The 72,089-nt window shown below is 35.5% G+C and overlaps 1 protein-coding gene across 1 annotated transcript; it reads right to left on the bottom strand.

The window, feature by feature from the left end:
* Positions 1-23,491: 23,491 nt before the first annotated feature.
* On the bottom strand, positions 23,492-57,191 carry LOC145661173 (cuticle protein 8-like). The gene is made up of 3 exons (XM_081726622.1): positions 57,048-57,191; positions 29,324-29,371; positions 23,492-23,859 (listed from the first exon to the last, which is right to left on the bottom strand). Exons 1-3 carry the CDS (start codon positions 57,189-57,191, stop codon positions 23,650-23,652), a joined length of 402 nt encoding a protein of 133 aa, XP_081582748.1. The 3' UTR covers positions 23,492-23,649.
* Between the last annotated feature and the right edge of the window lie 14,898 nt (positions 57,192-72,089).

A 72,089-nucleotide genomic window follows, 5' to 3' on the forward strand; every position in this document is an offset into this window, starting at 1 on the left:
AATACACCCTCCATATTAACTTGAGAACAAACTAGCAAGCAGCGTTTTACAGGCTGCTCCTGTTTTATAATGACATCGAATAAAACGTAATCAATTTTTATACAATCTGCTTAATACAGGATAGAAGCTCACTGAATTGTCAATTGTGTTATGTTGTTCTTAAATTGGTAATTTCCATTCATATATCACTATTCACAATACATCTGCATTACTGCAGGAATGCTTCACTACAACCACATAACTTACGGCGTTCTTTATTACGCGGAAAGATATTAGGCTATGCATAACATCCATGCTGCAACTTTTAAGAACCGTTGGGTACACTGCAGAGTGAAACTCTCCGCTCCCTTGTTCCACCGCGCTTGCCAAGAAACTGATGTAAACACAACAGCAGCGCCATCCTCCCAAAACCGCACTGCTATCCTGGTCAGGTAATAGTAGCATTGTCCAACCAAACAATGCACAATCAATAGAGGAGTGAAGAAAAGTGAAAAATCCAAGGTTTTACGAGCCGACACCCAGAAACCAGGAGATACAGACGAAAGAAGGATCTAGAATCATTTGAAGATAGCAATGCAAAAGATACACTGAGAGAGAAAGAATTTCAAATCAAAATGACATTTACATAACAGTATAGTAAGAAAACATTGTAGTGTACAAAGAGACATGCTCAGTAACATCATATGTAATGCAGCGTTGTCAACTGAGCACAAAATTGAGTTTTGTTAAATGGCACGGAACACAAATGATAACATCTAGAAAATCTAATTATGAGTAGAACCATACCTGTGAAGTCTTGATGTACAATGTTGCCAACGTTTGAGAATAGACCTATATGAATTGTACATGTGCACCAGCAGCGAGCTTGCGGACCATTTCGTCATCCAAGGGCATGGATCGTTTCAGTTTATGTGCTATGTTTTGGTACTATTTTGACATTTTCCTTTGGCAAAAATGCTTCGACACTGTGCTTTGTGCGTTATTTTTGTACTTCGTTGATTATATTCTTGTTTTTGGTCTCATAATTTGGTTTCAGCTAATTCGCATGGTGTATTGTATATACTCTTCTACATTAGAGATTCATATAGGAATTCACATATGAATTCATATCTTCAAACGTTAGCAACACTGTATATCAATACTTCACAGATATGGTTCTACTCATAATTACTATTTTCTAATTTGCGTTCCGTGCCGTGTTATAATCATTTTGAAGTTCTTTCTGTGTCAGTCCATCTTTTCCAATGCTATTTTTACATGACTCTAGATTCTTTTTTCCTCTGGATCTCCTGTGTTTCTGAGTGTCGGCCCGTAAAACTTTATATTTCTCACTTTTCTTCACTCCTCTATCGATTGCGCATTATTTGGTTGGGCAATGCTACTATCAATATAAGATGTTCCCTTGTTATTGCACTGTAAAAAATTTCGCCTTAAATTTACTGACCGATTACCGTCAACTCTCGCTGCCATCCGATTACCCTAAATTTTACGGACCACCGTTTTTTTCATAAAAACGGCAGACCGTATATTTAGAAGCAAAATAATATTGACTGGGTTTAGAAACAAATTTGATACCGTATATTTTACGGTAATTTACCGTAAAATTTAGGGATCGTTTTTTTTAAAAAAAGAAAGCACAGGTGTGTTATTACCGTACAAGATTTACGGTAATTATCACAACGATTCCCTATCTAGAGGTCCTTGCCGGCCCAGCGTGCCCTCTTGCTAGATCCAGTAAGAATTCTTGCTGGGCAATATATATTGATCCAAGTTTCATCGAATTGCTGGAAACTGTATCAGTACATACACTAGCTAGCAATAATTTTTCCTGGATGGATGCAACTAGAGTGTACGCTGGTCCACTGGTGTTAAAGACTACTTAACTAAAGAAAACACAAAAGTGAACGAAAGAAGCGTTGCACCTACGACGTGCATAATATACATAAGAATAAAAGTTGAAATTAATTCTTAGTTTGTAATATCGAACCCTTGTTCTGATATCATATTCCACATACATTGCTTTTTCTTTTCAAAATTATCAATTTTGTCATGTATTGAACAAAACACCAGAAGAGGATTCGATATTACATACCAAAAAAAAAAAAAAAAAAACTAATTCTTGAATTTTATAGCTGAGTTTTCGCACGCATTGAAAATGTAGTTAGAACAAACATCCATGCCCTTTTAAGATATTCATAAATCGATATTCTGTTGCAATGTTAAGACTAGCTTTATCGCATGTATTTTCACTATGAGTACCAGTAGACTAATGGACCTCAAATACTCTAATCAGCGATTCATTCGATTAGTCGCATTATTACGGTTTCAGATAACCAAGCAGGCGCCCGACAACATAGCTTAGAATGACCAGAAGTACGACTAAACAAGTGTAAAACCATATGACTTCTCACAACACTGCCTACAGTATCCCAAATTAATAAATACGTGTTTGCATTATTATGTAACAGTGGCATCAATGTTCCAAAAAAAAAAAAAAGTCACCAAACTTCCAGAGTATCGAACTTTTGAATATTTATTAAACGCTCAAATGTATTAACAAGACACCAGAACAGATTATAGGTACTTAGAACAAAATTAAAGATAAAAACATTTACAGAAATATTTTTCAAATCTAACAATTCATTTATCCAGAAAAAATAATGACAGCATGGGCGCCCGATGAAAATTTTCTAGGGGACTCATCTCCCTGGTTACTATATACCCTATTACATTTGATATTTTTTATTTGTATTAAGAAATTTAATACGTTTTCATTAACTAGGGGAGAGACCCCCTGCCCCTCCTTCTTGGTTTCGAATCGTTGCACTTTGGAGCGATCTGCTTGCCACGATAGCCAACTAAAGTTTTGTTTGTCACCGAACAAAGTTCAAATATTAACATGGTACTTTCCCATATATTACCTTGCTTAATGTTGAATTTCCAGGATATCTTCAACAGTGGTAGGCCTACTGTATATATCACACCAGAAAACCTCACACTAAACACACAAACAAACAAACAAAAGAAAGAAACAAAACAAAACAAAGCACAACACATCCGAACCTACGTTGTTTTCGCCATTTTAGGCACTTCCTCCAAAAATTCAGCCTGGCATCCGGCAAGGCGTGTTACAGGGATCTATATACCATGACTAGTATCTCAAACGGGTCGGGTTGACCCGACCCGACCCGTGACCCAAACTTGGGTCGGGTCAGCTGGAGTCGGGTTACGGGTCGGGTCGGGTTGAGTCAGTCGGGTCAGCTCGGTTTGGGTTGTTGGGTCAGGTTACTCGGGTCGGGTTGTCGGGTCGGGTGAATCGGGTCAGCTGGGGACGGGTTGTCGGGTCGGGTCAGTCGGGTCAGTTCACTTTGGTCAACTGAGTTAAGTTGAGCTTAAACTCGGCTGGAGTCGAAAGCTGCTGTTTTTCACTAGCTGCCTAATTAAAAAGACCAATTTTCAATTTATTTTATAGAAGCCATAAATCTATTTTGAACACTTGCAGCTAGTGTTTTTATGTTAAATGCTTATTTTTGTACTTGTGTGTACTTTAATTTTTAAATGTGGAAGAATGATTTTACCAATCGACTGTAATATTAATATACGCCAATATGGAGTCTGGATTTAGAACAAAACTAGAAGTTGTTTAAGCAAGGCCAAAAGAAAGATTGGATATGGACGACCAAGCCCAAGCAGGGCAGCGGTGGCTCAGTGGTAGAGAATTCATCTCTGGTGCATGGTGTCCATGGTTCGATCCCAGCTTGTGCTAATTGGGCTTTGTGGTGAAGAAACGCCGTGTGGTGGGTTTTCTCGAAGTTCTCCTGTTTCCTCCCACTTTCTTCATTCCACCATTGCATTCATTTCTCATGGTCACCATATCCCTTAGCAGAATCGAGGGACCTTAAACTGAATATTTCATTTTATTTCACCAAGCCTAAGAACATCGATACAAGAATAAGGTAAAGATTGGATATGCAAGACAAAGTTCATAGTAATCTTGCTCTTGGCCTTGTTTTGGTGATCACCAAGTAGCGATGAGCATATTTTCTTGCTTTCCGTATAGTATGAAAGACCATAATCAAAATCACACTTGGTCTTCATTTGTACCGATGAGGCGAGCATTCTTGGCTCTTGTATAGCATGAAAGACCACCAAGACCACGAAATGCAGGACCAAGACTTGACTGTGCAGGACAAAGAATAAGACGCAGTATTGATGACTAAGACCCAGGGTGGAATTGTTTGAATTTCATTTGTTGGGCTGAAAGTGATGAAATAAAATTAGTACTTTATAATTAATTATCATACTGTATTTTTAAATTTTAAATTACAAAATTCATATTATGTATTTTCTTACTTGCAACTATATGTACTGTAAAATACGTTTTAATTACCGAGAAAGAAAACTCAAAAGTGGCGCGGGTCCCGGAATCATAAGAACCTATTTTGGAATGAAAGTTAAAGAGTTGGAAAAAATCACAGGTGTTCTCCCGTTTCCTCAACCCTTATCATTGTAGTTAAACGATTTCCTTTTGTCTCCGCCGAGAGATTCTTGCTACTGCCTTCCGAGAAGACCCCTGCCGTCCGAGCAGGTGAGAACACTGACCTTGAATAAAAATTTCGACACATAGAACTAAAGCAAGAAAAAAATAGATTTCTCCCACGTCGGACACTGGTATCAGTTATAACAGGAAATAACCAAACCTCAAAAGTGCCAAATATTCATTAAGATGCATATACAAATCCCCCGCTTGATCTAGCTAGTGACTAACGTGTAAGACTTCGATACACGTGGTCCGGGATTAATTCACAATGGGAGTGCATTTTGGCGTTCATCCCGTGTCGTGACCTATTGTGCTCTTAAACGGGTCGGGTCAGTTGGGTCAGCTCGGGTCGGGTCTGTCCGACAACTCTGGTCGGGTTGTCGGGTCGGGTCAATCGGGTCAGCTCGGGTCGGGTTGTCGGGTCAGGTCAATCGGATCAGATCACGGGTCGGGTCGGATCGGTCTTCAACCCGAACCGTTGAGAGCACTAACCATGACCCTACGGTGGATGCCTTCTCCTAACACAAATGTCATCCGTTCATTTTTTATTGTATTTCCGAGGCTTGGCTGGCTGACTAAAAAGGTAAAGTACATAATTTTCAGAAACTTCTTCTAAGTGTGACAACGTGCAACAAAATTCGTTAACATTATCCGCTGCAACAATAATAATAAAAAATATCCTTTGTACTAAAACTTATTCATTGGTTCTAAATGAGTATTAAAAAAAATTCCTACCTTCTCTATATGTATGTCATTAATATTTCATATATCATGACAATCATTGCCACCAATGGTCATAACACCCAAACTAACAAAAAACAAAATATTAATGGAGCCCGGGCAACTGAGAAGCAAATCGAAGTTAACGAAGTAAAAAATAATGCCACCATCCGCTCCCCTATGACACTATGATTATTTGAGTGGGATGCTGAGACAATTTCGTTCTAGTCTCCACTTTAAAGTTCCATTTCCTCGGGAATGGTAAGGGAGTAAACGTAGCTACCGCGAAGAAAACCAAGTACAAATGAATGTCACCATCCGTTCCTCTTTGAATTTATTTTCAATTCGAGGTGCTGGAACTACGTTTTCTTGAACCACCAGTTTAATTATCCATTTTTTCGGGAACAGCAGGGGAGCAAATGGAGAAACTGCAGAGAAAATGGGAGCAAATGAAGTAGAAGCGAATGCCACCATCCGTTCCTCTGTAGCATTCGATGGGGGGCTAAAACCATGTTGCTCTTGCTCCTCCACTTTAAATTGTATTTTCTCGTGAACGGTAGGGGGGCAAACGGAGAAACTGCGCAGCAAATGGGAGCGAACGAAGTACAAACGAATGCCACCATCCTTTCCCCTCAGCGATTATTTTTAGTTGGGTAGGGGGCTGCGACGACGTTGTTCTGGCCCCCCACTTTAATGTTCCATTTTCTCGGGAACGGTAAGGGAGCAAACGGAGCTACTGCGGAGCAAATGGGAGAAAACGAAGTACAAACGAATTCGACCATCTGTTCCTGTCTGTGACTGTTTTCAATTCGAGAGTCTAGGAGCACCTTTTTCTGGCACCTCAGTTTAAATTTCTATTTTCTCAGGAATTGTAGGGGAGAAAACGTAGAAATTTCGGAGCGAATGCGAGCAAACGAAGTACAAACGAATGTCACCATCCGTTTCTCTCTGTTATTGGGTGGGGGGGCTAGGACCATGTTGTTCTGCCTCCCCCACTTTAAATTTCTATTTTTTTGGGAACGGTAAGGGAGCAAACGGAGCTACTGCGGAGCAAATGGTAGCAAACGAAGTACAAACGAATGCGACCGTCTGTTCCTGTCTGTGACTGTTTTCAATTCGAGAGTCTGGGAGCACCTTTTCTGGCCCCTCAGTTTAAATTCTATTTTCTCAGGAACGGTAGGGGAGCAAACGTAGAAACTTCGGAGCAAGTGGGAGCAAACGAAGTACAAATGAATGTCACCATCCGTTCCTCTCTGCTATTGGGTGGGGGGGCTGGGACCATGTTGTTCCGGCCCCCCCAGTTTAAATTTCTATTTTTTCGGGAACGGTAAGGGAGCAAACGGAGCTACTGCGGAGCAAATGGGAGAAAACGAAGTACAAACGAATGCGACCATCTGTTCCTGTCTGTGACTGTTTTTAATTCGAGCGTCTGGGAGCACCTTTTTCTGGCCCCTCAGTTAAAATTTCTATTTTCTCAGGAACGGTAGGGGAGAAAACGTAGAAACTTCGGAGCAAGTGGGAGCAAACGAAGTACAAACGAATGTCACCATCCGTTCCTCTCTGTTATTGGGTGGGGGGCTGGGACCATGTTGTTCTGGCCCCCACTTTAAATTTCTATTTTTTCGGGAACGGTAGGGGAGCAAACGGAGAAACTGCGGAGAAAATTGTAGCAAACGAAGTACAAACGAATGCCATCATCAGTTCCCCTCAGCGATTATTTTTCGTTGGGTGGGGGTGGGGGCCGGGACGACGTTGTTCTGGCCCCACACTTTAATGTTCTATTTTCTCGGGAACGGTAAGGGAGCAAACGGAGCTACTGCGGAGCAAATGGGAGCAAACGAAGTACAAACGAATGCGACCATCTGTTCCTGTCTGTGACTGTTTTCAATTCGAGAGTCTAGGAGCACCTTTTTCTGACCCCTCAGTTTAAATTTCTATTTTCTCAGGAACGGTAAGGGAGCAAACGTAGAAACTTCGGAGCAAATGGGAGCAAACGGAGTACAAACAATTAAAATTGTTTTCGAAGATTTGCGTGATGGTGGGGGGCCAGGACTACGCACGCTTATGAGAGGCCCCTTCTCTCCACGGCCTTTGGTTTGACAAAGGAAGAGATTACATCTCTCTCGTTGACGCTTCAGGAGGCAAACCATTTCGATTGAGGATGTGAAAGGAGGGGCGAATTACAAGGTTCTGAAGACTTCACTTTCCATGTCCATTGTGAAGACTTCACATTCCGTGTTTTATCTCACTCAGTGACAATTATTTTCGTGCGAAACAGAAACTACGCAGCCCTGTGAGTTTAGGTAGAAACCATTCCTACTGAACACTGGTCGCCAGCTCTAAATTTTTAGTCGCCAATGGCGATCTGTCGACCGGAAATTTTGCGCCCTGGATAAGGCACATTGCCTGAATACCAGCAAGAGCGTTAGAATGCTCTTCACATGTAAGACCTCTACTACTGACGGTGACTTCGCTTCTTGTCTTACTACTATCACTAATACAATACAACGTAGATTTCATCATAAACCAAATACGTCCTTATAAACCTAAATTAATTCCAACGTATCTTGCATTTATACAGAGACTGCTACAATATCTTAGCGATTGTTATCAAGCAGGGGACGGTGGATCACTTCTGCATCATCGCCAATGGCAACATACAGTTAAGAACAATATTGTTGCATATAAACGTAGGAATTAGATAAGAACAAGTAACAACTTATTCGAGGAGACAGATCATTTTGAATATTGGAAGCGCTTCAGTCAACTTGCTGTAAGGAACACCAAAATCACCCATCCTATCACTAACCATGGCACTCCTCTCTTCCCAGATCAAGATAAAACTGACAACTTTGGTACTCAGATACAAACAATATTCACTTCTATCGCTTCCACACATTCTGAGTTGATGAATATCTTTTGCATCTCAGCTTTACAGCCTTCAACAGAACATATCATTGGCCCGGGATATCCTCTTACTGCACCTATCATTACTGTTGGACTTCAAACTCCACTGAAGTGGAAAAAGAATACAGCAACTGGAATTGATAACACCTCTTACCGACATGTTCAATAAGCTCCACACTCATTCCTGCTTCTGCATGTAGCAATCTACAATTTCATCTTACAAATTGGTATATATATATTGGCATGGAAAATATCGAAACTTTGCATATTTCATAAGCCGAATATACCTATACATTATGCCAGCTCTTACAGATTAATCCAACTTACTTTAGTATTATGTAAGCTACTGAAAAAATAATTTCGAGTGCCTGCTTCATTCATATCTGGAAGCACATAATATACTTTTTATTCATCAATCAGGCTGCAGAACTTGATTTACAATAAACGACTAATTGCTTTGCCTTAACATTATAATTACGAACTAGTCCAAAAAGCAGTACGATTATGTCTTATCTTAATGGATTTAGAAAAGGTTTTTAACAAGATTTCACATTATGGTCTAATTCAAGAACTTCAGTCTTTCAATCTTCCTACGTACTATCTGAGACTAATTAATTCTTTGCTTACACATCGCATTGCTTACCTCACAGCTGGTACAGAGTTCTCTTGGCCTATATTTCCGTTTATTGCAAATCCTTAGAGATCAACTCTTAGGTCCTTAGTGTATATACTTTATACTTCCGACATATTCTTAACTCTGCCCAATTTCGACACAGAAAAATATTCTCTGCATAACTTCAGCATTTTATTTGAACACCAAGAGTTCACATAGACCGCTGTTACTGGTGATGAACGTTGTGTAACAATGCGATGGTGTTAAAGAACTTGGAAAATGAACGTAAGAACATGGGATAGGGATACATAGTGCTACGACATTTTTTCAATCTATGCTCTGTATAGTTATTAATATTCCATCTCGCAAGCTGAACGCAAACATTGAAGTACCAATATAGATAACTTCATTATTAGACAGCGAGCAACCAGCTTTTCATTTCCTAAGAACAATAGCTATACTGTTAATTTTAGCGTTTAGTTTGTCTTTCACGGTTATAATGAATATCCAACTAACAAACACTAAAGAATTGTAGCAGGTTTTATTTTTCGCTATGAGCAGTGATGTAACGCTAGACTTTTTTGATATGTACACATTCGACCATTTCTAAAAATATAGCGTATATCCACTCAGAATACGCACGTTCTTTCATAAATATAAGGTTAGTACTCGCTGGAATATAGCAATATTAAATGCGCGTACCTGTATGCTTCCTTATATGCCCCATTTCATGCTTGGTTATAAGCAAAACTTTGTGTTATATTTGACCTTTATCCTAAGTAACGAACAAAGTATTATATTTTCTGTAATTTTTAGCGTACATTGATTTGTGAACATGTACATTTTCTGACATTTACACGAATAAAAGTGCTATCATCTGTTTTCTATGTTCTTACACCTGTTCCAAGTGTATTCTTAGAGACAATGTCCATTAGTTGAGTTGAAATCTACCGTTTAACAATTTACTCCAAAAATTCGATGAAGTTGAAATAGCACCCGACATATGTCAAGATTTAATCAGCTTGAGTAACATAGATCTATTGTGCTCAATTGTATAATATCAGTAAATTGATTAAAATGAATTATAAAGAAGAGTTTGAGATAAAAGGGAAAGTGGAGGGGGGGAATATCCTCTCTTACCTTACAGGAAATCTACTTCTGTAAGATAGGAAGAATTTCTGTGTGAGTGTATTTTTCTCTTTCCATTAGGAGCGTTTTGAAGTAATTGTTTGTAACGTAAATTTTATATATTTTGTAGCTGACATTTCATTTACGGGTCTTACTTTTACGTAATTTTATATTATATTCTATGGGTGAGAAGTACATCTTAGTTTTGTTATTTAGATTTCCGAATTCTCCTCTGTAAATACTTTTCCTTACTTTTATCTACCTAATGTGCTACAAAACAGCATGTCTGAATAATGATGAATAACCATTCTAAAATCAAGTAAGATCATGACAATATAATCTTGACAGCAAAATATACCAAACTCTCCTGTAGAAGTTAAATAGTACGCTAATTAGTGTGCGCTTGTACTCGTATAATGAAACGTAGTTGCTTCGTATATAAAGTTCAGAAGAAAATCTTAATTAAGAATTTGAAAATTAAAATGAGAAACTTCTGCAAAGGAATCCATGTCTGAATATTTTGTACTTACAGGGAGACTTGTAAATATTCTGCCAGTTTCATTACAAATGTTGTGGCAATGAATATTTTCTTTTCCGAAGTACTGGTAACAAAATGAGATTTCTTGCCTATTATTATTATCTTGCCTATTTTATTATCTTGCCATTATAAATGTTGTGGCATTGAATATTTTCTTTTCGGAAGTACTGGTAAGAAAATGAAATTTCTTGCCTATTTTTATTATCTTAAAAAGAGTTCGCTTGTGTAGCGGCTTGCTCGAGCGATATTGGTAATGAGGTTCCGATTTCTATTAGTAGCGGGAAAGCATTTGAATGCATTACGTTGTTTGAGATTCCACCTTATACTGAGGAGTTACTTCTCATATAGCCTCATGCTCCACTTTAAAAAATGAGCAAACAATAATATATTTGCTCTTTAAGGGTCACACTTTCCAACATCTTGGGAATGCACAAGTACCGTATACTGGATTGACATTAGCTGACGTATCCAAGTTACTGTCTGTGCGATAAACCCATAATTGTTCAGTTCTTGTATACATAGTATTTATAACCCAGATTCTTAATCGATACCTCCACTACAAATAATTAATTTGCAGTTCCCATTACACATTTTAAAAGCACTGAACATTTCCTTAGTTTTCTCTGATTGAAGACCTCCTAACATTCTACGCTAGACGTTGAGGACGGGATAAGTGGGCTAGAACGGGAGTTAAAGAAAGAAAACTTAGGCAAAATTATATTTATTTTTATTGATTTGCAACTCATTAACACCTACCCAATTCTAGAGAGTGCTACCAGCGATTTCGTTTTTAGAAAATACTGTCTGCGATCTACATGTAATTAAGATAATTTCGGTTGTGTACCTGTCGTAATATCTTCATATGCACCCAATTAGTTTTAATGACAATAACATAGATAAGGTATATGATCTTATTCTAACTCTTCGTTCTTGGTTCTGAAAATATATTTTACTACATTTCCTATGTGGACGATGCTTTTCATACTACTCAATAACGTAGATGTAGCTTGTAACCATCCAGGTGTCGGGTCGTTGTTCGGTCTGCCATTTATTTGTAACCAACCTTGTAAGTTAATCTGGTCGTTGTTCGTGGTTCGTTGTCCTACCAATAAGTATTCTCCTAAAACCTGTACTTACCTGGGTAGGACGTTGAACGACCTCTCCAAGAAGGGATTACAAATTGTTTCCAAATCGCTCGTCGGTCTCAATGATGAGATGAGAATTAGGCGCCGAGAGGTTCGGATGTCTCGTCCCGAAAACCTCACGGACGATCAGACGGTCATCCAGACCATAACGCACACAAATATCATTCACACAAACAACCAAAACACACTGGATTAAATAACACTATACTTATTTATTAGAATACTATTATATATAAAAATAACGAAGATAAATGATCACAACACTTAACACAGAATATGTATAATAATCTTCATTATTAAAATCACATTTTGCCTTTCTGATGCAACGTAGCCCTTTATATATAGGAGATTATGTCTGAAATTTCACTATAAATGCTTCTCTTACACCATTGACGCACTTGGGAGATTAGCATTGGGGGAAAAGTTGCCGGGATAATTCCACGTAGAAATCTAGTTGTTGCGCCAAACAATCCTGAAGCATTAAGATGAGTCTTCAGCAAATAAAAAAGGTCTCCAAAGTAGAATGCTAATGTTGGAGGGCGCGATTATAACTGACAGGTACGCACAAGGTATGTGAACCTGTTACTTCATTAGTTGAGGCTAGCCGTAAGAAAACGTCCTTCGCCGGCTAATAGCTTGTGCCCCTTAACACAAAGTCAGACTTAATTCCCGACGACGGGACTTAATTCCAACGCGTGGTGGCTGCACACCATTCCGGAGTTCAACTCCTCGAGCGCAAAAGTTCTAGATACGAGTTGCAGTGGTTGACTGAAGAGTGTTGGCAGTTCATTCCAAAAACCACTCAGCTCACCTGTATGCACATACAAACAGAATACGGAAAAGGATTTATGTTAATTTCAGTCTACTGACCACGATGCACGAGACATTGCGATAACTCGGGCGTGTGAAAGTACAGGTAAGGAACTGCAAAAAAATTGTGACTGGCGTCATTCTGGTCACTCGAATATCTGGTCAGCTAGTATTTCCATAAATGATTAAAGAAACCACTCAATTCAGTTCCAAATAACTGCATAATAATAAGTCAGGGAGAAACACTGAAAAGGTTCGTCGCTCACTGAAATGTTCTCACCAAAAGGCAATGTTTTAAACATAGATATGAAAAAAACAATGAGAGACTTCTTTGTCCAGTTGCGTGGGAAGGAAGCAATTCCCAGCGAAGAAAGAACTTATTTGCGTCGCAGAATATAGTATAAATCGAAAAAAATAATCACTGTCTTTACAAAATATACAGAGCGTCCACAAAAATACTTCTATAACCTGGTAGCGGTTATAAGCTTTCGTTATCCTCGATTTGGAACAATTTGGCCATATATTTTGACAGCGTTCTTGTAATACCCGAAGATGGATTGGTTAAAGTTATAGTGGTGTATATTTTACACTTTCTTTGTTATCCAGATCTTAATGAAAATATATATTGTAATTAATTCGGGAACAAAACTACTGTTGCTTTCTTCAGAACTTTAACTGCCATCTGTTGGAAGTTGAATCAAGTTCTGCTTTACGTTTTCTATTAAGAGATTGACTTATCTAGAGCTAGTTTCTGTATATAAATCTTAAAAAAAAAAAGACACGCCACTGTAACTTTAATCCTACCATAGCATCAAAACATTAGATTATTTTCCGATTTCTCTTTCACTGTCCTAATATCGAGAAGTGGAAATTTTTTTGCTCGACTCGCTTAAATTTTGAAACCATAAACATTTTGAATTGCTTATCAAATTTCAAAGCATAGTTTTAGTATAACTACAGCTTTTAATGAAGATGTTTACGGTCAGGAGATAATCTGCTGAATTATTATTATTATTATTATTGATTAGAGAGGTGATCCGTGTCTGAATCGCAGAGTACGTAAGTTTACATTTAGTTATTCACATCGTTTGGGGGTTCAAAATTATTATTTTAATCTGTATGCTTTACATACATAATTTGTTTAAAATATTTACATGCTGAAGATGGCGTTCGTTATTCCTCCCATCATTTATTTCTTGTCATCAAAAAATGAAAATAGCAAACTACATTTATAAAAAAACACACCTGCAATTTTATACTAGTTGAAGCGTATCCTGGAATAACACTGTATGGCACATTCTAGATGAAAACGAGAAGAACGAAAATTAGGTACACTTACATACATAACAATACTCCACCCAGAGTCAGTATCTTATAAAATGGTGGCACCAGGCTGTCAGTATGTGACAGTTACTTTTTGTAGATCATGATTCCATTAGTAACTCAATATTTATTTAATTGGATTACTAGTGGAATCCTAAACGTGTCATACAGTCTTATTCGGCGGAATGCTTCAGTTATACTCGTACAATAATTTTGTAAACTTGTTCTTGTTTTGGAGTGTTGTTAATTGACGAGTAATTCATTACTAAAGTTTATGATATAATTGATTTGAAAATTGGGTTTTTGGTAATGAGGTTATCTCGAGAATATCAACTGTTTATCGAAATACATATAACTCGTAACTTCTACTAAAGAACAATGTTATATGACTATTGTATACTTAAAAATTTGAAATGAAAAGTTTGCGACACTGGCACTTTTTAAGAGCGATATCTTTTTCTCATCATTATGAGAAATGGTTAAACATTTCACCTATCACCAACATATGATAGCAGATTCCTTTGAACCATTAGAACATTGCGCACTTTTAAAAGAATGGCAGGAAACGCTATCCATTTTCAGCAACACTTTTCTCATAAAGGACTTCAACAATAATAACGTAGCATTTCTGTTCATCTCAAAGCCACTCACATACAATAATTTGAGAAAGAATGCAAGAACAACACCTGTTGAAAGAAATGCTGGTTCACACTAACAACAATGCCGTGAGGGAAATATACCAGCAAGCCACTTCTGAACCCTGCATCTTTTGTTATATAGCAACAGCACAGAGAAAGAGAGAAGACAATACTTCTAATTATTGCCCGTTTGTGAACGAACTCTTCTTCCTTCCTTTAAAACGGAGATGCTTTTAAGACTCACTGAGAGAAAGTTCTTTTTTCATTTTTTTTTCTTTTTTAAAGTTAATGATTCATAGCTTTGAGCGTTTGTTTCAAAAGCAACTGGATTTACTTGTTGCTTCATCTGAAAGAGTTTTGCGTTTGCTTCTGGCAATGTTTCTTATTGTAAATTTCCTTTTTCTTGTAAAAGTCATACCAATTAAAATTTCAAAAAGCTTTTCCTGTATTTTTATTCCACCAATTGGTTATTCATATCATAAAGACTTAGTTGAACTCATATTATTATTTTTTTTGTTAGAAATTAATAATACAAATTAGCTCTGAGCATTTGCGAAGAAATTTTTGCTCGTCTTTATTTTCAATTTTTAAAAATTCAGTAATTTTTTGTTTCTCTTTCTGTGTGTATGTATGTGTGTTTCCCCATGTAGCATTATTTCAAAGAGAACTGTTTGTTACGTGTGTGTGCTAGATAGTGTTATATTATTAAGTATTCTGCTTTTCAGCAGGTCTTGGGACTAATGAGTTTCGTTCTCAATTTTAGATTTAGGCCTGGAAATGCTTCTTCAACGTTTCTTGATAATCAGCTTCTTTTAATTTCCAATATTTTCTTCCATTTTTCAGATAATCGATTAGTTGTGTTCTTCCTGCTCCTCACTTTTTCTCATATTTGCCTCTATGGTGGCATGAAGAAGAAAATTTCTTCCCAAGATGTATCCAATAAAATTGACCTTCCTATGATGGATGCTGGCTAAAAGCAACCTTTTCTCTCCTATCCGTTTAAAACATCTTCGTTTGTTACTCTCTCTGTTCATTTTATCTTCTACATTTTCCTCCAACACTTTATTTCTAAGCTCTCTAAATATTTCTTCTCTAACTTCCGTAATGTCCAAGTCTCTGAACCATACAGTCCAACGCTCCATAAATAGCACTTGACTAACGAGGAAGGTCCATAAACCGTGAGAGTTGAATTTTGATGAAAATTTGTGACAAGATTCAGTTCGAGTTGCTAAGTAACGTAGTAATAGTCACTCGATGCGCAAATGCTTCGTTGAGCTGCTACACCGACGCCATCTTGAAATCCTGTAGGCAATTTCCAAGAGTACCCTTTTAACACAAAAATGAAACAACTTTTGATAGATCTGACATCAGTATTGTAAATCAAGGTAGAGCATCTATATGTGGGAGTACTTCCAGTGCATGATCGCCATTTTGAAAGGCGCCATATTGAATCGCCGTCAAATATGATAAATGGCAAGGGGGTCATGTGGGGTATCAAATATCACTGAAATTTATTCCTGAATTCATTTCCGTAACCAAAATTTAGATATCTGTTTTCACTTCAGAGTTAAGAGCCCTCTTACCCACAGGAACATATAAAAACTGTGCGAGTTAAACTTGTGTCATGAAACACGGTCGTGCGAGCATTTGCATGATTTTCACTAATGCAGTAGTTAATGCAGTACAATACCAACTATACCAATCAGATCTTGAGACTAGTAAGAGAAATCGTTAATTAAATTGAAATTTCTGTAGTGAAAAACGGAATATCAGCATGCTACAAGTTATACCTATTTCAAAGTGCGATGGAATAGACTGTTGGCCGATGAAACACATGCCTAATAATAGTACTGACAAGCAGAGAATACCAAAGGGATTATTCGGATATATATTAGAAAAAATTATATAAACTGGTACATATTAGTTGAACGACCAAAATGGTTCGGATTCCACTATAATCAGTAGGTCCACGTCTCCTTTAGCGTAGCAATCGTGTGGGACGTTGAATTGTATCAAACCAAAAATCTCTTTTAGGCAATGTTACGTGGTCCATTATAGTGTGTTAAGTTTTATTCTTCAATCTAGAAACCTTACGCAAAGACCATCATTGTTGCAGAATATTGCGTTCCTTTCCAATACTCATATTTGACGAGCTATAATTTACCGTGCATATTACGAAGTTAAAATACTTTAATGTATTTATTGACAGTTTCTCTAAATACAATCGATTTATTGCTGCCACATTGAACAATGAAGGAGATTTAAATTATCAGTTCACAGCCAATTCTTAGAAGATACACCTGGAAACTTAGAATTCACTTTTCTTGAGTTTGTTTTGCTATTAGTGATAAGAGAATGCATGCACAACTGCTAAGAATATGTGGCAGTAAAGATTATTACAAGATTCAGTTCCAAATTGCAATCCATAAAACAAGCCTCTTTCTTCCTTTCCCCTTCAATATAAAATAATTAAATATCTGCATCTTTCCACCTTTAACGATAAAACACTTGCTTATAATAAGGGCAAGACTAGTTTTCATATCAAAACTGTGATAAATAACTGATCGTAGCAGGTGTTCACTTATTCGGTGTACAAGTTATATGGCAGAATTTTCATAAAGAAGATGCATTCTGTTGTGTATCATCAATTTTGTGCGCCAGTCCTAAAGGACATGCTTGCATATGCATGGCAGAAATGTGAGTACGTAACAGGAGCAATAGTTGGTTCATTTACAAATGTTCTGAAGACTAGTAGAAAATAGTGTCTGTGGTCATGAAGATTGTGACGAAAGTGCATTTGTTAAGTGTTTGCACTGCTCTATGATGCTGTGTGCTAATCACTACGTTTTGGATCTCCATCATCACAATTGAAGAGCAAAAGGTTAGTAGGTTAATATTTGCTTATGTGCAATAGTTTATATTATTTTTCTAATATTTTTTCTATTAATTTTCTAATAGCTTCAAGACAGATTCTTTAAAACCATATGTGCAATTCCACCTAACTTATATTACAGCATTTAAATGCTATACATAATCGCAACACACACAGACTCATATATATAGCGATTTTGAAATAGGTATAATTTGTTACAGTGCTGCTATTCCATTTTTCACTACAGAAATTTCAATTTAATTAACGATTTCTCTCACTAGTCTCAAGATCTGATTGGTATAGTGGCTATTGTAGATCAAATAACTACTATTGCACTAGTTAAAATCATGCAAGTGTTTGCACGATCGTATTTCATATCACAAATTTTACTTGCTTAGTTTTTGTATGTTCCTGTGAGCGAGAGAGCTCTTAACTCTGAAGTGAAAACAGACATCTAAACTTTGGTTACGGAAATGAATTCAGGAGTAAATTCCAGTGCTATTTGATATCCCACATGACCCCCTTGCCATTTATCATATTTCACGACGATTCAATATGGCGCCTTTCAAGATAGCGGTCATGCACTGGAAGTACTCTCACATATAGATGATTTACATTGGTTTACAATACTGATGTCAGATATATCAAAAGCTTTTTCATTTTTGTGTTAAAAGGGTGTTCTTGGACATTGCCTACAGGATTTCAAGATGGCGTCGGTGTAGCAGCTCAACGAAGCATTTGCGCATCGAATGACTATTACTACGTTACTTAGCAACTCGAACTGAATCTTGTCACAAATTTTCATCAAAATTCAACTCTCACGGTTTATGGACCTTCCTCGTAAGTTCTTCCTTAGTCCAATATTGAGCCTACTCGTTAAGAGCCTACTAGCGTCTCTAGCAGGAAGGGGGGGGGCAAGTCTCCCCAAAAAAAATTGCGTTGAGGGAAAAGATGAAGGCTGAAAATACTGTATGAAAGAAGTAAGGACAGAGGACGAGCATATGAATGTTATATTTGTTGTTACGTTGTGTATATATACTTATCTAAAACTTGTCTCCTGTGAAGGAGTTGTGTTCTGAGTATCGTACCATGATGAAAGTTAAACGGGAGAATTATTAAAGCATATAGCTATGTCAAGAAGTTGTTGAATGCGAATGGTAAGAAAACACGCAGAAGTATCATCACAATCTTGTGCTGACTGAGGTGGAATCCCACTGAAAACTATATTTAGCAAGAAAAATGTGAGACAACAAGTTTCATACTGAAAAGTTTAAAGATTTGTTTGAAATTTAGAAGAAAAGTATATGACGAGGAAAAGTAGATATAGGAACTAACTAGTTGTGGGGGAGTTTTGAACAAGGGAAGTATAATAGGTGGCTAGTTTTCTATACTTAGGTAGTTAGCAATATTAATGAAAGATTGAAATGTAAATGATAAATACTGTAAACAGAAAGGGTGAAATATCTTCATAATGACTGTGATGATGATGGAAAGACAATATGTCTGTAATTGAATGAAAAGTTTCAGGAAGGTTTTAAATGCTGAGTATTTCATTGTATGAAGCAGAAACATGAGCATTACGGAAAGACGTCAATAATATATTGCGTTTGAGTTCTCCGAAGTTTGTATGTTAAGAATAGTATATCTTAACTGATTGCAACGATAATCCAATAAAGCATATTAGGAATAATAAGGTCATAATTTTTTTTTTTTTTAAATATTAGGACGTTACTGGAATAGAAATTGTAGTTTGGGTGACGTGATAGAAAGTGTGAGAAAAGGCAAACGAGGAAAGTAGGAAAATACAAAATGCATGGATTACTAGTGGTATGACTCCTAAATCAAGATAAAGTTCCCTAAATCATAGTATACAGAAACTACTTTAGCAACTGACCTAACTATCAGTGATAGAAGAATATATGATTAATTACAGTGTTAGAGATACGCCTATGAAGAGTGATCTTTTCTTGTTGAATACTTCGTTGGCTATGACAATTTTTGACCTGATCAGTAAACCTAAGTGGTAAATGTCTTGTTAAAATACTTCCCAGATACTTGACATTATGTACCTCTTCAAGTTATCTTTGTTCTACTCTGACCCGTAAGGGCGTGAGGATACTCTCTTGATTTTCGACTTTTCGATGTTGATTTCCATTCCATACAGTTTTCCAGTGTCAACTATTTTGTCAATCATCTCCTATAGTTCTTCTTCGGTTCTAGCTATAGTAACTGTATTATCTGCATACGATCTTTTTAATGATCTGCCCTCCAATCTTAAAATCCAGGTAATTTGGACGAAACTTTTGAAAATACTAAAAGAAATCGGAGTCAACTGGAAAGACCGACTGATTCGAAACTTGTACATAGGACAACGAATGAATTTGTGCTTGAATGAAGGAGAAACCAGTAGTGTGGAGATTGGAAGAGAGGTCAGACAAGGGTGTAGAATGTCGCCACAATCATTCAACATTTATAGTGAATGTTTAGTGAAGGAATAATTAATAGGAATTGGGAATTTCAAGATTGGAGGACAGATATTGTTATAAAGATAATTTTAATATAAATAACAAAAAAGAAGGTTATTCCGTTTCCTAAAAATCTCGTTTTTTAATATTTGTATTCTTTTTTTTAATTTGGGTATTTAGTAATACAGTGAAACCTGTCTTTAGCGGAATCGAGCGGGACTTGCAAAAATTTCCGTTAAAGTCAGGTTTCCGCTTAGTGGAGGTAGACCTTTCCTTTCTTTAAAAGAGTACATGCTTATAAAGGGGCATACTGAGAAAATATATTGCTGTACGTACATTGTTCGATTACATTACTTCTTTCTTCTACGAATAAATACACACAAAAAAAATTAAAATGAATACAAAATATGCTATGCACATGTTTTCTTTATTTGTATAATAGCCAAGCAGGGTTTTCTGTGTACATTGCTGCTCGGCTGCTTGACTTTCCGCATACACTTTAGCCAGATAAATTATACAACTAAGTGAATCAGAATCATTTTTTCGTAAGGCAAATTTTTGCAGTTCCTTTAAACTTCTGAGAGAATCTTGATATGTATTTATTCTACACTCTTCTTGGAACTCGGTATCGTATTCCTCTTCTTCCTCTATCTCGTTTTCTTCTTTCCGACATTCCGTATGATTCTTGATTAAGTTGGGGTGATTAAGGACAATTTGTGGGGTGAATATGAGTAGTGGTTGGGGAAGGTCAACACTGTCTAGAAATATTTAACAAAAGAATGAACTTTTTATCGCAGATAGTGTAATGTGTATGTCTCACAGAATGTCTAAACATCTTCTAAACGCTGTAGTCCGGAACTCAGAATTTTCCGTTAAATGTTTATTTTTCTTTCCGTTGTCCGCGTAACACAGTTTCCGCTTAATGAAGGGAGTTTTACACGTTTTGTTCTCCACAATTCATGGGACCGTGAAATATTTCCGTTTAAGACAGTTTTCCGTTTAATAAAGGGTCCGTTGAAGACAGGTTTTACTGTACCAGGAAACAGAGGTGTCATGTTTTCAATAGATGTGACCACAAATAAATAAATAAATAAATAAATAAAAATGGTCAAAGAAAAATAATCGTCCTTCAGAATTTTGTTCTAGACCAATCATACTGTACGTATTAGAGATTTTTTTTATTTCATAATTGTCAGACATTAAAGAATGAGAATCTTACTGAGTGAGAAACTGATTAACTACATATTGTAGCAGTTTTTGGGTGAAACATTCTGTAGTTTTCATGATTACAACAGTCTCCCTTACGTAAAGAATGATAACATATCTCACATAGCTAAATGGTAGTAATTCTGCAAGCAGTTATGTTACCTGCATTAGACTCATTTGAATGCTAGTCTCAGTTTCATATATAGAATAAACAAAGAGATTATTCTATACTTAATCCAAAGTTAAATTGCTCATATGTAGAAAGTTATGAGACGGTATCAACTGACTGGAATAGGACTGACGTGCATTCATACCGTCCTGGAGCCAATAGCGTCAATGAAAATACAAAACCAGCACTTAATATTATTTTGTGAGTTACTGCGGAATAACCATTCGGCCTCCCGCAGGTCTACAATACATCCTTGACCAAAATTATGTATTTAAGACTAGTTTTAAGCCTGATTTCACTGTTGGAAATAATAATAATAATAATAATAATAATAATAATAATAATAATAATAATAATAATAATAATAATAATAATAATAATAATAATAATAATAATAATAATAATTCATATGTTGATATTTGAATACAAACATAGTAAAGTCAGAAGTCTTCTGTTACTTTAAATACGTTAGAATGTCAATCATATTTTATTTTCTAATTTCATGACTTCTCACGTTACTTCACGAAACAATACTATCCGTTGTCGATGTTGCAAATACAGTATTTCAAATAATCAGTATATGGTTTAGGCCAAACCATCACAAAAGGAGTATTTTAAATCAAACACATGTTTATTTTCCAACAAGATACATTACACTGTTTATATGTAGGAAAGGTTATTTACATTATGTTATTTTAACACTTATATATAAGATCTTACAATAAATGTCTACATGAATCTTGATGCACAACTTTTTGTGTATTGCTCCATTTCACATACTGTCACTATTATTTTCAATTCTTTTCTGTAAGAATTAAGGCGCATTTGTTATCCGGAAGATGAAGAACAACACTGTTTCATTTCCTACAATGTGTTTGTTTCAAAATAGTTAATCATATTTACATCCTAGGACTGCCAACTCCATCCATTTCCAGCGGGGAAGGAAGTCCAATTAATATTTTAATATATCGCTGCGACTGGATGATACTATCAATAATCGTTACACATATAAAAATATGGCTTTCAAACACGATTTACATTGGTTCTGGGTCATAAGATATAATAATTAAAAATTATACTCACACTTCATATAACATTAAATATTCATTACTCCAACAATCGGTTATTAAGGGTGATCGGTGAAAGGTTTATAGAAAAAGAGAAAAAGATTATGTGGTATTTATTGATCTAGAAAAGGCTTTCGATCGCATGAATTGGAAATTATTGTTGGAAGTTCTAAAGAAAATTGTATGGAAAGATCAAAGACTTAAAGGAAACTTACATATGAACCAAAAAGTAACTGTTAGAGTAGGGGAGGAAATGACAGAGGAGAGTGCAATTGGAAGGGGAGTTTTACAGGGATGCTGTCTCTCGCCTACGTTATTTAATATATGTCTAGAAGAGATAATGAAAAAGAGTCTACAAAATGAAGACGGTATTTCAGTAGGAGGTAGAATAATTAGGTGTATATGGTTTGCAGATTATATGCCCTTGTTGTGGAATCTGAAGAAAAACTTAGTAAGATGTTCAGGAAGGTTAGTGAAGAATATCGGGCGAAAATAAATGTTAGAAAGACAAAAGCTATGATGATTGGAACAAAGGGTTCTGTATCAAATATACAAGTAGGAAGATAGAAAATATTACAGGTGACTAATTTTCGATATCTCGGTAGTAATATTATTAATGATATGAAATGAGAACGTGAAATAAAAGCAAGGATAAGAATGGCGAAAGAAGCCTTTAGAAAGAAGAAAATACTATTTTGTGGAATCTTGAATAAAGAGTTGAAAAAAGACTCATAAAATTCGTATGGAGTATTGTGCTGTATGGATCAGAAACATAGACATTATGAATACATGATGAAAAACGGCTAGAAGCTTTCGAAATGTGGGTGTGGAGAAGAATGGATAGAATTAGCTGGATCGAGAGGAAAACGAATGAGAGGGTGTTAGAAATGTTGGGGGAAAAGAACAATTATAAATGTTATTAAGAAGAGAAGGAGAAACTGGTTGGTACGTTGGTTAAGAAGGAACTGTATCATGAAGGACGTGCTAGAGGGTATGGTGGCAGGAAAGAGAAGGAAGAGGCGAAGCAGGCTACAATTAATTGACGATATCAAAACAGAAAAAGCGTACGTGGAAACGAAGTGGTTAGCGGAAGACCATGGAGCAGGAAGCTTCTCAGTTGTAGCAAATGATCTGCCAATACTGGCAGAATACCCATGATGACAATGATGATTTCAACAAACAGATGAAAGTGTATTTACGCATAAAAAATATTCACACTTGTAAGGCGTTATGATTATTCAGAAGAATATTAAAGAATAATCACTTATGCATTGACTTATAACGAAGTGTTCATAAATTGATGGGCATTAAAAACAATTGCCAGTAAATGACAAAGTGTAAAATTTTGCTGTAATTATTTATTTTCTCTTTTAAAGGAGCATGTCATTCTTGATCATTTGGTCTCGTTGTTCAGTTCTTGGTGACATTCTTTGGCGGCACGATCTCTGAAGGCACTTTCAGGAACTTTATAAGTATAAAATCAGTTAAATGTCGTCTGCAGGATGGATTCAAGACGGGTGTTTGGAAATAGTATTGTAAGTAACAGTTGCATGATACCCTGTATTATCTACCCAGTAGTGGACATTCTGAAGTCGACCATCCGGCAATAGTACATGGTAATGTCCTTTTGTAATGTTACCATTTCGAGATTCTGAATGTCCAAAATCATTTCCATTGCTGTCATGAACTTTGTATGAAAACTGATATTTTGTTGGCCACTGCAAATAAAGAAAACGGAAAGAACGTCAAAAACAAATAACAGATAAACATAATATATATTATAAGGTTAACAATGAGTACTGGCAACAACAGTATCATACTTAAAGACATCCCAAAATGCTCAGATGCCTAAATATGTACACTCATGTCCAAACGTATTGTCGCATATCTATAAATATGTTGTTGTAAGAATATAATTTGATAAGCAATTCAACCGGTATTTCTTATACCAATATGTGTATAATCGGCAAAGATATGCATGTGGCAAATTTCATGTCAACAGTGCAGTAAATAAGAACAATAAAACGAAAATAAAACTTTCTTGTTCATTTAGCAACATTTTGTTTTACTAATACTAATTTTGGTATTTATAATTCTTTTCCTATGAAATTTACCACAAATATACATTTCCCGATTATACACACAGTGTCAGTATTAAAAGTACTCTGCAAAATCATTATCAAATTATATTCTTACAAGAAGACAGTTATATATATGCGACAATCATTTTGGACATGAGTGTACATGTTTTTCAGGCAAGCAAGTGAAGAGAATGTAATCGAAATCGATTGTATTAAAGGCGTGAAACAAGTGGTATATCCCCAACTTTTACATGATTCACCTGCCATTGTAACACATTCTGGAAAATTAAGTAGGTAATTGGATTGAATGAGAAGAAATACGGTACCAAAACCTAGCTTTGGTAGAATTAATTGTCACGTTCAATACTGCATTTCTACCTACTCCATTAATTTGATTTCTTTTTGGAATAGTATTGGGAGTTTACATGAAAAGTAAATAACTTTAGTTTTTGTTAGGGCATTCAGGTCACAAAAGAATCAAGTTCAAATACCGAAGTTATGAAGAAAAGAGATATAAAGTTTGTGCGGTATACTCAAGTACATGAAAAAAGTGACATTGCTTTTCCATTATAAGGATTATTTATATTACTTGAACATTAATCTTTTAAGTTCTGAATAGAGCTTTAGACAGAGATTTTGCATGTCCAAAATAGCGAAAATTGGACTTGATCCTCTTATGCACTGCAAGGAAATATAAAATTACTCTGTAAGCTAGAAGTGTACTAAGTTAATCTGATAATTTGAGAACCAAACGGGCAACCGTAGATTCCATCTCAGAGTGAACGTAGAGAATCATCTGAAAGACACGCACGTCCCTTCACCTGTAGGAAATAAATTATAATCTAGAGAGTGTAGTTACTACACTGCTTATAACCTGTATGAACAGCAGGACGCCAGGTATAATAAAAAGTGTTGATGGGAGTTGGGATCAAGCCAGTGGCCTCAATGCTAGAGATTCGCGCTCTACAGCAGAGCAATCGCTTATCACAATGAGAGAAGTGAAGAAGAGAGAGTTCTAGGCAAGCATGCACCATACAATCCAAAGATAAACTAACAAGGAAAGGACATGAACCTGTCAACATGACTTCCAAATCGAACGTAGTCCATTCGATAAACATAACAAAGATATGTTCATGCACAAAAAATTAGGTACTGTACCATGAACAACGGAGTAAGTCCCTGGGGCCCTTTGACACTGTTAGTATAAAGAAAATCTAGACTCGCAGTGAAATAGCTATTGCATCAACACTGTTCATTGGAAAGTCATGTTTTATAGTTCATTCTCTTCAGAATGGAACAAGCTTTCCAGAGGTGATATGTATTGGGCCCCTAAAGATGAACAGAGAAAAGTGGTAGGATGTCAGGAAAACCTCCTCCAGAAATCCCTCCCATCAACTTTGGATCCCTCTGGAGTGGCCCCGTGTAAAAGCACACAATTCAAATGTATCTCGAAACATACTATAGGGGATAAGAAGTGTATATATCAAGTTTTGTATTGCTAGATAGAAGAGGTATGAGGGGAAATCGTGTATTGGTATTCAAGCTTTTCCGTCATATCTATTCCATCTATCAATATATATATATATATATATATATATATATATTTAATGTATATTTAGTTTTTTGTTTCACATTTGTTAAATTCAATCATCAAATGTTAACATGTTAGTAATAAGTACGTCACTTTGGTAAACTGCTTTTGTCTGTTTTACATTATAGTGCATTTACCTCTGCAATATTACTTATATATTATTAAAAAAATAATTTTCTTCCCTAAAAGTATCCTAATCTATTACTGGTAGTGCTCCACATACGAACCAAGAGAAATATTTTCTTTTAAGTCGAGGGATATTGGTTTCAAACCGTCCTGTTTAGCATTCCATGTTTAAACTGTTGGCCCATGTCTCACATAGTCTCAGGTCAGTATTGAAAGGGACGTTTAATACAATACAATCAACCAATGTATTATATACGTGTGTTGCATAGTTTTTCAGTCTAAAATTTTAACTTTGTTTTAGTAAGTTTTGAAGGAACCGAACTAGAAACTATAAAGGTAACCAAGAAAGTTCTGTAGCTTTTAGTGGAGGTCTGTGTTCAATTGGTCCTCGCACTGTGAGTTGAATGCAAATGGAGATAGGCGATAGTCGGTTATTGGTGTGAGTATAACTAACATACTAACTGGTTGCGGCAGTTCAGTTACACCGACAACTTGCATAAGGACAGAGTGAACATGGGACCTCCTCAAAACATTATATGGGGCGTGTATGCTCTACGAGTTCAAACTGTGGTCAAACGCAGGCTGGGAGGAAGATAGGTCAGGCCTTTGGTGAGAGTGGTGACTACGTGAACAGTGAAGCGGAGGTTTAACAAGTTTAAGGACGGTAACGAAACACTCGAAGACGCAACACGTGCCAGAAGACCAACAATGTACAAAATGAGGATCTTCACGGAACAATTGAGGTGAACAGTGGCTAGACATGAGAGGAACTGAGTCTACAATCCAGTGTGAGTGGAGAAACCATTCGACAGCACCTCCATCAAGTTGGGAATCACTGCAAGTTGGGTCGATGGGCCCACACGATTTAACTCCGTTCCAGAAGGCAACGCGAGCAGACATCTGTGTTTCTTTGCTTTCTCGTCTGAGGTAGGAGCAACTCCTGGACAAGGTGTTGACATGTGATGAGAAATGGGTCCTGTAGGAAGTTCCTCAAAATGAAGATCTTCAGGGAGCAATCGAGGTGAACAGTGGCCAGACATGAGAGGAACTGAGACTACAATCCCGTGTGAGTGGAGAAACCATTCGACAGCACATCCATCAAGTTGAGAATCACTTCAAGTTGGGTCGATGGGCCCACACGATTTAACTCCGCTCCAGAAGGCAACGCAAGCAGATATCTGTGTTTGTTTTCTCGTCTGAGGTAGGAGCCATTCCTGGACAGGGTGTTGACATGTAATGAGAAATGGGTTCCGTACGAAGCTCCCGGTGCCATCATCATTGGTTAGCATCCCATGAATCAGTTTCAAAAAAGCCGAAACCAGCACTGAACCAGAAGAAGATCCTTCTGTGTGCTTGGAGGGCTGGTAGCGGCATCGTGCATCGGGAGCTGTTACTAGCTGGTCAGAGTATCAGTGCAACTGTGTACTGTCAGCAGTAGAGAAGCGTTCAAGGAAAACTCAAAACTCTGGAGCTGGCACTTATGAATCGGAAAGGGTTTCACCTGTTACAGGAAAACGCTGAGCCCATGTGACTAGGATGACTCGGTACACCATTCTACTCCTTGGATGGGAAACACTATTGCATCCGCAACACTCCCCGGACATTGCATCGTCCGAGTATCACCTGTTCCATTCCTTTGACCCCAGTTCAAATCCCTAGTACGAGTGCAAAATGCACTTGATACTTTCTTCTCTTCATGACCCACCAAATTCTACTGCGATGGAATCCATGGCCTTCCAAAAAGTTGGCAGAAGGTCGTCGATGCTAATGGGGACTATTTTTGATAGATACGTCTTAGGCGTCATACCATGTTCGAAGGTGGTGGGTGAAAAGAACTTTTTTGGTTACCTTTATAGCTGAATTGTAACGTAATTTTTCAAAGGAAAACATTACTTTCGTTGGTATACATTGCATTAAACATTTGCACTAGTTATATTTAGCTTCAAAAGTGAATATGATATTTCAAACTGAACACTCCATTTGTTTTATCTACATTCATGTTATTGAAAAACATTATTTATATTTGTGATATCCCCTAAAAAGCCGTGTCTACTGGATTATCATGATATCCCATAAGTTTCCTGCCATGTAAGAACATGAAGTTTTGATACTTCTGGAAACATTAGTGGCGAACAAGTACATAGCAACTAATACACCAATTTACAGACGAATTCTTCCCTGGTGGGAATATATTAATGGCTATTTTTAGCCTCGTGGAAGGTGGTCTACTGATCTGAAATATGGAGATGCAAAGAACTCTAATTCATGAGTTTCTGCTCTACGAGTTTCAACTGAAAGGCTCGACTCGAAAAGCAGCACGAAGCATTGTGCGGCTACTGGGAAACAGTAAGTTACGACACAGCAAAGGTGTGAGTCAAAAATTCAAAGATAAGGTGTCAATGAGTTGACAAAAATAGACCGTGATGGAAGATGCTCCACCATAAACATGGAGGCTATAAACCCCCTATGCAAAGCTGTAGAGGCGAATCTGAGCACGAACATCCGTGCTGCCGAGGTGGGTGATAAAAATCAACCACACGAACATTAGCCATCTTTAGCAAAGTGTAGAGACGATGTCGGATTGTATTGCATGATGTAAATTCTGAGCAGGCACAACGAAGAATGGAAGTATGCAAAGCACTGTTGAACTATTCCATGAATCAGCATTTCATTAAATGAATTGTGACACCAGATAAAAAGCGGTTTATAATTTGAGTGCAGATACCGCTAATCAATGGTTAGACTTAGATCAGGACGCAGAATTCATGGCGAAACAGGGATTATTTAAACATAAAATTATGCTTAGTGTATGATGGAAATTTGAAGGTCCCGTTCAGTGGGAACTTGTTCATTCATCATGATTGTGCTGTGAACGATGTTCTGATCTGTGAGCAACTGGAACGAAAGTATGAAGCTGTATCACAAGATAACCACATTTAATCAACCTCAAATGTCTGTTGGTGGAGCAAGCCAATTGTCTCTGCTATAGGTTTCATGTCACACGAAATAAATTCCGTAAATCTGATAATGAATCGTTACCACATTCAGCGTACAGTCCTGACTTACTATCTTCAGACCATCACTTCTTCCGTGCAATGGGTCACTTCATTCCCGTGGTAAAACATTCACCATTGAAGATTATATGCGGCATGTGGTGCAAATCTTTTTCGACTCGAAGGTCAAGGAATGGTATACATAGGACAATCACAAGTTGGTGGAAATTTGGGTATCCACTATAGGTTGTTTACTTTGAAGGGTAAAATGTCGTCTACAGCATTCTCTTGCATTTTAATTTTCAGCATGGTATGTGGCGGGAAGCTTGTGGGACACATTAGTATATAATAAGAAAACAATACGAATTATTAATGAAATCTTAGTACTTACAGCAGGACTTCGACTGTCTGGAAGAGTTACATCTTGACTTGGAGAAATCTGAAAAAAAGAGAGAAAGAGAATTAGGTTAGCCCTCACTAAGAGCGTCCTCTGTCAACCTTAACTTATAAAGGGCATTGACTCACTACATCAAAAGCCCTGGCCTACGACCCTATTTCGTGTACTCCCTTAAATAGGAGATGCACTAGAAGGATATCTATCTAAATACTTATTATAGGGATAGGTAGGTAAGGAGAATGAGTTCGCCTTATAGTAGCGAAAGATCCTTAAATAGATCTGGCAGGTAAAGGTTAGATAAGAACCATACTCCCTGAAATAGATGTGATTCAAAAAATAATAATATAAAAACTCTATTAGTAACTCCTCACGAGTCTACTTCGAGGGATCGAACCCAGGAATCTGTGTTCAGAGTATTCATAAGAACCTAGTGTGTCCTGTAAGAGGAACAAATTATTTATAACAGACCAAAGCCGTATACAGCTTCAGTTTTGAACACGTGATTGACTCAAAAATTCTAATATTAGGGAATTGTTAATCTAAATGCCATATCCACCTAAATATGGAATGTAGCATTTCAAGGGTCAAATCCTGTCCCTATTCTACAGGGCCTAATTCCTTAGCAAAAATCTGTTTCTTGAATTAGTATAAGAATTATTTTTCTATACCCTTCTTCTCACAGGACCTCATTTTAGTCCAAGAAAGAAGTCCCTTAAAAATGAAAACCTACTAGAAGGTAGAACCTGATATAGCTCATGCCTTCAGCCCTGTTTAAGACTCGGAGAACCTAACGAGTCCAAGCAAGACCTCCGTAATACTCCCCCTCTCTTTACTTGAAAACCTAATATTCACTTACGGGGAGAAAAATCTCCCACTCGGCTCGAATTCCTATAGACTACATTTTGAAGACTGTTCGAAGTCTCCCCCAAGACTGACGGTCAACTCACCCCTTCCCTGTAAAAATCTTCCGTTTATATAGGAATGCTATCATATCATAAGCTATGTAGAAAAAACGAGCGGAAGGGAGGAGGGTTCTCCTACCAAAAAGAAGCTTTATCTGAATGCTTTGAAACTGACTTTTATTCTCTGAAATAGAGTTGCTATCTAACTATTCTCTTTACTAGAGGTATTTTTATGTAATAGCTGAAAATAGAAATAATATAAATATACATAGTAAATACAAACAATTAGATTTACATACAATTAATACTAATAATAATTAATCACCGAAGGCCCAGATCTGGATTTCTTAACCTAATAATAATAATAACTTAAAATATGTAAATCAATACCAATATACTGATATAAAACAATATTTAAATTTAAAGCATTATTTAAACACAAAAACCAGCAAGTGACCCAAAAGTGTCACATGCATACTATATTTATTTATACCACTTTGAAGTTCGGGTTTAGAAAAATAAGTCATTAGTTGATGGTGGCTAAAAATATGTTAGAACTTTGAAAGTGATGGCATGAAATTGAGTATAGCTATTTTGAAACTATCTTCAACTTTTAAAGATTAATTTTCACATTTTTCAAGGCATGGCCAAAACAGTTTGCCAAAAAGTTCGTTTGTTCGATTTCTTTAACAAAAAGTAAAATAAAATTTTCTCATTTATACCAGTAAATTGTTGCATAGTAGGTTCACCAATTTCCTCTAATAATTTCTACTACTTCCCATGCAGGCATATAGCCAGAATTTCGTAATGGGGGGTCCATGCAGGGCCGTGCCGTGTGGGGGGCGAGCGGGGCGACGACCCCGGGCGCCGAAGTAAGAGGGTCGAAAAATTCGGGAGAAAAAAGGAAAAAAGATACGAAAAATTGTTTGGAATATACGTATGGGGGCGTCGTCGTATACTCTCGCCCCGGGCGCTGATTTTCCACGGCACGGCCCTGGATCCATGACATGAAATACTGTGGTTATCACACCAGGGGATCAATCATTCTAAACTATTTTACTGGCAATATATGTTGGTTCGTTTAGCCAAGATTTCGTAATGACGGGGGGTGGGGGGGGGCGACATGAAATACTGTGGGTATCACACCAGGGTCATGATCAATCTAAACAATTTTACTGGCAAGAGATATTTATCTGCTAGGACAATAAAATGAGAATATGTTAGTAAGTATTTTAATAACAAACTATGAAGAAATCTTCAGTAAAAGCATGTAAAAAAGAAATATTTTAAAAGATTTTGTAATATATACGTTCTTTCCTCTGTTCATTCAAATATAACAATTTTCCTTCCATTATGACCTCAACTATTATAAAAAGTACATATTCAATAATATCTTGTAAAATATTTTACAATATCTGCGTTCCTTTCTCTCTTGAATCAAATGTTAACAGAACTTTCTTTCCACATAACTTTTTGTTTTTATTATTTTGTCAACTGTTCCAAATGACAAATTAAAGGAGCAGTAGAGAACTGATTCTAAAATAACATGTTTGATACTGCAGAGAAGCGATGAGGAAAATTATTTGTATTTTTAGCTTTTTATTTTTAACGCTGATTCTTCTTTTTCCCTTCTTTTTTTGTTTCAGCCTTTCTTAATTTTTCTTTTCTAGTTTCAAAGGGGGAGCTCCTGACCTCCCGGACCCCCCCTGGCTACGTACCTGTCATAAGTAACATCATTACTTCATCTTTTCGAAATTTGATGTTTTTGGGTAATTTTTTTCCAAGCTGCCTTTTGCAATATTTTTAAAATCCTTATTCATTAAAATGATTTTGTAAAGATTCAAATAAATTAAATTCTAACGACACAATGTATGGTAAACCTACAAATAAATGATTTTTCCCTGCCAAGCTTCAGTAGTTTCTGCAAGGTTATCACAGCAACAGGCTGTTTTGCAAAGGAAGATGGGTATTTTTCTTTTGACTAATTCTGGACACTTCTGCTTTCACTTTGTCTAATTCGGAGTAACATAACTTGTCACAATTAATCACTTGATTTCCTGGAAGCAGCTATAATATAACGTATCTTTCCAGTTTCAACGTGGGTAAAGGGCTTTAATGTTATTGCTGGTGGTTCATTTCAGTTCGCACAATCTCATATGCAGTACGAGGGTCACTACGAAAGTTTTGAGATACGCATTGTTGTGGCACAGTATTTGAATTCCAACAATTGCGTTCGGTAGTGGTATCCAGAGCGAAGAAGCGAAGCAAGTTTCAACTCGCCTCGCTTATCGGCGTGTCCGTATCGCCTTCACTTGTTTGTTGATGTTAGCAGTATTCGGCTGTCTAGAATGGAGCTCGAAAGGGAACATTTTCGGGCAATGATCCTTTACGATTTCAAAAGTGGTTTAAACTAAACACAAAGCCTTGACCGTTTGCAAGGGGCATTTGGGGACCTTGCTCCTTCTCGTGCTACAATTTTTCGGTGGTTTGGTGAATTCAGAAGAGACCGGACATCGCTTAAAGATGAAGAGAGAGCTGGACGTCCGGCAACAGCTGTGTCAGATGAAAACATTGCCGCTTTGGAACAAATGATTCGAGAAAATCCTCGAACAGCTTTCAAGGACATTGCATCTATATTGAACATTGGATCGCCAACAGTAACAAAAATTCTTCATGATCATCTTCGGCTCAGGAACTTTTCATCTCGTTGGGTACCAAATTTCACAAAATTAAATCCCCACGTGAAGCGGGTTTGCATATCCAGGCTCCTAACTATGAAAAAATTTACGCTCACTCCAACATCAATCATTTCACGAATTCAACCTGTTTTACGTATGTTATTAGAACATAATATCGATTGTGATTTATTCTAAAAACACTTTTATACATTGCAAGAGCTGTAACGTCCAAATATTTACTGAGAACTCATAGTCGTATCGGAATAAACAAAAGCGAGTATGGAACAGTAAACTGCTTTCACAAAAGGCAAAAGAAGATGTGCAAAGGCATACAAAACGGTCGAGTGGTTTGGGTCGATATACTATCAATCACATGTTTGTGTGTTCAAACCCGGTAGCAAGTTGTTTCTTTTTTAAGTGTCTTCCTATTTTCATCCGGAGGCTGAAAATATTTCTTTGAGTAACTCATTGAAAACTTCTTTTGTTTCAAATTCGATTAGAACGGAACATTATATGAATTGCGAATCTTAAATCCATAGCTTAAAAAAATGAAGTATACTCACTACTCCATTATCCTCTAATTTGTAACGAAAAACTATTTATAAACAGTGGTGACTTCGAAAATTATCCACGAGGGAATTTCAATATGCAGGTGGAGGGCAAACATTGGTAGTCCACATTGAGCACGATCGAATATATGGTCCTGAAGGCGGAAATTTCTTAGCTCGAGAGGAGTCTCAAATTCTCCCTCAGATCACGTCCTGAAAGCATCATTGCTTAAAAGCTTTTCGTAACAAATATAATATTACACTTGTTTCTCGTTCTACATTTTGAATTGGTAAAATCATAACTTATAGAGGATTATAATAAAAGCATAAAAATTACAATACCAATCATGTATAAATTATCCTGTAAGTTACGAGCTTTGGGTCAGATTAAAACTCAAATATTTGTTTTCGGATTGCACTTAGAAGTAAGTCCTCTCTATATAATCCTGATTGAAAAGCCATGTATAACTCTAATTAATTAATCAATATTTATACAAATATTTTTTATTATTATATACACTTCATTTCCAAAATCAAAATCTCGAAAATGTATATTGTACGAGTACAGATTCACAAATAAATGCTTATTTATCATATATATTGGTCTCTATTCGAAATTCTATTTAATCGAATCCGACAAGAACACAGACAGAAACATGAACAGGTGAAAAAAAAACAGAGAAAAAAATTCTGTAGCCGGCGGAGATTCGAACTTAGTTCGAATGGTGCTTTATAAGCCGAACGCCTTAGATCACTCGGCTATGGTAACAACTAGTGATTTTAGCAAAGGCTTCGAGTAGTAGTTCTTATTACAGTATAACATTTTCTATTGCCTAAAATTTAAACCTAATTTACTTTGATATAATATATCTATTAATTTGTTTCATGAACACGTTTTCGTTACTTTGATGAATGATGTATGTTGTTGATATAGATTCTATTACACGTTCATTCGTAAATATTACAGAAAGTATCAGGGTTATTTATGATCTTTTATAGAAATATACTGGCGCATGCGCAGTACACAGACAGTTCAATTGAAAGGCGAGGGAAGGCAACGCTAACACACTGTTAGAATGTTTCCCTCGCAAGCAGTAGTTCCCAACCGGGGGACGGCGGGACGCACTTTCTCCTCCTGGGGTGGCGTGAAGGGTTTACGAAGTCCCTTCGTTGTGTTATATTTCTTGAATGATTATGCACAATATCAAGTTACATCTTCTACACATTTGGAAGTGATAAATCGTAGAATAAATAAACCGTCCTCCACACACAGTGATTGTTGCTTTTCCAAGATTATAAACTGAAACACTTTTTTATTTCAGCAGAATATAAAAGTTTCAATGGGAGGGGTTACAACCCCCTCAACCCCCTGGGTCTTTGATATGTCACCGCCTAAACTGTAACTTTCAAGTTAGAATCGAAAAATGGAGACATGTGACCTACTAAATATATTTTTAGTTCATTATACATTTTCATAAATAAAATATCTACAATTACAATGACAGTAAATGCTAAGTAATTATTGTAAATCTTTGTACTTTCATTTTCCCTCTTTCTTCTCAACTGAGCTTGAAAAATGTAAAAATGGGAGGTTAAGAATTTCAAATATTACGTATATTTTAGCGTATTACGAAATTATATTTAATAGAATCCGGCAGGATCACAAACAGAAACGTCAAGAAAGAGGTAAAACCAAATTACACTGTGGTGGGATTCGAACTACTCTTGAACGGTGCCTCAGAATCTCTAGCCGAATGCCTTAGTCCACTCGGCTAATGTGACAAGTTGAAAACGTAGTAAGCGTGTTTCATGTTCAATCTTTTGTTACAGTATGAAATTTATTTTGTATTTTTTGAAGTTTAAGCCTATTTTGGCCTGATGTAATAGTCTGTTGAAATTGTTTTATGTTTACGTTATTCTTTACTTTGATGAATGATGTTGTTAATATAGGTTCTATTACGTATTCGTTCATAAATATTAAAACAATTGTCAGGATTATGTATGATCTTTCATGAAAATTGACTGGTGCATGCGCAGTAGAAACAGAAAGATGCACTTTACTGACATTTGTCATACACGCCAGAACGCAAATTTCTAACAGGTTCTCAAAATGCCTCGCTCTAAAGGTTGTGGAGAACTGTCTGTTGCTCTGAGAGGAGAAATCATAGGCCGAGCAAAAATGGGACAAACTGTGCCTCAGATTGCTAGAGATCTGGGATGTGACAAGAAAACGGTCAAGAAATGGGTTCAGCGACATGAAGAAGGTGGTGAATGGTTCAGGTCTCGGTCAAGAAGTGGAAGGCCAAAAGTGACAACTGCAGCTCAAGATCAAGCTTTAGTTACAGAAGTAATCAACAGACCTCTACGCCACACGTCAATCCTCTTGGACAAAGCCAGAGAATATAATTGTTCTCACGAAACAATAAGAAGAAGATTATTGGGGGCTGGTCTACACTGTTCAAGACCCGCTAGGAAGACTCTCCTGACTGAAACTCATAAGGTCAGACGAATGGAATGGGCACAGAATAACATAACCCAACCTCAGTCATATTGGGACTTAGTCATCTGGACCGACGAGAAGGTTTTCAAGTCTAACCAACAAGGCAGAATTATATTGTATAGACCGCGCGGAACCAGGTATGCTGAACAAAATATTATCAGAACTTCTAGTTCAGGGCGAATATCAGCACACTTTTGGGGATACATGACGGCTGCTGGTCCTGGAGATTTGGTTGCGGTGCCTGAGAGAATGAACAGCAGTGTTTACATTAATATCCTCGAAAATACGTTGTTACCGTCCTTAGAAAGAAACTTCCCCGAACAGGAAGAATATATATTTATGCATGACAACAGTGCTGTTCACACTTCCCGGCAAACACGAGAGTGGCTAAGTGAACATCCAGAGTTAATTTGTATTGAGTGGCCCCCTCTATCACCAGATTTGAACCCAATTGAACATCTGTGGGCCTACATGGTGCAAGAATGGGAAGAGAGACGTGAAGACAGAGACCAAACGTTTCTTCAAAATCATGTTATGGAACTGTGGCAACATTTTCGTGACACACCGTCGTATTGCTCGAGACTTGTATCTAGTATCCCCTCCAGACTTCAAGAAGTTATTGACTCTGGAGGTGATTACACGAAGTACTAGTGTGTCATTTTTTGTGTAAACATTTATTTAAGTTTCATTTATTTATTATATTTTTTCAAGAACAATACTTTCGTTTTTCATTTTTTTTCCTTTGCTTGTTCACTTAGTAGTTCGTTAAAACGTTAAGGAAGAGTAGTATATCTTCAAAAAGTATTTGTGAATTTACTTTGAACGTTTCTAAGAATACATTTACTTTTTTTTTCTTACTCTATATCATGCCCAATATTACTTTTATTTCAGTTAATTAATAACTATTTCACATCTCGGATAAAAGTATTATTGTCATTTTAACGATGTTTTTCCTTTTGATTGTGTAATTTCTAGTTTCATTGAATTATCTCGATTCGAATGAATAAATCGCATTTTGTTTATTGTCCCTTCCTTAGCTAGGTTCGAATTCGAGAACAATGTGGTGTAATTTACGTTCTTTATTCTTCATATTGTGCAGTAATGACAATATTAATTACTTTTCATGAGTCCAGTTGATCAAACCTGGTGATTCTTTACGCAATGACAAGCGTAAAATACATTTTAGCTTTCCTTTATACTTCACAGCGATGAAACATTCTAACAGTGTGTTAGCGTTTCCTTCCTCGCCTTCCAATTAAACTGTCTGTGTACTGCGCATGCGCCAGTCAATTTCCATGAAAGATCATAAATAACCCTGATACTTTCTATAATATTTACGAAAGAACGTGTAATAGAATCTATATCAACAACATACATCATTCATCAAAGTAACGAAAACGTGTTCATGAAACAAATTAATAGATATATTATATCAAAGTAAATTAGGTTTAAATTTTAGGCAATAGAAAATGTTATACTGTAATAAGAACTACTACTCGAAGCCTTTGCTAAAATCACTAGTTGTTACCATAGCCGAGTGATCTAAGGCGTTCTGCTTATAAAGCACTATTCGAACTAAGTTCGAATCTCCGCCGGCTACAGAACCTTTTTCTCTGTTTTTTTCACCTGTTCTCGATGTTTCTGTCTGTGTTCTTGTCGGATTCGATTAAATAGAATTTCGAATAGAGACCAATATATATGATAAATAAGCATTTATTTGTGAATCTGCACTCGTACACTATACATTTTCGAGATTTTGATTTTGGAAATGAAGTGTATATAATATTGAATAGTAAAAATAGTAAAATAAAAAAATATTTGTATAAATATTGATTAATTAATTAGAGTAGTACATGGCTTTTCAATCAGGATTATATAGAGAGGACTTACTTCTAAGTGCAATCCGAAAACAAAATTTGAGTTTTAATCTGACCCAAAGTTCGTAACTTACAGGCTAATTTATACATGATTGGTATTGTAATTTTTATGCTTTTATTATAATCCTCTATGAGTTATGATTTTACCAATTCAAAATGTAGAACGAGAAACAAGTGTAATATTATATTTGTTACGAAAAGCTTTTAAGCAATGATGCTTTCAGGACGTGATCTGAGGGAGAATTTGAGACTCCTCTCGAGCTAAGAAATTTCCGCCTTCAGGACCATATATTCGATCGTGCTCAATGTGGACTACCAATGTTTGCCCTCCACCTGCATATTGAAATTCCCCCCGAGGATAATTTTCTGAAGTCACCATTGTTTATAAATAGTTTTTCGTTACAAATTAGAGGATAATGGAGTAGTGAGTATACTTCATTTTTTTAAGCTATGGTTTCAAGATTCGCAATTCATATAATGTTCCGTTCTAATCGAATTTGAAACAAAAGAAGTTTTCAATGAGATACTCAAAGAAATATTTTCAGCCTCCGGATGAAAATAGGAAGACACTTAAAAAAGAAACAACTTGCTACCGGGTTTGAACACACAAACATGTGATTGGTAGTATATCGACCCAAACCACTCGACCGTTTTGTATGCCTTTGCACATCTTCTTTTGCCTTTTGTGAAAGCAGTTTACTGTTCCATACTCGCTTTTGTTTATTCCGATACGACTATGAGTTCTCAGTAAATATTTGGACGTTACAGCTCTTGCAATGTATAAAAGTGTTTTTAGAATAAATCACAATCGATATTATGTCCTAATAACATACGTAAAACAGGTTGAATTCGTGAAATGATTGATGTTGGAGTGAGCGTATATTTTTTCATAGTTAGGAGCCTGGATATGCAAACCCGCTTAACGTGGGGATTTAATTTTGTGAAATTTGGTACCTCACACTTTGACTGAACAGCAGAAGCGCATGCGTGTGGAATGGTGTGAAGAAATGCTTGCAAAATTTGATGGAGGCAATTCTCGACGCGTCTCTGACATTGTTACTGGTGATGAAACTTGAATCTATCAATTTGACCCTGAAAATAAATTCCAGTCTACAGTTAGGATCTTTCCAGACGAAATCCACCCACGAAAGTGAAGCGACCGCGAAGTGCGGGGAAGAAGATGGTCGCAACTTTCTTCTCCAAATCTGGCCGTGTTGCAACTGTTCCACTTGAAGAACAAAGGACTATTACTACTCAGTGGTGCACCACTGTTTGCCTAACAAAAGTGTTCCAGAAGCTTCGGGAACGGCGTCCAAGAACTGGATTGCGTGGGATCCTGCTTCATCATAACAACGCGTCCGCACACACGGCCAACATCACAATTCAGTTTTTAGAATCTACGGAGGTCAAACTTATGACTCATCCGCCGTATAGCCCTGACCTGGCCCCGTGTGATTTTTTTTCTGTTCCCCAGGATCAAAGATCGCATGCGTGGGAAGAGATTTTGCAGCCCTGAAGAAGCTGTAGTGGCTTACGAGAATGAACTTTCAACACTTAAAAAAAAAAAAAAAAAAAAAAAAGACTGCCAACACTACTTCCAAAAGTGGTTTTCGAGCATACAAAAGTGTGTACAGTGTAATGGTGAATACTTTAAGAAAATGTAAGTGTTAAATTGATTTTAAGTATGTAAGTTATTTCACATCTAAAACTTTCGTAGTGACCCTCGTATATCATAGTACAGTATCGTATGTACATCACTCCTCCAGTTTTTTTTTTTTTTTAATAAGTAGATCTTTCACAGCAGAGAATGGCATGTAAAAATTTGGTTAAGTAGGTTGTTTTACTTACCGTATATGAATCGAACATATATTATATTGAGCTTGGAAATATGTCAGAGGTTTGCGTTGAAAACGGTCAAGCAGTGATTGTAGTGGGAGGCTGTTGGTTATGATGTATTAGAAGCATTGCTCCGTACTACGTGAGGAGCAGCAGAACTTCAGTGTTAAGTAAACTGAGCAGAGCATGATAGTATAAAATGAGTGATACTTTTCAGTGAAACATAGGATGAAATTTGAAAGTCTCAGATCAAGGAAAAGTAGAACAACGTAAAGAAAAGTGTAAAATCCGACTGTTTCTCGAAAGCCAAGCAGTAATTTCTATTGTTATAACTACAATTGCAAATATCAATATTCAAAAGTGCTTGAAGTTTTTTTCTTTTTTTTTTTTTACTTAGATATACTTGTCTCAGGTAAGTAAAAAGAAATAAATGAAACAAGAAGAAAGATCGAGGCCTTGAAAATAAAATGTAGACAGATTCACCATGTTCAGAAGATGCTGTCTACAATCCACTGAGCAGAGTAGATCGGTGGGTCAGAGTGGATCACCGTGACTCGGTGGATAGAATGGGTCACGTTCTGTTGACCCTCGACCCACTGACCCACTTTGACCAGTATTGGGTAAGTTACTTGTAAAAATATAACGCGTTACAAGTTACTTTACTTTCTCTTAAAATGTAACGCGTTACTTGCCCCCAAAAAGTAACTGTTACTTTACTTCGAAAGTAACGCGTTACTAACGCGTTACTTTTAGGTCCGAAACTTTAAAATGTGAAAAAATTATGACTTCAATTTTCCGTACTACCGCTGCTATTATTATTATTATTATTATTATTATTATTATTATTATTATTATTATTATTATTATTATTATTATTATTATTATTAACTATAAAAACACTGTATATAAAATGAAAGATACGCGGTTTGTATTTGAATACTAAATAACTAGTTGATGCCAACCTCGGTAGTCGTGAAGTCTACACAGAGAAAAATCCGTTCTCCGGATAGTCGTATATTGTACAAATATACGTTATCCTCTTGCTTACTATAGAAATCAGTACGGAGCATATGTTTTCCGTATGCTACATAGGCACTGGCCTTAGATGTTACATCATGCAGTGGTGCCCACCCCCCTTATGTTCATGACGCACCCCCCAAATTGTCTATCCGTAGGTGTTCTTCCATGAAAAAATCTTTTCGATCAATTTTTACACCCCCTCAAACATATTTATATAGATTTCTAACCCCTCCCCAAGAATTTCAATGGCGCAGTTTGCGTCATAGCCCTCCTCTGTGGGCACCCCTGCATCATGCCTTTGCAGGATGTCTGACATCTAACAGTTTTCCCTATATCACACGCATATACTTATGTTACCTTCGTCAGCTATATGTTAGACTATATACGTCCATTTGTATGTGAGATCCTGACCGGTACATTGTTTCATACGGAAAGTACGTATAGATGGAACACTTATACAGAAAGTATTACAAAACATGCGTTTTCAGTTATACGTCTGCTGTACTTTTAAGTCCAAAAACTACAGAAATTACGCATTTAACCTATCTTTTTAAGTACGCCACCTACAATTTTTTTTTCTCAGTGTAGGAGTCAAGGAGATTGTTCACGAGCTTCTGAATTTGGGTCGAGGATCTAGGTTGAGTATTAGGGCTCGAGCCAAACACTGTTAAAAGATATAGAGCACTGGTCAAATATCTTCAAAACTGCTCGGCCGGGGTTTAGAATTGTCAAAGACTCGAGCAGCTCGGCTCACAGCTCATTCACCGAACCGAGAAGTGAGCTGAGCCAACAGCTCACCCAACCGACTCGGCTAGAGCCGTCGGCTCAGTTGAGCCGAAACGAGCAGATGGCTCATCCCTACCAAGCCAGCTCGAGCCGATGGTTCACCCCAAGTGAGAAGGCTCGAGCCATATTCTCAGTTGAGCCAAGCCGAGCTGAGCTTGTTATAAAAAAATCTGTTGTGGTCTCGCTATCGAGACGAGACGAGATGCGAGCAGTGTCCCCTCTCGTGAGCAACACTAAAAGTATTCCATATTACTGTTTAGCTTACATTTTTCATGGCTTTCGTTTTCCAGTGTAATCAGGCCATGATTTCAAGACGAGTTAAAACGAACGAGCCATTTATCAAACTCGACTGGACTCGAAACTCGAAGCAAAAAACTGAACCGGCTCGTAACTCGACTGGAGGATATTACCTTTGACTTGACTCGAAACTCGACTTGAATTCGAGTCGAGTTGAGTTTTAGCTTGACTCGTGCTCCTCCGTATGCGTTAGAAAAAATGGTTGTTTATTATTATACTGCTAAACTAATTATATAATAATAATGTTGTTATGTAAAATTAAAAATACAGAATATTGAGAAACATTACACTAAAACTAATAAAATGAGAACACATGAACTGGGAGTGAATCAAAACTTGCCAGTAACTCTAAAATCGATATACGCTTTTTAAAGCTAATTTCAAACTCTATAATCAACCGGACTCTAGGATAAGCAAACTGATCTGAAAGAACTCCAATATTACCATCAGCAAACTATTGTCTAGTAATAAAGTAGGCCTTCTCATCAGAACAGTTTATTCATATTAAGCCCTTACTGTATATCGTTAATTTGGCACCCTAGTTGTTGATATTTTCCGCTGGGGCACTTCAGACACTTTAATTTTAAATTCTTTTCACTATCATCCTCAGCTCTTAAGAAAAAAGTATTCTTTCAAATGTTCGAACGGTAAAATATTTTCATTCTCCATCTTTATAAAAACAACACCAAAGTAAAATAGACTACCGGTATCATTGCATTCCTAGTTCACTCACTGAATGTATTGATTTGGAGCTCTCAAAATCTACGACAAAATCTTCCAGGTAGTTTGCAATTAGTACACGTGATTTCCCTAAGGCTGTCCTCATCTTCAAAAAACAGCAAGTGGCACTACGAACTTATCTGTTTCTCTGTGTGTCTGTGACTGTCGGTCACTGACATACGTAGTTCATGCTCGATTGTTTCATTCTGAGAAATTCAGTTACAGGAAAGAAACATTTGTTTTCGAAAAAAATATACATATATTGTAGTTACTCATCCGAATTGTAACGCGAAAAAAGTAACACAAACTAGGTACGTTACTTAAAAATTTGTAACGCGTTACCGTTACAGTTACTTTGGAAAAAATGTAACGCGTTACTAGGAAACGTTACTTTTTAAGTAACGCGTTACTTGCGTTACGTTACTTCCCAAGACTGACTTTGATTCAGTTGACTCACGATTCACTGATCGACTCCATCTCTGGATAACATGTATACATAACAGTTATTCCAAAGTGTTTTTGTGTGCCCTGTCCATTTCACACTCCATGATTATGTCCCTTCAAACTATGATGAGAGTCCTTGTTAAGGTGATAAAGGCATACTCGTGTGGAAGGTGTTCTTTACGGTCACTACTTTCTCATTGTTATGCGAACTAACTTTTCTATCGTATATCGTTACAAATAATAACTACAGTATACTGCTTGTGAATTTGAATCGCTCTTTGCATAAAACTCTTTTGTAAGTACTACATTCTAGTCAGTTTCTATGAAATTATTCTGCAAGCTATCTTCAAGAGCTATTTTTCCATTCCATTTCAATAAGAAAACTTCTGCATCGCTTCTCTCGTATTTCACTTTTATGTGCTCACTAAGACCATAATAACTTAGTGAATTTAGTTCCTTCAGACAAAAATTTGTATAATAAAGATGTATAACAGATAAAAGCAAGGCATCGACAACTGCAACAAACGAAAGCGCTTCCTCTCGGAATAAACGTGACTCGATTGAAGAAATGGTTACTGGTGTCCTTTTGCTTCGATCTTTTGAGGTAGGTCAAAATTTATGTTCTCAACCTGACAAGATGTTTTTCTATTATTATTAGTGTTATTATTACTACTAGTTTCTTTCGACAAGTGAGATAAGAGAGAAATAAAGAAGGTAGAGAAAGAAAGAAAGATGAGAATCTAGAATTGTTCCAGTTTATTAAGATACGTTGTTTCTGGCACAGGGAGAAAGTTGATGGCATCAATTTTGTTAGTTCCAAAAGAATAGGTCTTTATTTTCATTCTGATAGTTCGAAATGAATAGCTGTTGTTTGTTCTCTATTAAGCTTCACATATTATTGTTATTATTATTATTATTATTATTATTATTATTATTATTTATTTCACGTATTATGATTGCAATAGAAAGCTTATTATTTCAAACAAATTCTTCAACTTGGAAGTCATATCTACTTTTTATTAATCAGTTGAATGGCTTATTATTCCTAATACAGTAGAACCCCTCTTGTCCGCCCTCGGCTGGTCTGCCACTTCGGTTGATCCGACCGTGCTCGAGCCGAACCTGTCCCGACACGTTGGTGACTTACGAGGCCCATTGTCGTTTACTGCTATCACGGTATTGTTGTTTACTTGCTGTTACCGCGTATCTGCTTTAGCGCTCCGTCATCTCTTGTACCGTTTTTTTTTTCGTCGTGCGTATTTTTTGCACTGTACTGTGCAGTTCTTAGTGCTTACTGTTCGTTGGTTTTTACTGTAGAGAACAGTATAGTCATTTTTGAGTTCATAGATTGTTTATTTTAGTGTAAATCAGTATTTTTTGTCTATATTTTCTGATAATCCGACCTTTTTGCGTTCCGACCTTACCCTCAGTTCCAAAGGTGTCAGATTAGAGGAGTTTTACTGTACTTCTTTTCCTTTTTTCTTTCTATAGGCACTATATCACTACGGTCAGTAAGCGTGCTGGCTCCTTTATACTATAGAAAATCAGAATATCTTAAACCGAAAGGGTTATTAATCGATGTGTACACAATTTACTATCTGTGAAATGAATCCATAATTCCTCAATACTTGTATACATACACCTAGTTCTATTTCTAAACCCAGGGCAGCGGTGGCTTAGTGGTAGAGCGTTCACGTCTAGTGCATGGGGTCCTTGGTTCGATCGCAGAGTGCGCCAAGTGAGGTTTGTGGTGGACAAACATGTGCGCGAGTTTTCTCGGAGTTCTCCAGTTTCCTCACACTTTCTTCATTCCACCATTTTATTCATTTCTCATCATCACCGTCTCATTTAGCCTAGCCGGCATAAACGTGAGACGTAAAACTTAAATATTTCATTTTTTCTAATTCTAAACCTATTTCTCTAGCTCAGCTTTTATCTTGTAAGTTGCCATAATCTTTCTTGAACCATAGAGAAAAGAAACTGCTATTCTATATCTACTGTATTAGCTTAATGGTCCTGCCTAACTAAGTTATGGTTAAGAGGCCTCATCCCGGTGAAATTAAAATACCGCTAATTTTACAGTAATTATGTGATATCTTCCAATAGATAAAAAAAAATAATCAAAATGTGGAACAAGAGCGCCCTAGACAATATTATTTTGCATTAGGTACTGTTATCACAAGTCACCTAGTAGCTTTCCGTTTTCAGCAGTTTAGAAACGCGAAAATAAATGCCGATTTTCAAAATATCTCGAAATCGAAGGCAGATAAAATGAGTCGTGATAACGGTATCTCATGTAAAATGATATTATTTAGAGCCCTCTTGTTCTACATTTCGATTATCTTTTATCTAATGGAAGATATTACATAATTATTGTAAAATTAGCGGAATTTTAATTTCGTCTGGATGAGGCCTCTTAAGTATGTTAGAGTATGTCTTCATTTCATTTCTTTCCTTTTTTCTTTCTTTGAATTTAATGTCCCACGATTATGCATAGAAGTTAGGACAGATGGTGACAGTGAATGAAATGATGGAATAAGCAAAATGAAATGAAAGGGACCCCCCTCCAAGAAAACTCATTTACACGGTGTTTTGTCAACCACAAACTCCACTTCGCGCGACCTGGAATCAAACTAGGGAACTCACACTCCGGATTTGAGCTCTGTAATACTGAGCCACAGCGACCCAGAAACTGTCTTTCTGAAGAACAATAAGAAAGAACAAGTCCACTGATGAAAAAATATATTAATAAACTTCCAGGCCAAATTAGATTAGGAATTAGATTTCTGGGCTTCGGAATCTTGGACCATGTTAGTTCGTCATACATATGGGGGTTGACATTCCTCGGCGATCATTCTGGCCGGGAATTGGAGAAGAAGAGACGAATGAAGTAAGAATGAAGTGGCCTAGAAGCATCCCGGGATTTGCCTGGTGTGAATGAGAAAAATCCAGAAAATATCACTCAGAATAAAAAACTGGGACACCTTATCGACCGAATGTCTCTACCAGAAATCAATCTCGCGGCCGTTAGGACTAAAGGCGAGAGCATTAACGACTACGCTACGCGGGAGCACAAGGCCAAATTAGGCTTTAAACTTTTAGCACTAGGGGATGAAATAAATTTTCTAGAAGGTTTCAATCGTTTGTAAGTCCACGCAAAACGTACTATTTCGGCATTCATCTGGTAAAACTAAACAAACACATGTGAGCTATATATCCAATCAGAATACGTGGCTTCAACTCATATTAATTGAAGCGAAACTCTTAACTGCATGCAATTTGCCGCATACATGTATTTACTTTAGAAAGGTTTGAAAAACAAATTACCTTTACATGGGACGTCATATTTCTTAAATATATAGTACTGTACGAATATTTTGCTATTTTATAGAAATCTGTTGGCTATGTGTGTGTGTTTTAATTGATTTACTTTTAGGCCTACTTTAAGTTCGTACGCAAGATCAGGTTTATGAAGCTCAGACAGTATTATGTACGTGGTCTCCAAACCATGCCGAGACATCTTGCCAGATCACCTCGAACAGGACAAGCATTTATTCGATACATTATAATTTTTCAGGTGTCCGTAGTCTGAAAAAGACGATTGCGCTATAATCAATTAATATATTTTTAGAAAAGCACATACGATGTCTTTCCTCCGGTTCTTGTACGAAACTATGTCCATTATTTTCTTGATTTATTATTATTATTATTATTATTATTATTATTATTATTATTATTATTATTATTATTATTATTATTATTATTATTATTAGTTCTCTCTAGCCCCAAACGATAAGAGTGAATGTCAATTACTACATCAATTTAATTACACCTAGATCGAATTGTTCATTCACTCATTAAAAATAAAATAATTCATAATCTCGAAATTCTAGTACATGCCCTGACTCTTACTAAGTTGGGGAATGAAGTGTGGGTGCTATTGGCAGTATTAAATATTGCTTCATAAAATTCAAACAATTGACGGGATTGAGGTTCAAAAGACTTGTAGCCATTGTTTGCTACTATTGCATGCTTCAGAAGATCTTTTAGTCAATGTTAAATAAAAAGATCAAACAAAAATATGCATATATATTAATAGATTATTAGGAGAAAACAGTATAAAAATTTATATAGAAAAGATTTTGTTGTACTCAGTGTATTTCCATATTTGGAATGTGGGCTACACTGTCACTGAGTGAAAAAGTGAAAAAGAGCAAATGTAAGTAACCGGTTTCGCCTAATTCCATTGTCTAGTTGGATGTAGACAACGTAGAAGAGTGAAGATAGACAACACACGTGTATGTGCCACGTAGGTAGTAGTTCTGCAGTATATTCATGTACACTCATGTCCAAATTGATTGTCCCATATCTATAACTGTCTTCTTGTAAGAATATAATTTCACAATGATCTCTCTGGGCACTTTTGATACTGATACTATGTGTATAATCGGCAAATATATATTTGTGGTTAGTGGTCAGCTGGAAAATTTTCCGCTATATTTTTCCGGAAAATTTTCCCAAGTAACAATTCCTCAGCAATCATAAAATTGGTTGAATTCATGTATAGAAATGTTAAAAATTGAAAGATCGTTTAAAGAATCTGAAAATTTTCATGGCTCAGACAATTTTCAGTACTATGTAGGAAAAAGTTAAACAATTTTTCATGAATCGAAATATTTTCTGTCTTATATGGAAAAATTGAAGAATTTCTATGAGTCGGAAAATTTTCATCATTTTGAAGCAAAAAGTAAAACAACTTTTTGTTTTTCGTAAGCCGGACAATTTTGGATATTATGTATAGTGATGTTAGGTGGAAAATTTTCCATTATATTTAACTACTACATTGAGCTAAAAAATTGAATTTCTGTAGAGGAAAGTTAGTCAGCAACAAATTATAATTTTCCAATTAGCTTTCGGGAACCGGAAAATTTTCTAATATTTTTAGTTGGGAAGTAAAATTTTACACAGTGTTCCTCTCTCTCTCTTCCTCTGCGAGCTCCTTCGTTGCTAAGCGGTTAGCATACGCGCCTTTGGCATGGAAGACCTGGCTTTGATTCCCAGCGGGAGCTCATGTAGTTCGGATTCCACGTTAATCAGTTGGTCCCGTCTTATACAGTCTCGCTGCTGAAAGTGACGTTAAAATCAAAATCAACTCAATTCAACTCCTTTCTCTCTCTCTCTCTCTCTCTCTCTGTCTGTGTGTGTGTGTGTGTGTGTATGCAAAATGCAGGGAACATACATCGAGTTCGTAGAGTACAAATATCCCATTCTACTATTTAAAATTTCAATTTTTTAAAAATCATGAATATTTTCGGATTCATGAAAACATACTCCACTTATTCCTACATCGTTGTTTAGCCGTAAAATTTATTGGAGGTAAATATTGTCTTAAAAAGTATCATGAAGTGAAAATCTAACGATTCTTCATTTCAAGGATGTTTCAAAAACTTTAATGCGTTCTTCCCTTAGAATACACCTTTGATCTTACAATATTAGATTTCGTCAGTTTAATACGCATAAGACGGTTTTCTCATAGCTTTACTACTTTTATAGATTTACATACTGGAACAAGTAGATATAATATAAAGTGCCTACTGTAAATTTTTGACTTCTCAAAATTCGAGTTTAAGTAACTCATGAAAGCAAATACTGACCATTTTCTGGAAATAAACATTTATTTATATATATATTCATTCAGAAGAGAAAGTGAAATATAACTAATAAGGAAGCTGATTTGTATAGTTGTTCTTCCAACAAAATAATAAAAGAAACATAAAAAACTGCACTATTAGCGCTGCGTTCTAAAAGCAATAAATAATTTCATTTTAATTTACAAAATGAAAAGTATATTTCTTATGTATATATACGTACTTGTTCTATGGAATCGTCATTATATCTAATACATTTTTATACATGATAATGGTATCTGCTCTAAAATGTTGATTTTACAAAATTCCAATGTTGAAATCATGATTTAGAAGTGTTAAACACAATAAAATCTTTTATTTTCTTATTTTCTGTTACAAAAATAATCTTCATAAGGAACTTTTATGTAGTTATTTCATTTCATACGCAGTCGTACATGTGAAGAAATAGTGGAATTTTCTGTTTCTGAAATTGTTAAATTTACAAAGGTTTCTTTTCAATTTCTTGTTACATTTTAAATATTGGAATGGGATATTTGTTATCTACGAACTCGATGTATGTTCCCTGCACTTTACACACACACACACACACACACAGAGACAGACAGAGAGAGAGAGAAACACTAAATTTTTATTTCCCAACTTGAAATATTAGAATATTTTCTGATTTCCGAAAGTTAATTGGAAAAATGATAATTTGTTGCTGTCTAACTTTCCTCTACAGGAATTGAATTTTGTAGCTCAATGTGCAGTTAAATATAGTGGAAAATTTTCCACCAAACATCACTATACATAATATCCAAAGTTGTCCGGGTTATGAAAACTTTTTTCACTTATTTCTACATCGTGACGAAAATTTTCCAATTCATGAAAATTCCTTTGACTTGTTCTACAGCAATAAAACTTTCCAATTCACAAAAAGTTGTTTTACTTTTTGCTTCAAAATGATGAAAACTTTCCAACTCATAAAAAGTTCTTCAAATTTTTCCATACAACACAGAAAATACTTCGATTCATGAAAAATTGTTTCACTTGTTCCTACATAGTACTGAAAATTGTCTGAGCCATGAAAATTTTCAGATTCTTTAAACGATCTTTTACTTTTTAACATTTCTATACATGAATTCAATCACTTTTGTGAATACTGAGGAATTGTTACTTGATCACGGATATTTGTGAAGAACGGAAAATTTTCCGGAAAAATATAGAAGAAAATTTTCCACCTCGAAATATATTTTTATGAATCGGAAAATTTTCCGTTTCAAAATTTTACGGAAAATTTTCATCACTGTACAGGACAAATAGTTTTTCGATTCATGAAAAATTGTTTCACTTGTTCCTATATAGTACTGAAAATTGTCGGAGCCATGAAAATTTTCAGATTCTTTAAACGATCTTTCACTTTTTAACATTTCTATACGTGAATTCAGTCAATTTTATGTATACTGAGGAATTGTTACTTGAGCACTAATATTTGTGGAGAATGGAAAATTTTCCGGAAAAATATAGAAAAAAAAATTCCACCTCACATCACGGCTAAACAACGATCTAGGAATAAGTGGAGTATGTTTTTATGAATCGGAAAATTTTCCGGAAAATTTTCATCACTGTTTGTGGTAAATTTTATAGGAAAAGAATTATAAATACAAGAATTAGAATGAGTAAAACAAAATGTTGCTAAAAGGATAAGAAAGTTTTATTTTCGTTTTGTTGTTCTTATTTACTGCTCTTTTGACATGAAATTTACCACATACATGTCTTTACCGATTATACACATACCAACATTATAAGAAATACCGAGCGAATTCGTTATCAAATTATATTCCTACAACAACATATTTATAGACATGCGACTCTCTCAGTTATACCTATAAGGCTAGTCAAAATGACGGACTCGATATCATAAAGGCTTTAGCCGGATAAGGCGGTGAAGAGTGCCCTTACACGGATTACTGTGATTTATACCAAAGCTACCTCATATTCAAAGATAACTGTGACCAGAAAATCAACTTCAAATTCCTTCGAATTTCGAAGTTATTGTTAAAAATTCGAAAATGAAAAAGTGTTCATATCTGGGAAATGACTTGAGTTACGAGCATGAAACGAAATATGAATATACCTTATTTAAAGAGCCTTACCAAAAACAAGAAACAACGTATTTCTCCCTTCAAATTTCGAGCGAAAAGTGTGTCGAAAATATTTTTGCTTTATACTTGAAGATATGCAACCCGCTTTACGTCATAAATGTTTTGGCCGGCACGAATACTATCAGAAGTCAAAGACGGTCGAGTTTGAATTTCTGACTTCTCATGAATAGCTCTATATGAAAGTATAAACAGTGTTACTGTTGCAATTCTAGGAATGGAAAGGGAACAACACATTTCAGATATGTGTGCATCTGTCATGTCGTCCTTCGAAAAAAATAATTTTATTCTATAAGTTAGGAATCGTGGCCTGTTTGCAAGAAGAGCTCATAACAATTGAAAAAGCTATTGTGGCAATAAAACCTCACAATACTTTTGACCAGTTGGTATTAATCTTTGATGAAAGATATATTCGAGACGATAAGATGTCGAATAATGAATATGAACGAAAATCGTACCCTGTACAAAAAAAAAAAAAAAAAAAAAAAAAAAAAAAAAGAAAGAAAGAAAGAAAGAAAGAAGAAGCCTCTATGTAAGGCATTTACTATTTAAAGTACGACTAGTTATATTTTAGATATACTGGTGCCATATACTGAAATCACAAATGACGCTGCAATAGCAAAATGTGTGTTTCAAGATCCAAACCGGTTAACGATTCACATGGCACGAGGTGATATTTATTGTGCGAATTGCGGCTTTCGGGCTACAACTGAACATTTGGAAGAAAGAGGTTTTACAGTTTTAATGCCTACATTGAAAAGTAAGCGCAGGCAATTGGCTACACTGAGAAAAATCCATTATCTGGGCAGCGGTATATTGTACAAATATACGGAATCCATAATTTTTCTACGGAAATCTAAGGATCATATGTTATCCTTATGCTACATACTTTCCCTGCTTAGATGTTACATCATACTATTGCAGGATGTATGTAATCTAATAGTCTTTCGTATATTACATACATATATGTATGTTAAATACGTCAGCTATATGTTACATACATCCATCGGTATGTGAGATCCTCACCGCCTATACACTTTCCTTTCGTTCGTACGGAAAGTACGTTTGTTCGGAACACTTATACAGGAAGTACGTTTAAAATATATTTTTTCAGCTACGCGTTTGCTGTACGTTAAATCCAAAAACTACAGGATTTACATATGTAACCAACGTTTTTAGTTTTGCCATATACGTTTCGTTTTCTCGGTGTACGACCGAAGCGAACTTTTTCCGCTATGTTACAAAAATTCGCTGGGTTATTGAGGCCGTTCATGGTATTCTTGGACAAATATTGTCTTCTACGTCACCATTGGACAATAAGTTGCTTCCTCAAGTTGGATTGTTAGTCCGGACAGCTTATTTTTTTACATAATAATTTTGGTAATTATCTTAATTCTGGCGCTGGCCTTTATGAGGAACTTCAACAAATGGAACGACAGTACATCGCAGAGAACACATTAGGATTAGAAGAAGAAAAGCATGGTTGAGACAGGTGTACACAATCTTTTGCAAAAGTCATATCTCTGGACATTCTGGAATTCCCGGAGTTGACAGAGTAGGACCTAATTTTTTTTACATGTTGCAATCAGTTGTCTCAGTCAGTTTCCTATTTGGCTGAAATGGTGAACGAGAGCTCCCTTCGTGACTAAGCGAGAGCTCCCTACTTTGTCATGGGAAACCCCGGTTCGATTCCTGGTCCATGTCTCATATATCCTTTCTGCTGAAAGGGACGTTAAACTCAAAATCAATTCAATTCATGCAATGATGAAGATAACAGCATCAATCCCCATTTCCTGAAAGAAAATACCCACACCTTTAAATTCGAAGTACGATCTCGATATATTAGTAGGAATACATACAGGTGTTATTATATATTGATTTTGTTCCAAATACTAAAGGGTATTCGAGTCTAAAGCCGTATTATTGTGAATTTGCACATGGGAAGCGAACAGTTTGATGTCGTTCATATATCGCTGCAAATATTTATTACCTTTCACGTACTCAGTACTCTACTAAGATTGTTCGGCCTACAGAGATTTTAAGCAAATTGTGTGTTGCCAGGTTTGTCACCCCAGTAATAAACGCACATAGTGATGAAGATTGAATGTTTCATATACCGTGTCTTCTATTTCTCCTGTAATGTTTTCTAATACAGGAAGAAACATTGCTAAAACATATTGAATATTTTTGCATTATAATAATCGTGTGCATTACAATATTTTGTACATTACATATGGGTATACATTATATGTAGGGATAATAAAAAGCTTGTTTTCTGTAAATCACGTTTTAAAATATTGATATCCTACTAAGGCAGACTGAAAATCAATGGCACTAATCTCTCACGCTGTTTCTGAAAGAGATACGATTATGAGAGTTATACTGTCATATAGCACCATTCATGACGAGTCAGAAATTCAAACTCGACCATCTTTGACATCTGATAGTATTCGTGCCTGCTAAAACACTTATTTCGTAAAGCAGGCTGCATATTTTCCAGTCGTCTCCGAGTCTTTGATCTTCCCCATTTTACACCAAGTTGCATCGCGTGTATTAAACGATCTATATATTATGGGTGAGTTGGAGCTGCGTCTATGGTGAGAAATAGAAGATGATCACTCAAACATAAACCGAATTCTTTCGACGAGCTTTTCACTAGAAATTTAAAGGGCGAATATAGTGTTTTCGGTAAGGTTTTTCAAACAAAGTATAATCATATTTTGTTTTATCCTCGTATCTTAAGTCGTTTCCCAGATATGAACACTTTTTGATTTTCGAATTTTCAACAATAACTTCGAAATTCGAAGGAATTTGAAGCTGATTTTCTGGCCACAGTTATCTACAAATGTGAGGTACCTCTGGTATACATATCACAACAATGCCTGTAAGGGCATTTTTTTACCACCTTATTCCCTTTATTCTGTGAAAGCTAATAAACGTATGTTACTGTGCTACATGCTGTTCGAAAGGTTAACTTTCAACGTTTAGTTTCCATTCAGTGTTTCCAATTTCTACCGTTAAGGGTCAGCAGCAAGCATGAAATGAATTGCTGATATTAACAAAATATGCTACAGGAGATTTGGTAGAAACTAGACTTTCGGCTTGAAGTGCTCGCGTAGAATAATTGTGATTTATTTGAAGAAAACTTTGACATATCTTACAGTAGCATGCATTTATTAGATTTGACAGAATACATTTCTGAATCCGAGTCCATCATTTTGACTTGCTCTGTATACTTATAATATATACATATTTCTAGATAGTTAAATCACATTAAAATATAGTAGAACTTTGCAACTGCTTTTGCATACCACAAGACTGGGGTTACTTCAGATATGAAAATATGTTTAAAAAGCAATTAAATTTGTGCTCTCTTATTTCCTATACTGCTAATGAGGTCTGATGGCCTATGAAAAATATTTCTCACCAATTATAATACTGTCCGACATTTTGGGATGAAGTTTCTGATGACTTCGATTTGGTGTCCTCCCACTTGCGACAGTCCTATTAGCGACAGGAACTGTTAACTGTCCTATAAGCGACCGATTCGATCTGTTAACTGCGCTATGAGTCACCGATTCGTTCATACTAAGATAATGGAAGAAGATAAGGTTTTCTCTTCTTTAACTTGTTTCATGCTAATGTGATTTAGAACCTAACAAAATGTACTATGAGAAATTTCGCTCTACCTGCATTTAATACGTGAGACTGCTCTCATTACATTAACAATATTTTATACGTTTTTCCTAATATTATATTTTTGAATTAATTTCTATGAATACACTGACTATACCAAGGGGAAAACTAACTAAATATTTAGAGTAGCTCCGCCTTTGTCTATGATTCTAATATAATTAAATATTTCATGTTAAAATGATGCGGAGCATAAGTTTAGATTGAATATGTTTATGGCATAAGAAAGAAATCAGAAAGAGGTAGGGGTGCCCGAAGAAAATTTTCTAGGGTTGCTGTATCACGTCTGGCATATCTGGTATTTAATGTACGTGGTTTGCTATATTGCTTATAAATTTTCGTGAGCCAGGGGAGGGATCCCTGCCTTCCCATCGGGCGCCCATGGAAAGACGCCGTTCACCACTTAAGGATATCAAAGAAATCGGAAGTCACGGTGTATTCGAAGAAATTATTACAGAAGTTACAAATCTCTCGCAGGACTTAATAGTTCGTTTATTATATTATTTCGGGATTATTTCAGGTTGCTATACGACAACCTTTTATATATAAGTCAAAACAAGGGAGGAAGACAAATTAAGCAATTAGTTTACGTTTTAGTAGCTTACAATGGGGGAAGGTAGTTTAACAAGTTTGTTTACCTTTTGGATTATTTAGAGTGAACTGCATTGTAATTGGTGGGATTGGTTGAGAATAGCCAATCAGATGTAAGGGATCTCAAAAGCTGTCTTTCATCATTGACATTTTTTTTTTCATTTTATTCACAGTGTCTTAGAAAGTCTAAAAAGTAGATAGTTGGCGAAACAGTTACACGTTTAAGTTTTTCAAAATAAAATATATTACTGTGCTCAGTGAGTAATTAGATTTGAATCAAATTAAGTACAGAAAACAGAGCTTTTGAAGAAAGGGGATATTACTTTTTCAATAATTACATAGGAATACACTTTTCATGGAAATATCCCTGTTGTCTCGTTATTTGATATGTGTTATGTCAAATCTAACTCAAAATTAAAATAAGGTTTACTGCACTCACAGTAGAGAAAAAACATATTTGAGGAACAGTATCAGTGGCACGTACATATTCCATACCATGGTTGTTCGGGCGCTAATAATGTCAGAGGCAAACATATCTTATGAGATGGAATCATATCATCTTCCGTCATCTCAATGTAAATGAATCGGTCGCTCATAGGACAGATAACAGTTCCTGTCGCTAATAGGACTGTCGAATTTTGGAAGTAATTCTTCGATTTTGCTTGTGTTCTTAGATAATTTGGGGATACTGATGACGAAACTGAACTTATTTTTACCCTAACACATCAGGTTTTTGTGCAAAAATCACAGAAACATGTGACAATTACGGAATTTGTGCATTTTTGAAACAAAATAAAAAAATTGAAACTCGAGATGAATACAATGTTAAGTGTGTTTCAAAATTATACCTTTATGTAGTTTTCAAAAATATGATTACGTTTTCTATAGCACGTCTACTTTTTAATCTACAACTAATTTTCACATATTAGTGTTAAAATATACACATACTTATTTATTACGTAAGCAAGAATGGAAACCCTAGGTATAAATACTTCGATTTTACTTATGGATATTTATGTATGTTATGATAAATAACTGTTCATAAACTGTAATATGCGATATAAAGTTTTTCAATTTGAATTTTCTTGTAGATTGGAATGATTGAGGCGAAAACGGGATTTGAAGGAAAGCTAAACATTTAGACCGGAAAATGTTGACATAGAACTGAAGAAAAGCTTGAAGAAAGCATATGTATAGGGTGTGCCTTTGTATTAACGGAACGCACTGTCTTTAAGATAAAGTGGAAAACTGAAGCCTTCAAAATGTGGTGCTGTAGATGATTGTTGAAAATTAGATGGGTAAGAAAGGTATTAAATAAAATGCTGTTGTAAATGGCAGAAGAGAAAAGATGTAGACTGAAAGCTATCTCATCAAGAAGAAATTTTAGAAAAAAATGAAATGAAATCATTAAATTTTACGTCCCACAGGTATGCCAGCTAGGCTAGTGGAGACAGTGATGATGACAAATGAATGATATGGTGGAATGAAAATGTGGGAAGAAACGAAATAATCTCAAGAAAACCCACGCTCACGGTGTTTGTCTACCACAAAGCTCACTTGGCGCGATCTGGGATCGAACCATGAACTCTAGGCACCAGATGTGAGCGCTCTACCACTGAACCACAGCGATACCGATATTTTTGAGTTGACACTTTTAGTGAAAATAGGTTTTTCTTTTAAAAAAGAAGGTATATTCAAATATGATATTCTGGCAATTGGCTAATAAGACTAACAAGAAACTTACAAGTAATAACTATACTCAGGTTAGACAGCTACGAGATTCTAGGTTTCCGTCATAAGGTTATGAAAGGAAATGGCAGGAGAACTACCCAGTTGTAACTGTGATTGAAATGTACAGATTAAATTATACAAGATGGAAAGAAACACTGCAAGAAAATGAAAATTCTTAGGAAAGGAATGAATAGAAAGCTGAGTCGAACCAATCGAGATACTGCTGATCCAAAAAAGCATGAATTGGAATGCTCTCTTTCAGATCGCAGTAAGAATGATTCCACTTTTATGAGTGTGAACAATTACCTTAATAATGTCAGGCAAGTAGATGCTACTTTCCATTTCTTGCTTACTATAATGATGTGTATACTCGAAACTAATGGTCGATTCATCATCCGTACAAGGAGTTTTGTTGTGCTTCAAATTTCGTCTTGTAGGTATCAGTGACATTGCTAAGGAGAACTCAACTGCTTCGAGGAGAAAATATTGAGTTTCATATACATGTGATCGATCCTAAACTTTTCCCAAGTGAGAAAGGATCAATTGCTAACTGCTGCACTACAAATAATAGTTTCCATTATAGAAGAAAAAATACCAGGCAAATATCATTGTATGATAGATTGTATTCTGCAACAAAACTCTGAATTTCTGATTAGAATGAGTCCTTCTAGCGTAAGATTTATACATAAACATTATATGTATCTACGTAGTATCTAAGTATCAAACAGTCAAATAACTTGCACAAAAAGATGCACAAAGCAAACAGAAATTAGTAAGGTCTTATTTCCAGTTTCAGAAAGATTGTGTTTTGCGGGGAAAATAGTAAGAAACAATCTTTCAAGCATACACGCAGATGACTTTCTAATTATTCACATAACCCAAAAGTAGCAAATACAGAAAACCACTGTAACAAGAGTTGTTGCAAACATGCGACAAATGAGATAATAAACAATCTGATCAAGTACGGATGGGATTAGAAGACGTATGATCTGATTATTTACTCTGTATATACTCCATATCGTGAGTATTGCAAAGTTGTATGAGTAAATGAAAGGTATGATGTATATGATAAGAAAGAAATTGTCCCAAACCATGATCCACTTTAAACTTTGTCATTGAAAATATGAAATTTGATTAAACTCATGTGAGTTTCTATTGAGCTTTACAATCTTTAAATGAGCAATTGTGAAATTTATAATGCATCCCGATCTGGACACATAAGAGCGATTAACAATATAACAATTTTCTTTTTCATATTAGATGGGATCACTGAAAATTGATAAATATTGAAAAGTGTTTTGTTTCCGTAATTATTTACTTCATTTCATTTTGTAAATTTTGAAAAGAGTAACATTTTGGGTACTCAATCAATAATGATTTAATCTGAAACGAAAAAAAAAAATTCAATTATGATTCACGTAGTTTTAATAATTACAAAGATATTATTCATTCAATAGCCCTCTCACTATTGTTTCTTGATATACTTGTTTAAGATGGACCAGTCAACAGAGATCTTTGATTGAATGACAATCAATTAAGTATTATAAGCTGTTAATAAATTCTACAACCGAACAATCTTAGACTTGCTGTTAACTTTGACCATCAGTTTGTTCTCAAGAATTCGTGTCTATATTGAATTTCACTTTTCATTTGACAGATGTATCAAACTGTGTAAACCCACTGCAAAATTTGTTTCAAACAAAGTATATTCTTTGGATTTAAGTCCAACAGCGAGCCCATTGAAGTCACGCTATATCTATTGTGATATCTTCATTACAACACTAAATGAAATGTGGGAAATGAAGTGTTAATGTTGTACACTTCGTGTAAATATAATCTGTAACATGTACAAATATAATTTCGTGTGAAGTTGAAATACTTTGCTTCAAAGTTCGGTTACAAACTCAGTAATTTAACGCCAAAACAGCATTAAGTGTCAAAGGACTCATATTTACGTCAATAGATATCTTGAAAAACATCCACTCAATCCTATCATTGAAGACCAGGCAATGTTTCTCGTGTCTAAAAAAATGATCTTGTATAATATTTGCAATGATCTCTATCGATCAAGCCGTCTCAGAATAGCCTGGACATATGAATAGATTTCCAAATTATGCCGAAGATTATTGTGTTGCTGCGCTAACATTCTATTCGTACATATTTATTTGAACCACTGATTTTGATTTCACTGATACTGTTATTACAACATTGTATTATGAAAAAGTAGTCGCCGTCTAGTTTTCTATTCATTCATGTCTTTGCAACATGCAAATATACAAGGTAATTGAAAAAAGAGTTAAGCATGTGGTACAAACCGCTAGCATTATATGGCTCATACGATGCACACCACATACAGATGGAATATCTTCTGAAAGGAAGTGGTTTAAGGAAGTAGGTATTGTCAAATTTCGGAGATGTAAGCAAAATTCTTAAAGGGGCGTTAGTTCGGGAGTTACGTGTGGAGACATCAATCTTTGTAGAGACCTTGCAGGATACCTATATTCAGGAAATACAGTCTAACAATAGTTGAACTTAGTTTCAAAAAGCAAAAGAGGCACCTACTGTTCATCTATGAGTTCAAATGACAGTTATTGTACATTTATTTATTCATCCCGCAAGAGATTTGTATAATTTCTTTCCATTTTCTTGCGAGATAATTAAATTAAACTAATGTTCTACAATGATCCTTCACATTGGCCAATTTTGGAAATAGATGTATATTAGAGAATAAATTGCAAAAGAATCTTCATTGTAATGATACTTTCTCCTCATTAAATTTCTGAAGTGACCTTCTGTAACATATCTTCAATGTAGTGCATACACATTGTACAGTTTCTTATTAGTCATAATACAAGAGGGGAATATGGACCCCTGTGATGCATTAATGTTCCAGTTTTTTTTTTTTTTTTTTTGTTTTGTTTTGTTTGTTTGTTTAACTTTCTTTGTTTCATTTCACTCGCCTTTCCTTTGCTTAAGCCACTTCTTCAGTTTTTATCATGAAACTGGGTGAATAAGAAATTTAACCTAGGATTACGTGCTTCAGAAGTGCACGTACTGACTAACTGGGCATCAGAGCGTTTTTTTTTCTATTTGTCGTATTTATATGTGATACATTGTACATATAATTGCTTTTAGTAGCAGGATGTATCTTCACTGCATATCACAAATTTTTTCTATGTGCAATGAAGATTCCCTGGACGACCACTTCTTTCAACCGACCATTCCTCATCATGATCGAATTTTACTGGAACGGATATATTATAGTCCCATACCAGTATACGAGCAATGTATTGGAATCCCCTTATTGCCGACTACCCTGTCTCCCATCAACCACTGATTTATTTCTCTTTCTGATGACCAACGTAATACAAATTGTGTTTTATGTTAGATATGTCTAATGATAACAAACAGTAATCAAATAATGCTAATGATCACCATTAACTAATAGATGATGAAGCATTTGGAATTGATATGACATTGGGTTTTTGGTAAGAGATGTGCATTCACGTAAATATGAAGCTTCTGATGAACTTCTAAGTATTATCTTAAGACAAGCACAAACCCTTCTTTTGACAGGAAAATTCGTTCGTAGCGACATGAAATCCATTAGCACAAAGAAAATAAAATACACTCCAGAGAATTCTCAGAAACTGATTCATACGTGCAATCCTATAAATTGACCAAACTGCGGTGACCATCTTTCTCTCATGGAATGATTTTTCTTTCCTTCCCACGTCATGTGTTGCTGTTCTGACATTCTGTGAAATTGAATGTCAAAAGCTTAAAACCTATATTGCAGGATTCTTTGAAAGTGTTTTCGTTTTTCTTTTCTGTACAAATTGATATGTAAGAGTATAGTCTTAAAATTGCATGCTACTTATACTTGAAATCTGGTATATTTTATTTTACTTTTGTATTAATGAACAATTTTGTAAATAGGTAATGCAGTAAAGATCATAACTAAAGTATAATAATACGGTTAAAATTAAATTATGACCTCCTTTCTTGAGTAATGCCACCATTCCAACATACACAATCTATCACTCTAATATAATATTCTTCTGAACCAAAATACAGACCCTAAAATTTAGTTCCAGCCATCTTATTTCAATTTTTACTCTTTATTTGAGAATCATTGTTAATTCACTTCCTTAACTCTAAGAGGACCGCCAGAGGCTGCAATGGCTTAGTGGCAGAGCGTTCACCTCTGGTGCATGGGGTCCTTGGTTAGATCCTAGCTCGAGACAAGTGAGCTTTGTGGTGGACAAACCCCGTGTACGTGGGTTTTCTCGCCGTTCTTCCGTTTCCTTTTACTTTCTTCAATCCACCATTTCATTCATTTCTCATCATCGCCATCTCGTGTAGCCTAGCCTGCATAACCGTGGGAGATAAAACTTAAGGATTTATGTTCATTTCTAAGAAGACCATAGCTCTAAACACAAATTTCAACTGAAAATTTTGGGTATACGATTTAGAGGGATTTTACTAAAATTTTCGTGCTAACTCCGTATAACAGACGGTTAAAAGACGTATTCTAATTTTGTGTTTGGGAAATCTTTGAAAACGCAATGATGTTGCTCTGAAAATTGCTCATTCGTCGAATCACTCAAAATTTGAGAACATTCTAATCCGTAAGGGACAGGAAATGTAAGAGCTTTGTACCGGTACCAAATGCCACAGTCCATTTTTATATTTGCGTGATTATTAGTTCGAAGTGAACATAGGCTTTTATATAATTAAAAGTATTTCGAATACCTACAGTTTGTTTTAATCACTTTTGCTTATAGTTTCTGTTTATGCAAAGTACAGTACAATTCTAACGCGAAACATTTGACAATACTTGTTCAGAGCTCTCTCGTTGCTATGTGATTAGCGTACGCGCCTTTGACATGGGAAATCTGTGTTCGATTCTAGTGGAGATCAGGTGAATCGGATCCCGCGTTAGGATGTAAGTCTACATCTCATATAGTATCGTTGAAGCTTCATGTACCCTAAAAGGAACACCAAGCTCTAATCTAATCAACCAGAATTACGTTACTTTTATTGAAGGATTCACACAGTACCAGCGGCCATGGGCGTCTCTGGCGTGTTAAAATTAGGAACGACGGGGACGACTAGAATACTAGTAAACCCGAACTAAGTTTACGTCAAAATTATTGGTGTAAACTGGAATCTACTTTACTAACGGGATCCCTTCTTTCTACCTTTAGCAACAAAATTCATCCAAATTTTCTTCCATCACTGGTAGGCTACCTGTTCACCCTTTCTCCCCCCAAAAAATATTTTATATATGGTTGTTATGTAATTTTTCTTCACCTTGACATTCCTACTCAGTGTTCTTAAACGTATTTACACCAGTCTAATTTTATAGTCCTCATATATTTCGAGTTTTTAGCTAATAAAATCTTAACTTTCTGAAAGAAGTCTTAAGATGACACTCTTGATTTGATTGCGAATGTGGAATTTATGATTTTTCACCTTCTGTATTCTTAATAAACTCAAAAGGTGTATTATCTACCTTTTTGCTCTTCATCTCGCTGTATGGTTTTGAAATTGTCCAATCAACCATCCTCGTTTACTTCGTTTTCCGTTTTAATGTCTAAAATGTACAGTTTATTCTAGCTATCATCCCGTTCAATGTATTATTTTTATCTTCCTCAAGTTCAAATAGGCTCATATAGGCTAATTTCCGTCTGTAGTTTCTATATTCTCCCTAACTCCCTTCTATTTAAATAAAATTCACCTTCATATACATTATTCAAATTTTTGTATCATTTTTAATTCCTCTTGTCACCTTCCCTTCTATTGTATATTTCCCTGTCTTTGCATAGATTTCCATTCTTAATTCGCATATCAACCTACTATACATCCTTTAATTCCCTTCTCCAGTCTTTTTTCGTCATGGAATCCAATTGTTGCTTGTTCAACAATAAAAAAAAAAGTGTGTGCTTGCAACAGAGACTACTTTGACTAACCAAGAAGTGTAACTTAAAAACATAATCTGAAAGTAGGGGCCTAGCACGCGTCAAGTGGACATTATAATCACATCAACCTAATGTTTAACAACAGACAGTAACGTATTTAAGAGGGGACTTCCGGGCTTAAGCCCCCCGAAATTTTATTTACTATATTAAAGTAAATGAAATATCTTGCAGAATTTTCACATTTCCAGGAATAAGGTTAGCTAAGCCCTCCCGAAACAAAATCGTAAATACGCCACTGACAACAGACATAACTTTCATTTGTTCTGCCTATGTTTTTACTCCCTCATATAGATCTAAATACTTTCAGCATTGATCCATTTATCTCCAAACATTTGGGGGGACGCGTCTCCCCATGTCCCCCCGCTGGAGACGCCCGTGCCAGTGGCGGATCCAATACTTATCCGAAAACCCTTTCTCTTTCCGTTTAAGCATAGTTGGTTTTATTTTCCACTGTCACTTGTTGCTCTTTCAACCAAAACTACTTTGGTAGTGGTATTTTTGAATGCTACAGCCTTTACTCCTTGTAGGACCAGAGGGTAACATTTATAAACACCAGCAAGAGTATTTTCCACTGACTGATTTAATTCCAATAGGTCGGGTGCAGCACTTTTGCTGGTACTGTACTCTTGAAATGTACTGTACATGCGATGATAATAATATTAAATATGTAATAACTTATGTAAATTGAATATTTATTATTGGACCACAATTTAATACTTGTTGGGAAATGCTAAAATATAATTCTACTTTTAAAAAAAATAAATAATATTTATTATTCTTTGCTAGCTGGAAATCTGATATATCAAAAACCTTTTAAATTATAATTCAGAAGATGTGTTTCACGTTCGTCTTTGAACACATGAGAATCCTATTGCTGTTACTAGATTTAAAAAAATAATAATAATTTCTCACAACTGAAAACACACTGAAGAATTTTTATTAAATAACATCCTAAATGAAAGGAAATTATTGAACTATTTTTATATGGAAATTGAGTAGTAATTAGATTAATCTTTATTCACAGCAAATTATATATGGGCATTTTTAGACAAATGAAATCTTTAAGATTTACGTTCCACGGGTATGCCGGATAGGCTAAAGGAGACAGTGATGATGAGAAATGAATGAAATGGTGTAGGAAGGAAGTGGGAGGAAACGGGAGAACCCCGAGGAAATTCACGCACACGGTGTTTGTCCACCACAAATCTCACTTGGAACGAGCTGGAATCGCACCAAGGATCTCATGTGCCAGAGTCTACCACTGAGTCACCGCGGTTCTATTTTAAAAGTAAAGGAAAGTTTGTAATGAATTCCTAGTGACAATATTGATCTAGATTAATTTACAAGTACTGGTATGTTAACAGTTGTCGCTGTAATCGATTTTCAATAGTTAAGTAATTTTCAAATTTTGAATGAAATCAATTTCTCATTTTCATACAAGCTTGTGCTTAAGTATTTACACCAATAGTATATGAAACATTGATATGTTATTTCTGTACATCCAGTGTTAACATACTTATCAAACCAGAAATTTGGTATGCTTTTTTACGCATATTATAACATACATCACTATTTTACTCCATATATAGGTAGAAATGTCATGCATTATTCCTATTCTATAATTTACATTCCACTACTTGTAACAATAATCTCGTAAAAACGACCCGATGAAATGGCCTTAGTGCCTTGAATGAGAGCAAAATTATTCGTATGGACTTTATATGTTCAGATTAGAGATGCAAAAAAGCCGGCTTTTTTGAATCGATGGTTTTTTCACATAAAAAGCCGGCTTTTTTGAATCGATGGTTTTTTACATAAAAAGCCGGCTTTTTTGAATCGATGGTTTTTTCACATAAAAAGCCGGCTTTTTTGAATCGATGGTTTTTTTCACATAAAAAGCCTGCTTTTTTGGGAAAAAAACGAGAATTTTGGAAATTTTGGCTTTTTTCGTTTTCACGATTTTTCTATCTAAATAGCTTTCTTATAGTAAATTCTATAGTTAGATAAGAATTCCATGACCTAAATGCCATTTTTAGCTCTGTAATTCACCATCAAGATGGATGAAGCACATGTTTTATGAATTAAAGCTAACATGAAGAATGTAGTATTTGAGGGCAATTTTACAGGCTATTTAACTTTATTTTAAGTTATCGACATTTTTCTTCTTCTCTAGATCATTTTAGTTTGTCATTCGTGTTTCATTTCTAAGGGCTTAGTACTCTAGCTTCTAGCACAAAAGTTAAACTTACGTTTTTCTATATATCCGTCAAAGCATACGTTTTTCAATATGTCCGCCAAACCGTACTTCCACATTTCTGTTATACTGTAGTTGTGCAACGATTTAGCAATAATTTTCCGGATACAACCTTGAATACTAATTTATACAAATAATCAGTAGCGGATTTAGAAAAAGTACTTTGGGAGGGGTATCTCTGATTGTTTCGTTTTCTAAAAGTCCTAATTTTATTTGGGAGGTGCTTGAAGTTTATGAGTACAGCATAACTAATATTTCGTTTTGTTTATATGTTTAGCAATAATCTTCCGGATACAACCTTGAAGATCATTTTATACTGAGAATCAGTGGCGAATTTAGAAAAGTATTTTGGAAGGGGTTTTTCTTACTAATGTTTAGTTTTTCTAAACATTCGTAATTTTTATTTGGCGGGAGCTTAAAATTTATGAGTAAAGGCATAACTAATAGATATTTCGTTCGTTTTAGACATTCCGCAACTTTGGAGAACAAGCTTCAGTCCGAAAGACCGACCTCCTAACCTTCGCAAAACCGTCACTGCTGGTAATTAGTAATAATAACAATTTAAAAACAATAAGAAAGGAAATCGGCCAACTCCTACACTCCTAGTCGGCCAGTACACGCACTATTTTTACATTCACAGGTGGAATGAAGACAAACTTTGTCAGAATGGTCGAATGCTTGGTTGAATCCCGGACTTCCCGATAGAAGCGCAAAAGCTAATCACTCAGTCATGTTTGTTGTGCAGTTGTATTTAGTTTAAATATATTTCGTAGTCCTTTTTATTGGTAGGGGGAGGGTCCGTAATGATATGTTGAATCCCTCTTGTTAAAAATCCAGAAAACTTGAGGATTGGGTAAACCGTGATGGTGGTTATATAAAACTTAACTGTAGAATTTTAAGAATATATAGAATCAAAAGCTCTAGATGTGCAGCCTTTAAGTGTATCATATAAATCTAAGTATTTCTCCTGTTTTATTTTAATTTTATTTTGTTTCAAAAAGAGGGTATGGAATATTTTGAAGTAAAAATACTACATACAATTTTGCTAGTTTTTTTTTTTTTTTTAAAAAAAAAAGAAGTTTTTACTTTTAGGGTTGGCTCGTTTACACCAGCTGTTTTGTTTTTTAAATAACTGGTTAAAACCAAAAATATAAAAAAGAACAAAAATGCGAACTTTATGGTGACGTTTTCACATGTCAAACCATCTGCATTAGTCTTATTTCCTTTTCACTTTTTAATCAAGGTGTCCCATGTTCAATTCTCGGTCGAACCACAACCCTTCTTTCATGTGTAAACCAAATAGCGGTTTGGAGGTCACTTTAAGCGAAAGTCTTCTCCTTGATAACCTCGGTATTACGTAACATACGAAACGAAACCAAATTATATATTTCTGCATGCCTGTTGTTTTATAAGAAGCCAAGGTTGCTTAAATATATTGATAGAAATTGACAAAATTTATCGATTGCCTACGTAGCTTCCAACATTAGCTTGGATTGGACTTTCAATGATATCTACATACTAAATTTGTAATTTAATACCTCAGTTTTAGCGCACTGATTATGATACGTTGACCTTTAAATTTTACATGCAAAGGAATAACAAGATTTTTCCGTTATTGTTTTACATTTAAAATAATGACGGGATTTTCCCGGTGGCTAGGGCGGGAGTTTCTCAATTTAAGAAATTTACTGACCGGACTTCTTTAAGCTTATGGGACCTCTTCCAGCATAATCCCGTTGTTGCATAATAACACTAAGGCGAAACAAACTTATTTCTGTGAATATGTAATATAAATACATAAAGCAAAATATCTAAATAAAAAAAACCTGGTTTAAACCTAAAACAAACCTGGTTTAAACTCCCCCCAAAAAACGGGTTTTTGGCATTTTCAGAAACAACCATGGTTCTTGCCAACTCTCCTTGCTTTTGTATATAGGAGGTTAAAAAGAAATATATTACATACACTGGTTAATCCTTTGGAATTCATAATGTAAAAATGTTGAAGTAAAATTGTTTGAAATATCTTTTCGAAATTCATGGTTTATTTTCGAGGTTTTATATTATTATCGGCATCAACCACTAATTAAATGACTTTTTGTGTTATAGAGAAGCGAAACAAAGTCTGCTTTACCAATTTAAAGCAGAATTTTGAAAAAAGCCCAAAATTTCCCAAGCAAAAAAGCGAAGCAGAAAAAACCGAGTTTTTTTTATAAAAAAAAGCCGTTTTTTCCGAGCCCTTGCATCTCTAGTTCAGATACATTTGTCCATTCAAGTCTTCCTTTGGCTGTTTTGAATGCTGGAGCTGTTGCTAGTCGTAGAAAGGAAGAAAAACGAAGGAAATACAAGAACCTCATTGATAAATTTATTTTTGCTCCAATTTCCATCGAGACTAGTGGTGCTTGGGAATCTAGAAGCCTTGATTTTATTAGACAGGTAGGCAGACGCATATCTATCGTTTCTGGAGATGTTCATTCAACATCTTTCCTAATTCAACATATAGCTATTGCTGTTTAACTTGGCAATGTGTCGTCAGTTCTTGGCATCTTGACGTCTGGAAAAGAGCTACAGGAGTCGTTTCTTCTCTAATATAAGGGACAACACTGAACATCTATATAACTGAACAACTGTAGCCTACAAATAAGGTTAATACCTTACTTGAACAGAAAGAACAGTTGAGAAACTCTTGCGAATACTGCTTGACTAATTTAAAGTAGCTCGTAAAGGTTGCAGAATCAAATCCATTTTATTCTTAACACTTTACTTTGAAGTTTATTAGGAACATCGTCCTTTGTTAGTACATCTTAATGAAATTGTTGTGAGGTTGTGTTTTACCTTCCTATGTCTTCATGTTTGTTTCCTCACAATTTGTCACATCAAAGATGAAAATTTTAATTACGATAGTAACAAGTCAATTATTGAAATAACAGTTATGTTATATTGGTAGTGGAAGACAAATTTTAGTTTATTGTATTATTTATAACAATTACTTTCGGTTATGCATTGTAGTAAATCTAAATTATCTATTAAACATAAACATTATCAAAACACAATCTAATCATCTTTCCTGGACTAGTAACCACACATTTGAATCATAATCAAAATAAGGAAGTAAGCAAGTCTAAAAAATTGTGGGAATTATTTTTGTAAAAACCACCAAAGAGGAAGTCTAAATTAAATAAATGAATCCGTTGAATTGTACTTATTTAATTGATATTTATATACTGTTACTGAATGTGCAATGATAAGTACCGTAATATTTTGCAGAACAAAAGTGCGTTGAAGGATTTTGTTATTACTATAAACTTTAGGTCATTGAATTAAAAAAAAATCGTTAACCAAGATTTTTTCATTTTGGCAATATAATAATTTATATTCCGCGTCACCCGAATTGGCTGTGGCATCAGCCAATAAACTCGCAGTGCGCTGTTATTAAGCTTTCATGGATTAATTTAATCATTCATAATTGTCCACAGATACGAAGAAAATCAATTACACCAACTGGTGAATATTACGCTTCTCGTATAGTCAGATGTCTTTTAGCTGAGGACTTGGTATTGCAATTATGCTGAAACATACGAAAATTCAAAGCAAATTATTCTCAACGTAGCAAAAAACACTTGCTGGAAACCTTAGGATCCGTAAAAGAAGTTTCAAAGAGCAATGGATGAATCTGAAAAACTTGCCTAAACATTTAAGAAGTCCTTAATTTTAGTTTTCAACTTCATGTAAAGTCCACTTCAATAAGTTTCCTGTCCAATATTTGTTTGGGTGGGGGAACAGTTAAATCCCAATATATCTTATATTTACTTCTCGAGCATTCATGAATAACCATACAATTACAGCACCAATTCTATTGAATTCCACATATCTCGTTCTCTCCCCTCCTTTATGAAACTTGTTCGTACTTTTTGAGATTAATATCTTAGACTTGGACTCTTCTGTAGTCAACTCCTTCCTTTGGCACCGTTACTTCCCTGGATTGTCGAAGGTATTCATTTTAAAGTGTCTGAATTAGTCTCAGAGCAGCATTGGAACGAAGGTAGAACCAAAATTTTCCAGCGACACAAGGACTCGAAGTCCAGTTGGTAGGCAGACGCTTTACTGACTACGCTATTGCACCTCTTTTCAGAACGCAAAACATGTTTTCTTGGAAACATGTTTTCTACTACTGTTCGTGGAAGAGCAACTGATGAACTGTACGCCAACATAAACAAAATTTTAAAACAATGTTAGTTTAATAAAATGCTAATAAAATCACATTGTTCATTCTTGATCTTCACTTTGGGGGCTCATATCGAAGATCTTAATTCTAAAGACGAAATAGCATTGGGCTGTGATGGACATTCCATAAGCACGTCTCAATTATTATTCTCCTATTCAAACAGAACATGTTAGAAAAATATATTTCCAGTTTCAAGTCTGATGATCACAAGAAAAGATGCTAATTAATAGCGATATTCAGTTTTTCTATAATGACCCAATACCGAAACAACAGGTTGCATCTATATATTTAGTCTTCTTTTGTATGGGGGCCGCGGTGGCTCAATGGTAGAGCGTTCACCTCGGGGTTCTCCCGTTTCTTCATTTCACCATTTCATTCATCCCTCATCTTCCTATTTCAATATTGATTTCCGTTGAGCACAAAGCTGTTAGACACAGTAAGAAATTACTTTTATCACGAACTTAGCATCCCAAGACTAACTGTCATCTCAACCTTTATTTTCCTAATCAAATGAAAAGAGTGATACATAGTTTGCGTTTTTTTTTCTTCTTTCAACACTAGTTACCATAGGAGCCATTTTGATATGAATTTAGCATAACAACAAAATGTCCTAGTTGTACTTTATCCATCTGCTGCTTACGGAACTTGTATTACACTCGTTGTTATATATATATATATATATATATATATATATATATATATATATATATATATATATATATATATATATATATATATATATATATATATGTATTTTAGGGATGTAAACACGAAAGTTCATTTTCCTTATGGGAGATTCAATGTTAAATTTTGGAAGCAGTTTTGTCCAATAATTATTCGTGAAGATTTTGGGGCAAATGTGTTGTATTTGTTACAAAATGCAAAAATACTCATTCACAAAGCTAGTAACGCCGTCTCAAACATTATTTTCGGAAGGGCCCCCCTTTTGGGGGGCAAGCGGCATAAAAAGGTGGTGGGCGATGTGCTACCAAAATCCCAAAATTTATTTTCGGAATGCCAGTAAGCGTCAGATTAATCACAAATGTCACAGAATTATGTGCTTCAATGCTCCTTACATGTAAGAGTGACTGACAATGGGGCTACAGCCCCCTTTCAAAAATAAAACAAATCTCCATAAATATCCTTAATAGGGACATACGAGAAGAAGCTATTTTTTGTTAATTAGTGTGAAATTTGGGGTCATTGTAGCAAAAGAGTATGCGTTTTTCAAATCTGGAATGTTATTTCGGCAACGCACTGCCTTAAGGGGGCACAGGGGGCAAAGCATCAGATGATGGATCTTTATAAAAATTCAAAATTTTGTTCCGGAAATGCCAGTGAGCGTCAGATTTTACGCAACTGTCACAGAATTAATATTCTAATTGTCATTGCATGTACCAGTGATTTATATGGGGCTACAGCCCCCTTTCAAAAATAAAAAATCACCATAAATATCCTTAGTAGGGACATACGAGAAGAAGCTATTTTTTGTTAATTAGTGTGAAATTTGGGGTCATTGTAGCAAAAGAGTATGCGTTTTTCAAATCTGGAATGTTATTTTGGTAACCACCGCCTTAGGGGAGCACAGGGGGCGTAGCATCAGATGATGGATCTTTATAAAAGTTCAAAATTTTGTTTCGGAAATGTCAGTGAGCGTCAAGTTATTCACAAATATCACATAATTAATATTACAATGCTCCTTGCATGGCCTGTGACTTATATGGGGCTATAGATCCCTTTCAAAACTAAAAAAAATCACCATAAATATCCTTAGTATAGACATACGAGAAGAATGAATTTTTTCTCCCTTAATGTGAAACTGAGCGTCGGGTACGTAAAAAGTTATTCGTTTATCAAATCTGGAGTATTATTTTTGTCATTTACCGCCTTAGGGGGGGGGCACAGGGGTGAGGCATAAGTTGGAGGATCTTTATAAAATTTCAAATTTTATTTTGGAAAATCCAGTGTGTCAGATTGATCACAAATAATACAAAAATAATATTCCAATATTCCTTGCATATGTCAGTGACTGATATTGAGCTGCAGCCCCTTCCAAAAATCACATTAAAAATTCACGATAAATATCCTTAGGAGGGACATACGGAAGAAGCTATATTTTGTCAAGTAATGTGAAATTTGGCGTTATGATAGTAAAACACTGGAATATTATTTGGTAGCAGGAGGCAAAGGACACGGTGGGTAATTTGGTATCATTGGGGGTCATAGGGGGAGGACTGATAGGAATTCCAAATTTTATTTTGAGAGTGCTCATGAGTGTCAAATTAGTTGCAATATGCACAGAATTAATGCTCCATACTACTTTTATGTACCAGTGATTAATGTGGGACTACAGCTCTCTTTGAAAAGCGTCATAAATTCAATATGACTGTTCTTACCCATAGACCTACTGGCAGAAGCAGTTTTTTAATAATTAATGCGAAATTTGGCATTATTTTAGAAGAAAAATATTTGTTTAGAAATAATTCTTAAGTGATAATAAGATAATACCCATGTGTACTTTTGTAGATTTATTTTAGCGGCGTGGACTCAGAATTTCTTTTGTCTAATGAGAGTGTCAATGTGAAATGTTGAAAGCAGTTTTCTCTAATTATTTGTAAGAATTTTGCGGTAAATTTGCATTTTTAGTTAGAAAATACAATAACTCTTTTGCTTGTACCTATGATGGTGCATGCGTCTGGAATTTTGTTACGGCCTTTCCTTCTTATTGGGCAACAGTAGCGACAAGAAAAATTCAAACTTTTCGTTATTTGTGTTATTGGCGTTAGCGTAAAAATAATCACTAATATCACAGAATTTACGCTCAGATGCTACTTCCATGTGCCAGTGGTCATTGTGGGGCTACAACTTCCCCTTTCCGGTTCCAAAAT

This window comes from Thermobia domestica, chromosome 9 (assembly GCF_964235325.1).
Source record: "Thermobia domestica chromosome 9, izTheDome1.hap1.1, whole genome shotgun sequence".
Classification (NCBI taxonomy): domain Eukaryota; kingdom Metazoa; phylum Arthropoda; class Insecta; order Zygentoma; family Lepismatidae; genus Thermobia; species Thermobia domestica.

Coding starts and splice junctions, on each gene's coding strand:
- LOC145661173 (XM_081726622.1), bottom strand. CDS start 57,191: ATGTCACTGATACCTACAAGACGAAATTTGAAGCACAACAAAACTCCT. Junction 29,372..57,047: donor ACTTGCCTGACATTATTAAG/GTAATTGTTCAC, acceptor TCTTTTTTTCAG/ATTTCTCCAAGTCAAGATGT. Junction 23,860..29,323: donor CAGACAGTCGAAGTCCTGCT/GTAAGTACTAAG, acceptor CTTTATTTGCAG/TGGCCAACAAAATATCAGTT.